This window comes from Triticum urartu, chromosome 5A (genome assembly GCF_056163025.1).
Source record: "Triticum urartu cultivar PI428250 chromosome 5A, HENAU_Tu73, whole genome shotgun sequence".
NCBI classification, from domain to species: domain Eukaryota; kingdom Viridiplantae; phylum Streptophyta; class Magnoliopsida; order Poales; family Poaceae; genus Triticum; species Triticum urartu.
In genome coordinates, this window is record NC_141877.1 from 182,198,291 (window position 1) to 182,270,379 (window position 72,089).

Genomic DNA, 72,089 nt, shown 5'->3' on the forward strand with positions numbered 1-72,089 from the left:
TATCTTGCATTTTGCATCCCGCATAACATATCATCTTTGCATCGTGTTGTTTGAGTTTGCACGTGGTTGATTGTGTCCTTGTTTCTTGTTTGTCTTGTTTTGGGTAGAGCCGGGAGACGAGTTCGCTAACGAGGAGCCCGTTGAGTTTGCTTTTGAGGATCCAGTCAACTCTGACAACTGTGTAGACAAGATGATCATACCCTCGAAATCACTACTATCTTTGGTATGCTAGATTGCTCGCTCTTTTGCTATGCCATTGCTACAATGCCTACCACTTGCTTGAAAGCCTCCTGAATTGCCATGTCAAACCTCTAACCCACCATTGTCCTAGCAAACCGTTGATTGGCTATGTTACCGCTTTGCTCAGCCCCTCTTATAGCGTTGCTAGTTGCAGGTGAACATTGGAGGCCGTTCCTTATTGGAACATCTTTTATTTACTTGTTGGGATATCATTATATTGCCATGTTATCTTAATGCATCTATATACTTGGTAAAGGGTGGAAGGTTCGGCCTCTTGCCTAGTGTTTTGTTCCACTCTTGCCGCCCTAGTTTCCGTCATATCGGTGTTATGTTCCTCGATTTTGCGTTCCTTACGCGGTTGGGTTATAATGGGAACCCCTTGATATTTCGCCTTGATTAAAGCTTTTCCAGCAATGCCCAACAATGGTTTTACCATTCGCCACCTACCCTTTTCTTTCCCTTGGGTTCTGCAGACTCAAGGGTCATCTTATTTTAACCCCCCCAGGCCAGTGCTCCTTTGAGTGTTGGTCCACCGGTCAGCTACCGGTGGCCACCAGGGGCAACTCTGGGCTGGCCTACCAGTCCCTAGGACAATCTGAGTGTGCCCTGAGAAAGAGATATGTGCAGCTCCTATCGGGATTTGTCGGCACATTCAGGCGGTGTTGCTGGTCTTGTTTTAACCTGTCGAAGTGTCTTGAGTTACCGAGATACCGAGTCTGATCGGAACGTCTTGGGAGGAGGTCTATTCCTTCGTTGACCGTGAGAGCTTGTCATGGGCTAAGTTGGGACTCCCCTGCAGGGATTGAACTTTCGAAAGCCGTGCCCGTGGTTATGGGCAGATGGGAATTTGTTAATGTCCGGTTGTAGATAACTTGAACCTTAATTAATTAAAATGAATCAACTAAGTGTGTTACCGTGATGGCCTCTTCTCGGCGGAGTCCGGGAGGTGGACACGGTGTTGGAGTAATGTTTGCGCAGGTTGCTCTCTAGTTTCTCGCTCACGCTTTGCGTCCTCTTCTCGCTTTCCTTTGCGAATAAGTTAGCCACCATACTTTCTAGTCGCTTGCTGCAGCTCCACTCTTATTTTACCTTGCCTTACCTATAAGCTCAAATAGTCTTGATCACGAGGGTGCGAGATTGCTGAGTCCCTGTGGCTCACAGAATACTATTACATCAGATGCAGGACCCGATGATTCCGCTCCAGGAGACGCGTATGAGCTCAAGTGGGAGTTCGATGAAGACTCTCAACGATACTATGTTTCCTTTCCCGATGATCAGTAGTGGTGCCCAGTTGGGGGTGATTGGGACCGTGTCGCATGTTGGGTTCTCTTTTATTTTGGCGCCATAGTCGGGCCATGAGTGTTTGGATGATGTAATGTTATTTATGTTCTTGATTGACGTGGCGAGTGTAAGCCAACTATGTTATCTCCCCTTTTATTATTATATTACATGGGATGTTGTGAAGATTGCCTAACTTGCGACATATGCCTTCAATGCGATTATGTCTCTAAGTCGTGCCTCGACACGTGGGAGCTATAGTCGCATCGAGGGTGTTACAGATACTTCCCAAGAGTGTTTAGACAGTAAAACTGGTTTAAAAGGACTGAAGAACTGCAACCCTCGAGGAATGTGTATTATATCAAAGACTGGCATCATACGCTGAAAAGATCTTGTCCATTGCATTACCGGAGGAAGCTCAGGTCTGAAAACTGTCAGTACTTGACCAATAACAACAGGAGGCTGGATCAGAGGAGGCACATAGGCTGCCACAACACCTTGCTGATCATTGACGGATCCATCAGCAGAATCAACAGGCCCCGAGTTCTCCAAGACCACTGACTCTTGAGAAGTAGGTTAGGCTTCATCCTCATGAATCTCCTCAATAATGACATTGTCATGGTGGTTATGAGGCTGCGGATCATCATTGTGAGCATGAGGGGCCTCATTCCAACCCAGCTCTGGAAACTCAGGCATGACAAAGTTAACATCATCAAAAGGCATGTTCCCGGGCAGCGGATGAGGGTTTCCATTGAAAGGCATCGGATCCTCATCAGCTGGCATAATGTCAGCAAATTCTGCAGAGAGAACATAGATAGGTGTAGTCCAAGAAAGACGTGTAGCTCCAAAGTCTGCATACTCACGATAGACTACATCTCTAGGCACTTGCTGAGGGCTTGGGAAAGAAACATAAACCAGAGTCCTGACCAGCCGCGGATCATCTTGATGCCAGATATGAAAGCGACCAAATGTGCTAACTGCCTCAGAAATATGTTGTGTGGTGCGGTAATCCAAAGGAACACCTAACATCATAATACAGCCCCTACAAAAACCCTGAATAGCTCTATGATTGATGCCTTGATCATGAGGAACAAACCGAACAAAGTGACCATTGCCAAGATCATACGGAGGATGATTTATAATGGCATGCCTAGATGGAGGAGATCGAAACTCAAACAAACCAACATCCTCAATCCATTGCTGACCACTAAGAACGTCACGGTGAAGCTGAGTCATCACAAAATCACTAACCAGTTGGCGGAAGTGATGAATCTGTCCAGGTGGTGGCGGAGGCTCAACAAAGCCAATGGCGAACTGCTCATGGCGATGCTCCGGCGCAATGGCTGGAGAGTAGAACGTCCGAGGCATGCGGGTTGGTCCTCCATCGATGATCTCAAACCCCGGTGGAAGGAACTCAAGGGGATCCAGGGAAAATTTGCCATGTCTTGCTCTGGTGGAGGTGGAGCAGGCTGGTGGTGCACACGAAGAGGTGAAGACGTGATGGGACTCGTCTGCACCGGCGCGTGGGTCATCTCTATACCCGAGGAGTCCCTAGGCGAGGGAGTAGGAGGCTGACTTGTGGCGGGCATGGGAATCAATAGTGGAGATTTTTCTGGATTTTGTTTCGTTTGTTTAACTCTCCAAACGTAACCATTATCCTCTGCCCAATTAATGCAATCCCGATGACGATGTCCATAACGTGAGCAAGCTAGGCAGACAGGGCAAGAGACCGACAAGTGGCCCTGCTAGTGACTTTTGGAGCAAGTTAGAACACGGTCCACCATGTCATTGACCATCTCATCAAACAAATCAGCAGCTTCCTAAGTAGATGGGATATCCATTGGCTGGGTGGTGGGCTGTAGCCCGTCCTGGAGGACTGGCCCAACATGGGAAGCAGGAGAATCGAGGGCGGACGTAACCAAACTAACAGCCTCAGGTGGATCGCAAGGCAAGTGAGAAATCTCAGCCGAGAAATCAGACCGTTGGATCCGCGGCGAGCCAACAGAACCAAAAACAATCGGCGGAGAAGCAACAGTCCACTGGAGATTCGCCGGCGGCGAGGGTCAAACGATCAGACGCTCATTTGCCGAGACTACATATCCAGCATCAGAAACTGTATCAATACAAGCTTGAGTGGACGGATATCTATAACCCTTGCATGCATCATAATTGTGGAATGTTGCAAAAGATAGGTTCTTTTGCACAGAACCAGAAGATCTAAAAGAGGACTTAGACGGTGGTTTATGCATAGCGAGCATCCCAAGCGCCGCCCGTCTCTTAGATGGACTAACTAAGATCCATTCCGCATCACTTTGTAACTTCCATAGTTTAAACTCACGAACCCAATTTGGTCCTCCACGGCCCCAAAGATTAAAATAACATTTGAATTGCGGGCAAGCAAAAGATCAAAGATCAACAATATAGAAACCAACTTGCTTGCAGGAAACGTTGAAGGAATAAACCTTGTCACGTAAGCATGAGACACCCAACTCGATCGCAGATCCGCCAACAGCAGCCTCCAGAGCCGCCGCCACAGAATGATCATCAAGCCTGAAAACATGACGGCTAAAGGACACCACCAACATGAAGTGGCCTGTGTCCTCCGTAGGGTGGACCAAAAAACCAGTAGATCTGAAAACTTTATCCGCAAACTCCAAACCCTTGGAGAAGTCCAAGCCAAGGGTTGATCCCGATGAGAAAACCATGACCCCTGGGTGAGGGGGAGATGCCGGAGAGTTTGGTAGGGAAGGATTAGGGTTTTAGTGGTGGTGGGAGGAGATCGCCGGAGGCGGGGTGGGAGGTGACACATAATGTTGTCAAGCTCCAAGATACCAAGTTCACGCCTAAGTTGACAAAACCTTGCTTCATCCAATGGCTTGGTGAAAATGTCGGCAAGTTGCATATCTGTGCCAACATGAGCAATATCAATGTCACCCATTTCCACATGATCTCTCAAGAAATGATACCTAATATCAATGTGCTTGGTGCGGGTATGATCTTTGGGATTCTCAGCAATATTGATGGCACTTCCATTATCACATAGAAGAGGCACATGTCTATAGGTGATGCCATAATCCTTCAAAGTTTGCCTCATCCATAGTAATTGAGTTGCACAACTGGCGGTTGCAATGTATTCGGCTTCGGCGTTGGAGAGGGAAACACAATTTTGTTTCTTTGAGGACCAACTTTCCAAAGAGCTTCCAAGAAATTGACATGCACCAGAGGCGGACTTACGACCCACTTTGTCTCCAGCCCAATCCACATCCGTGTACCCAATGAGATCAAACATATCATCCTTGGGGTACCATAGACCCAACTTTGCGGTGTGAACAAGGTATCTAAGAATATGCTTAACTGCCTAATGATAAATTTCCCTAGGGAAAGCTTGAAATCTAGCACACATGCATACACCGAACATGATGTCTGGTCTAGATGCACAAAGATAAAGCAATGAAACAATCATAGAGCGGTAAATAGATGGGTCAAAAAGGATACCGTTTGTGTCTTCAGTGAGTACAATTTTTGTTGGCATGGGTGTCTTACATGGACTAGTATCCGACATGCCGAACTTCTCTAGAATATCTTTGAGGTATTTTGCTTGAGACAAGAAAATTCCTTCTTGAAATTGTTGAATTTGGAATACGAGAAAGAACTTCAAATCTGGATTGAGTGACACTTCAAAATTCTTGGTCATGGAGGCCGCAGACTTGTTGCACAAGTGAATGTTAGGAGAACCAAAAATGATATCATCTACATAGATTTGGCATAAGATCAAATCACCCTTGTCCCTCTTAGTAAAAAGAGTGGGATCGATCACCCCTCTCACAAAACCATCATCGAGTAAAAACTTCTTAAGATGATCATACCAAGCATGAGGAGCTTGTTTGAGGCCATACAAAGCTTTATGAAGTTTATACAAGTAGTATTTGTGATCGAGATCAACGAACCCAGGTGGTTATGATACATATACTTCTTCTTGTAGAGGATCGTTAAGGAAAGAACTCTTCACATCCATTTGATGTAATGTAATACCATTGAAAGCAGCATAAGCAAGTAAGATGTGAATAGATTCAAGATAGGCAACGGGAGCAAATGTCTCACCAAAGTCCAAACATTCAACTTGTGAGTACCCTTGTGCCACTAACCTTGCCTTGTTGCAGATGATTACACCATTCTCATCTTGCTTGTTCTTGAAAATCCATTTTGTTCCAATGACATTGTGTTCCGTAGTTGGTCTCTTGACTAATGACCACACATGGTTGCGTTCAAAACTGTTCAATTCTTCTCGCATAGCAACAAGCCAATCGTTGTCCATCAATGCATCTTGTACCTTAAGTGGCTCAACACTAGAGACAAATGAGAAGTGAGCACAAAATTTTGTCAAATGTTTAGGAGAGACTCTACCTTCCAATATGCCAGTGAGAATTTTGTCAACATCAACACGACCGGCCACTCGAGGCATGACGGAGGTTAGGGTTTCGCGAGGTTCAACTTCATGTCCATCATCCATGTCCTCAACATATGGATCATTAATGTGTGGTGGAAGATCTTCTTCTTCATATTGCATTTGTTGAGGTTCATCATCAATGATTGCACTTTCTTGTTCTTTCCCTTGATGATGATCTTGTTCTTGAAAATTATCATCTTCTTGATCATTTGTTGAGGGACTTGATCATCTTCTTGTACTTAAACTAAGGGCATCGGTTGAGCAATAGGAGCTTGTGATGGTATGGGTGTTGAAGTAGTTTGATGATGTGTGAAGCTTCCATCTTCTTCTTCATCACCTTGAGGTTCTTGTTCCATTGGAAGAAGTGCACCAACACCCATGGTCAAAATATCTTGATAAGAATCTTCTTCACTGGTCCCCATGGGAGCCATTAAATTCATCAAACACCACGTCACAAGTTTCTACAACACATCCATTGGATTTGTTGTAGACTCTATAGGTGTGAGAGTTTGACCCATAGCCAACAAATATGCCCTCAATTGTTTTGGATTGAAATTTTCCTAACCATTCCCTTTTGGTGAGGATGAAACATTTGCATCGAAATACACAAAAGTACTTGACATTTGGCTTGTTCCAAGTTAGGAGCTCATATGGCGTCTTTTCCAATATTGTGCGGAGGAAGAGCCCGTTTGATGCATGGCATGTAGTGTTGACAGCCTCGGCCAAAAAACTATGTGGAGACTTGTATTCATCCAACATGGACATTGCCATCTCCACAAGTGTACGGTTCTTCCTTTCGGCTACACCATTTTGTTGAGTAGTGTATGGAGCTGAATATTGATGCTCAATCCCTTCATCACTAAGAAATTCTTCTAAGGTGTAGTTCTTGAACTCAGAGCCATTATCACTTCTTATTGCCAAGATTTCTTTGTCAAACTTGCATTGTGCTTGCTTGGCAAAATCAATGAAGGTGATCTTCATCTCGTCCTTGGACTTGAGGAAAAACACCCATGTGTATCTTGAGTAATCATCAACAATGACAAGTCCATACTTTTTTCCACCAAGACTATCCCATGAAGGAGGCCCCAAAAGATCCACATGAAGGAGTTCCAAAGGCCTTGAAGTAGACACGATATTCTTCGGTGGGTGCTTTGATTGATGTTGCTTCCCGGCTATGCATGCACTACACACACGATCTTTCTCAAAAGGGACATTGGTTAGTCCAAGGATTTGATTACCCTTTAAGAGATCCTGAAGATTTCTCATGCCGACATGGGCTAGCCGGCGATGCCATAGCCACCCCTTGTCTGCCTTGGCCATTAGACAAGTTGCATGGAATGTGCTCTCTTACGAGAAATCAGCCGTGTAAAGGTTGCCATCCAACTCTCCAATAAAGGCCACTTCGAGAGTATCCGTCGGTGCAATAGACCTTAGGTATGTTGCCCAACTGTGCACAGGCACAAGATCAAGATTGGAGCTCCAGCTTAAGTCAGAGGTTGAAGAACCAAGAGACTTGAAGAACCAACATGCAGCTCAGACGGATCGAGATCGAGCCAAAGGAACAGAATATCGACAAGAAAAGGGCCTCCCTCACTGGGCAGGCGAGCCCAGCAAGGGGCCAGGCCACCACCAGAAGAAAGCAGCCTAGACTCCCCGGCAGCACCAGCCGGGGCTTGCGGGGCCTGAACCACCCTGCCAACCATGCAAGTACAACCCACGTCGTAAATCAGTGCGGTCTCAAGACGCAAGGTGATTAAGTGGAAGCGTTTGCCACATCGCAGCCAACTCCTACAGAAGAAACCCACAGGTGACACCCATCCAGCAACGTGTCAAGTGAACAGGCGTGAAGCTGGCGAGATAAACCTGGTAGACCTTGCCGGGCAGCTAGTGATGTGGCACTGAGCGGTGGATTTAATGCACCCTGCCAGCCCGTAGAGTTAGGTATGACAGCACTGTTTGCTATCATATTAGTGGGTAATGACTGTTTTGCCACTATGGTGACCCCTTAACCTATAAAATTAGGCCCATGGCAATTGTAGGAGGGGGTTAGAGGGTTGGAAACTTGACAAAACCCAAGCCACCATACACTTGTGGTCACCGTAGCCTTGAGACATGCCTTGCCGGGCAAGTGTACCACACACCAGCACGTTCATTTCCACCATCAATCCACCAAAGCAGGAGTAGGATCTTATGCCCCGCAGCGGCCCGAACCTGTGTAAACTGCTTGTGTGCTCTCTGTCATGCTGCCGCGTGCTGGTCTGCTCTTTGTGCAACGAGACGTCCCCCGCCGAACCAGCAAGGGGTCGCTCGGTCCCATAGGTTGCCGTTGATATCCCGCGACATCTTTGGCGCGCCAGGAAGGGGGCTTGCTTGTGGGAACCTAAAATCATGCACAACGCATCATCTTCATCGCCATCTTCGTCTTCGACGACGCCTTCGACCATGGCGCCCAAGAAGAAGTCTGACCTTTCAGCCCAGCCATCTACCTCAAAGGCTCCGACGCCCGCGACCCCAGATGCCGCCGAGGGTGCGTGGACAAGTGAGGACGTCAGCGCTGCTGGGGCTTTGGTAGGAGTAGGTGGCGCCATCGCCACTCCCCCTGTGGCGGGCACGGGGGCTGAAGGTGTCGGAGGAGAACAAGTTCAGTAGCGTGTCGACGGTCAAGCTCCGCAAGGTATGGATGGGAGGGTGACTCCGCTTACATCCCCTCCTCCCAACGACGGAGCCGAAGACCCTCGAGCGCCATCGCCGCGCGACCCCGCTGCCCAGGTGGCCACCGCACCATAGCACGGGCGCGCCACCAGTGTCGCCACCGCGGGCAACGTTAGGAGCCAGGCGACGGTGCGGTCGAGGTCATCAACTTCCATGCCAAGCACAACCATAGAGGCTATGGCGCGGGCCCAGCTGCTACTAAGGTTCCCGCCAGCGGCCGAGAAAATGGATGAATGGTGTGCCACCATCCAGAGTCTTCTCGGTTTCGCTGAGGCTAGGGGCTCGTGGCGCACTGGCCCTCCACGACCTCCCCGAGTGACGACGACTACTCGTACTGCTGGCCGAACGAAGGGGGATGTCCCTACCGTGCAATCCCCACCATAGCAGCAAGCGTGGGCGCAGCAAGAACAAGATCCCGACGATGTCTTGATGGCCTCTTCCGACCCACGAGCATGTCTGGGCCAACGGTGGACCCTGGAAGATAGGTGATAACCCACAAGTATAGGGGATCGCAATAGTTTTCGAGGGTAGAGTATTCAACCCAAATTTATAGATTCGACACAAGGGGAGCCAAAGAATATTTGAAGGTATTAGCAGCTGAGTTGTCAATTTAACCACACCTGGAGATTAATTATTTGCAGCATTATGATCAGTAGCAAAGTAGTTTGATAGTTTTGATAGTAATGATAGTAGCAACGGTAACAGTAATAGTGATGGCAGTAATCTGTAGCAAGTGTAACAGTGATTATAGCAATAGTAACGTATCAAGATAAATAAGGATAAATTCGTAGGCATTGGATCGGTGACTTGTTGGATGATATTCATCATGAGAAAGTTATAACCTAGGGTGATACAACACTAGCTCCAGTTCATAGATATAATGTAGGCATGTATTCCGTAAATAGTCATACGTGCTTTATTAAAAGAACTTGCATGAAATCTTTTGTGCTACCCTCCTGTGGCAGCGGGGTCCATATTGGAAACTAAGGGATATTAAGGCCTCCTTTTAATAGAGAGCCAGAACAAAGCATTAACACATAGTGAATACATGAACTCCTCAAACTACAGTCATCACGGGGAGTGGGCCTGGTTTTTGTCACTCCGGGGTTGCCGGATCATAACCGTAGTAGGTGACTATAACTTGAAAGATCGGATCTAAAACATGGATATAATGATGAATTCATAAACGGTTCAGGTCTAAAATCATGGCACCCGGGCCCAAAGTGACAAGAATTAAGGATGGCAAAGTCAAAGCAACATCAATCTAAGAACATAGTGGATACTAGGGATCATGCCCTAACAAAACTAACTCGATTATGTGATGAATCTCATCCAAGTCCTCACCATCCAGCGAGCCTACGAAGGAATTACTCACTCCCAGTGGGGAGCATCATGGAATTAGCGATGGAGAAGGGTTGGTGATGACGAAGAACGAAGACCCCCCTCTCCGGAACTCCAAACGGACTCCAGATCTGCCCTCTCGATGAAGAACAGGGCTTGGCTGTGGCTCCATCTCGTGGATCGCGATAATTCTTTCTCCCTGAGTTTTTTTCTGGAATAATGTGAATTTATAGTATCAAGGAAGCATCAGCAGGGCTACCAGGTGGGTACAACCCACCTGGGCGCGCCAGGAGAGGGGGCGCGCCCTGGTGGGTTGTGCCCACCCACGGCCCCCTCTCCGGTGGGTCTTGGCTCCAGAAATTCTTATTTTTGATATAAAAATCCTCAAAAAGTTCCTTTCCATTCCGAGAACTTTTATTTCTGCACAAAAACAACACCATGGTAGTTCTGCTGAAAACAGTGTCAGTCCGGGTTAGTTTCATGCAAATCATGCAAATTAGAGTCCAAAACGAGAGGAAAAGCGTGAGAAAAAGTAGATACGTTGGAGACGTATCAGCTTCCCAAGCTTAAACCTTTGCTTGTCCTCAAGCATTTCAGTTGATAAACTGAAAGTGAGAAACAAAAACATTTACAAACTCTTTTGCTCTTGTTTGCGTTGATAAGCTTAAACAACACCCATGTTTTCAGCCAGCATTATAACTAACCATGTTGACAAACTCTTGAAGATTTTAATGATTCATATCAATGACATAATCAGCTAGTGAGCAATAATAAGATATCTCAAACAGCAACACGTTGTCTAAACAACATGATATAATATGACAATAATGGTATCTCGCTAGCCCTTTCTGAGACCGCAAAACATAAATGCAGAGCACCTCCGAAGTTCAAGCAGCGACTAAACATTGTAATTCATGGTAGAAAAGATCCAGTCATGATGCACCCAACATTAGCTATACACAATGCATAAATCATGACCGCTGTGCTCTACTCAATTTTTGGCGCTTGTTTATAGAAGGTGATGACACAACATAAAAGTAAATAGAAAGTCCCTTCATAGAGGGAAGCAGTGATTTGCAGAGGTGTCTGGGCTCAAATTTTGAAATAGAGATAAATGAAATTTTGAGACTTGCACCCTTCTTATTCACTTCATGACCATCAGTTATCAACATCTTCCATGCTAAGCACGCTAGTGGAGGTCCCCAAGCGGAACATAAAGGTTTTGACTCCATTGGGAGTTTTTGTTTGATTATGTAAGAGATGAACTCTTTTTTGTATTTTGTAGTTTGGGACTGGGCATCCCTATTACCGCCCATTTCCTCATGCGATGGTGAGTGAATAAACACTCGACCTGAGGATAACATGCTTAGCACGGACGATATCGACCACCTCCTGTCGTTCCATGAATGATCCAGGCACACAAAATGGATAATTTTTTAGAAGTTTTTAGAGGTGCACATGCAAATTTACTTAGGACGGCAGGGTAATACCGTATATAGGTAGGTATGATGGACTCATCTGGAATAACTTTGGGTTCAAGGTATTTGATGTACAAGCAGAATTCCCACTTAGTACAGGCGAAGGCTAGCAATTTAAGACTCGGAAGTGGCCAGCTAGAGAGCAACAACGATCATGACCAGGCATTATGCATAAGTAACATTGGACACTAGCATGAGTAGGATATGAACACCATGGACATAAACATTATAGAGTCTATATTGGTTTTGATTCAACTACATGCATGAACATGTACCATGTCAAGCCACTTGAACATTCAGAGGAGGATACCATATCATCATACTACATCACAATCATTTTAACACTCTATTGATATCCAAGATAAATCATTATCCACTCCCAGCTACTTATGCATGGCATGAGAAACTATAATCTCAAATTGTCATTGCAAACATGTTTAATCATAACGGGCTGAATTATGGGCACTAGGTTAAACATATTTACACAGACAAGACAAGTCGAGTACATACCAGTTTCTCTTTGCCACAACCAGCTCATCGAATATCATCATTATTGCCTTTCACTTGCACGACCGAATGATATGAAAATAATAATAGTGCAAGAGTGCCATGGACTAAGCTGGAATCTGCAAACATTTTATTCAACAGGAGAAGACAAGGTAAAATGGGCTCTAATTAGTTCAACAGTTATTCATATGAGAGCCACTCAACATTTTCATCGTGGTCTTCTCCTCGGTACAACTCGAATAAAAGAAAAGAAATTCAGAGAAACACACTGAAATATTTTGGGAGTTTTTGGTTTTCTTTAGCAAGCAAACAAAAACGAGAAAAACTATTTACACGGGAAAGCTCCCAACAAGCAAAAGAAGAACAAGGAAATCTTTTTGGATTTTCTCTTTAGTGATACTATTAAGCATCCATAGAAAGTAAACTATTACAACTATTTTTTTTGGTTTTTCTAAAGTTTTTCAAACACACAAGAAGAAAGCAAGAAAAATAAATCTAAGCATGGATGATACAATGAAAAAGTGTGAACACCGATAGATAGAATGATATGTGAACATGAATATAATGTCGGTGAGAAACACATACTCCCCCAAGCTTAGGCTTTTGGCCTAACTTGGTAGTGAATCAGTAGCTTGGAGGGTAGTAGTCGGCGTGGTAGCTCACGGAGGCTCTCAGTGCGGAAGCCTCAGCACGCCGTGCCGCCAACACTACTGCGTTGTGAGCTCAGGCCTCGCTCTCAAGAACAAAATATCTCTTCCTTGCTGTGATAATCGAAGAGAGCAGGCGTAGGCAAATATTTGTCCACAACATGTGATTGGTTAAACAAAAAAATTATAAGTGAAGTTATCAGCCCTTCGCGAGAGAATCTTATGCTCTTTTAGAGCATCAAAATCTAAATATCGAGTGGGTAGGATAGGGTCAAAGGGCAAAGGTGAAACACCCAGTCCTCGTGCCAAACGTGTGACATAAATTCCACCATAGAACCAGCCACTTTTGGCATTATTCTGATTTCTACGTGCAATAATCGCTCCAAGGTTATAATTCCTTTCACTAGTGAGAGCGGTGTGAATGAGGCTCAAGTCCAGGGAACAAAGTATGCTACAGTCTTGCTTGCCTACTATGCATTTCCCATTAAATAATGCAAGGTACTGAATTGCAGGAAAGTGAATGCTCTTTATTCTTCCTTGTCTCACTCCCCTATTTTCACCGTAACAAAGGCTAGTCAAGAAAGACTCATACTCATCCTTTGCTGGCTCATCAAGTGAACCCCAAAATGGAAGTTTGCAATGGTAAGCAAAGTTCTCTAGTGAAATGGTATATGGTTCATCATAAAGCATAAACGACACCCTAGACTCACGTGGAAATTTTTTAAATCATTTGACAAATGATTCAGTGAGAAGATGGTGTTGTGCACACTTATCTAATAGATAGGGACCTTGACCGGCATTGTGAACATATTGCTCAAATTCCTCCTTAATACCCACATGCATCATATATTCATCGCAAGGCCATGAGCATGTTTTGGTGGCTGCATCTCGCGTGGAACTTTCACTTGGTTGAACGTAAGACCGATGGGCAGAACTGTCACTAGATGATGCCCCCGAGGATTGTCTCCTCGAAGAACTTCTTCCAAATATGTTCATCATGCCCGCGTACAATTTTCTGAAAATAAAAATTTTGGAGTGACAAAAGTTTGTTAACAAAACTTTGTAAGATTGATAGCAACTACTCATAGGGATACATAGAGGCCATAGCAAGCATTCAAACAACTTAAAACACTAAGAATTCAACATGCAAGCACATCTACGGCAGCACCAAGAGTAGCTAATTATTCAAAGTATAAACCACTAAAACAAAAACTAATTGGACAAACGGTGCAGTCACATACTAAGCAACAATCTCCTGAAACAGTTTCGAAAATGGAGCTTCGAGCAAAGAGATCGAAATTGGCAACAAAATGAGCAAGAACTCGGGAGAGAGAGGGAAAGTGATTTTTTCTGGAGCTAGGTGACAATGTGGGACGAAGAGATAAGTGAGGGGCCCACGTGGGGACCACAACCCCCCAGGGCGTGCCAGGGGGTGCTGGCGCGCCTAGGTGGGTTGTGCCCACTTGGTGCAGCCCCCTCTTGTTATTTTTGCACTAAAAATCCTTAAATATTGATGTCTACTACACAACCTTCTTCTTGTAGACGTTGTTGGGCCTCCAAGTGCAGAGGTTTGTAGGACAGTACCAAATTTCCCTCAAGTGGATGACCTATGGTTTATCAATCCGTAGGAGGCATAGGATGAAGATGGTCTCTCTCAAGCAACCCTGCAACCAAATAACAAAGAATCTCTTGTGTCCCCAACACACCCAATACAGTGGGAAATTGTATAGGTGCACTAGTTCGGCGAAGAGATGGTGATACAAGTGGTATATGGATAGTAGATAATAGTTTTTGTAATCTGAAAATATAAAAACAGCAAGGTAACTAATGATAAAAGTGAGTGTAAACGGTATTGCAATGCTAGGAAACAAGGCCTAGGGTTCATACTTTCACTAGTGTAAGTTCCCTCAACAATAATAACATAATTGGATCATATAACTATCCCTCAACATGCAACAAAGAGTCACTCCAAAGTCACTAATAGCGGAGAACGAACGAAGAGATTATGGTAGGGTACGAAACCACCTCAAAGTTATTCTTTCCAATCAATCTATTGGGCTATTCCTATAAGTGTCACAAACAACCCTAGAGTTTGTACTAGAATAACACCTTAAGACACAAATCAACCAAAACCCTAATGTCACCTAGATACTCCAATGTCACCTCAAGTATCCGTGGGTATGATTATACGATATCCATCACACAATCTCAGATTCATCTATTCAACCAACACAAAGGACCTCAAAGAGTGCCCCAAAGTTCTACCAGAGAATCACGACGAAAACGTGTGCCAACCCCTATGCATAGGTTCATGGGCAGAACCCGCAAGTTGATCACCAAAACATACATCAAGTGAATCACGTGGTATCCCATTGTCACCACAGATACGCACGGCAAGACATACATCAAGTGTTCTCAAATCTTTAAAGACTCAATCTGATAAGATAACTTCAAAGGGGAAACTCAATCCATAACAAGAGAGTAGAGGGGGGAAGAAACATAATAGGATCCAAATATAATAGCAACGCTCGCGATACATCAAGATCGTATCACCTCAAGAACACGAGAGAGAGATCAAACACATAGCTATTGGTACATACCCTCAGCCCCGAGGGAGAACTACCCCCTCCTCGTCATCGAGAGCACCGGGATGATGAAGATGGCCACCGAAGAAGGATCCCCCCTCCGGCAGGGTGCCGGAACGGGTCTAGATTGGCTTTCATTGGCTACGGAGGCTTCTGGCGGCGGAACTCCCGATCTATTGTGCTCTCGGATGTTTTTAGGGTATATGGAGATATATAGGCGGAAGAAGTACGTCAAGGGGGCCACGAGGGGCCCACGAGGGTGGAGGGCACGCCCAGGGGGTGGGCGCCCCCCCTGCCTCGTGGCCTCCTCGTAGATCCTCCGACGTGCACTCCAAGGCTTTTGGGCTTCTTTCCTTCCAAAAATGAGTTCCGTGAAGTTGCAGGTCAATTGGACTCCGTTTGATTTTTCTTTTCTTCGAAACCCTAAAACAGGGTAAAAACAGAAAGTGGCACTCGGCTCTGGGTTAATGGGTTAGTCCCAAAAAATGATATAAAAGTGTATAATGAAGCCCATAAACATTCAAAACAGTAGATAATATAGCATGGAGCAATCAAAAATTATAGATACGTTGGAGACGTATCAGCATCCCCAAGCTTAATTCCTGCTCGTCCTCGAGTAGGTAAATGATAAAAACATAATTTTTGATGCGGAGTGCTACTTGGCATAATTTCAATGTAATTCTTCTTAATTGTCGCATGAATATTCAGATCCGAAAGATTCAAGACAAAAGTTCATATTGACATAAAAATAATAATACTTCAAGCATAGTAACTAAGCAATTATGTCTGCTCAAAATAACATGGCCAAAGAAAGTTCATCCCTACAAAATCATATAGTTTGGTCATATTTTATTTTCGTCACACAAGAATGCTCTCATCATGCACAACCCCGATGACAAGCCAAGCAATTGTTTCATACTTTAGTAATCTCAAACTCATAAACTTTCACGCAATACATGAGCGTGAGCCATGGATATAGCACTATGGGTGGAATAGAATATAATGAGGGGGGTTATGTGGAGAAGACAAAAAAGGAGAAAGTCTCACATCAATGAGGCTAATCAATGCGCTATGGAGATGCCCACCGATTGATGTTAATGCAAGGAGTAGGGATTGCCATGCAATGGATGCACTAGAGCTATAAATGTATGAAAGCTCAACAAAAGAAACTAAGTGGGTGTGCATCCTACTTGCTTGCTTATGAAGACCTAGGGCACTTGAGGAGGCCCATTGTTGGAATATACAAGCCAGGTTCTATAATGAAAAATTCCCACTAGTATATGAAAGTGATAACATGAGAGACTCTCTACTATGAAGATCATGGTGCTACTTTGAAGCACAAGTGTGGTAAAATGATAGTAACATTGTCCCTTCTCTCTTTTTCTCTCATTTTTTGGGCCTTTCCCTTTTTTATGTCCTTTCTCTTTTTTTGGGGACTTCTCTTTTTTATGGCCTTTTTTATATTCCTCACTTGGGACAATGCTCTAATAATGATGATCATCACACTTCTATTTATTTACAACTCAATACTAGAACAAAGATGACTCTATATGAATGCCTCCGGCGGTGTACCGGGATATGCAATGAACCAAGAGTGACATGTATGAAAGAATTATGAACGGTGGCTTTGCCACAAATACTATGTCAACTACATGATCATGCTAAGCAATATGACAATGATGAATGTGTCATGATAAATGGAATGGTGGAAAGTTGCATGGCAATATATCTCGGAATGGCTATGGAAATGCCATAATAGGTAGGTATGGTGGCTGTTTTGAGAAAGATATAAGGAGGTTTATGTGTGACAGAGCGTATCATATCATGGGGTTTGGATGCACCGGTGAAGTTTGCGCCAACTCTAAATGTGAGAAAAGGGCAATGCACGGTACCGAAGAGGCTAGCAAGGATGGAAGGGTGAGAGTGCATATAATCCATGGACTCAACATTAGTCATAAAGAACTCACATACTTATTGCAAAAATCTACAAGTCATCAAAAACCTCGGTACTACGCGCATGCTCCTAGGGGGATAGATTGGTAGGAAGAGACCATCGCTCGTCCCCAACCGCCACTCATAAGGAGGAAAATCAAATAACACGTCATGTTTCAAATTTTTTACATAATGTTTACCGTACGTGCATGCTACGGGACTTGCAAACTTCAACACAAGCATTTCTCAATTTCACAACTACTCAACTAGCACGACTTTGATATTATTACCTCCATATCTCAAAACAATCATCAAGCATCAAACTTCTCTTAGTATTCAAAATACTCCTAAGAATATATTTTTTACTAATCTTGAATACCTAGCATATTAGGATTATTTAAGAAAATTACCATGATATTTAAGACTCTCAAAATAATCTAAGTGAAGCATGAGAGGTCAATAGTTTCTACAAAACAAATCCACCACCGTGCTCTAAAAGATATAAGTGAATCACTAGAGCAACAACAAACTACTCCGAAATATATAAGTGAAGGTCAATGAGTAGTTGAATAATTATGAAACTATGTGAAGACTATCTAAAATTTAATAATTTCAGATCTTGATACTTTATTCAAACAGAAAGCAAAACTAAATAAAATGACATCTAAGAATAGCAAACATCATGTGAAGAAGCAAAAACTTAGGATCAACCGATACTAACCGATAGTTGTTGAAGAAGAAAGGTGGAATGCCAACCGGGGCATCCCCAAGCTTAGACGCTTGAGACTTATTGAGATATTATCTTGGGGTGCCTTGGGCATCCCCAAGCTTGAGCTTTTGTGTCTCCTTAATTCCTCTCATATCACAGTCTCCCTAAATCTCAAAAGCTTCATCCACACAAAACTCAATAAGGACTCGTGAGATAAGTTAGTATAAACCATTGCCAAAAGCTTATCATACTCTACTCTAGCAAATCACTAAAATTATTATTCAACATTGCATACTAAATGCCTCTGCATATTTAATAGTCCTATCCTCAAATATAATCATTAAAGAAGCAAACATATGCAAACATAACAGCAATCTGCCTAAACAGGAAAGTCTGTAAAGAATGCTGCAACATCCATACTTTCCTAGCCCCAAAAATTATGTAAGAAAATTCCCACTGTAGTAAATTTATCAGAGCTCAATATGCAAAAGGTTTCAACATTTTATCACATTCTTACTTTTCTAGGGAATTATTGCAACAGCGGTAAACTTTCTGTTTTCAAACAGCAACATAGGGAATTATTGCAACAGCGGTAAAGTTTCTGTTTTCAAACAGCAACATGTGGACTTCTAAAATAGGCATAGTAAAGACTATCAATGCCACTTTTATTAAAATAAAAGATGCAAAACATTGTTCTAAATAACAGCAAGAAAATCCTAACAAAATAAATTGACACTCCAAGCAAAATACATATCATGTGGCGAATAAAAATAGAGCTCCAAGTAAAGTTACCGATGAACGAAGACGAAAGAGGGGATGCCTTCCGGGGCATCCCCAAGCTTAGGCTCTTGGCTATCCTTGAATATTACCTTGGGTGCCTTGGGCATCCCCAAGCTTAGGCTCTTGCAACTCCTTATTCCATAGTCCATCGAATCCTTACCCAAAACTTGAAAACTTCACAACACAAAACTTAACAGAAAAATCGTAAGCTCCGTTAGTATAAGAAAATAAATTACCACTACAAGGTACTGTAATGAACTCATTCTTTATTTATATTGGTGTTAAACCTACTTTATTCCAACTTATCTATGGTTTATAAACTCTTTTACTAGCCATAGATTCATCAAAATAAGTAAACAACACATGAAAAAACATAATCTGTCAAAAACAGAACAGTCTTTAGTAATCTTGATCAAACGTATACTTATGGAACTCATAAAATTCTCAAATAAATTTATGGACCTGAGTATTTTATATATTAATCATCTGAAAAAAGAATTAACTAAATAACACTCTCCAAATAAAAATGGCAGCAATTCTCGTGAGCGCTAAAGTTTCTGTTTTTTACAGCAAGATCAACAAGACTTTCCCCAAGTCTTCCCAAAGGTTCTACTTGGCACAAATAATAATTAAAAGCATAAAACCACATCTAAACAGAGGCTATATGAATTATTTATTACTAAACAGGAACAAAAAGTAAAGAACAATAATAGGATTGGGTTGCCTCCCAACAAGCGCCATCGTTTAACGCCCCTAGCTAGGCATGATGATTTCAATGATGCTCACATAAAAGATAAGAATTGTAACATAAAGAGAGCATCATGAAGAATATGACTAGCACATTTAATTCTAACCCATTTCCTATGCATAGGGATTTTGTGAGCAAAAAACTTGTGGTAACAATAATCAACTAGCATAGGATGGTAAAACAAGCATAACTTCAAAACCTTAAGCACATAGAGAGGAAACTTGATATTATTGCAATTCCTACGAGCATATATTCCTCCCTCATAATAATTTTCAGTAGCATCATGAATGAATTCAATAATATAACCAGCACCTAAAGCATTCGTTTCATGATATACAAGCGTAGAAAATTTACTACTCTCCACACAAGCAAAATTCTTTTCATGAATAATAGTGGGAGCAAACTCAACAAATTAACTATCATGTGATTGAAAATTAAGATCAAGATGACAAGTTTCATGGTTATCATTATTCTTTAAAGCATACGTGTCATCAAAATAATCATCATAGATAAGAGGCATGCTTTCATCATAATAAATTTTCTCATCAAAACTTGGTGGACAAAAAATATCATCTTCATGAAACATAGCTTCCCCAAGCTTGTGGCTTTGCATATCATTAGCATCATGGATATTCAAGGAATTCATACTAACAAAATTGCAATCATGCTCATCCTTCAAATATTTAGTGCCAAACATTTTATAGATTTCTTCTAGAACTTGAGCCCAATTATCCTTTCCATCATACTCACGAAAGATATTAAAAAGGTGAAGCGTATGAGACAAACTCAATTCCATTTTTTATAGTTTTCTTTTATAAACTAAACTAGTGATAAAACAAGAAACTAAAAGACTCGATTGCAAGATCTAAAGATATACCTTCAAGCACTCACCTCCCCAGCAACGGCGCCAGAAAAGAGCTTGATGTCTACTACACAACCTTCATCTTGTAGACGTTGTTGGTCCTCCAAGTGCAGAGGTTTGAAGGACAGTAGCAAATTTCCCTCAAGTGGATGACCTAAGGTTTATCAACTCGTAGGAGGCGTAGGATGAAGATGGTCTCTCTCAAGCAACCCTGCAACCAAATAACAAAGAGTCTCTTGTGTCCCCAACACACCCAATACAATGGTAAATTGTATAGGTGCACTAGTTCGGCGAAGAGATGGTGATACAAGTGGTATATGGATAGTAGATAATAGTTTTTGTAATCTGAAAATATAAAAACAGCAAGGTAACTAATGAAAAAAGTGAGCGTAAAAGATATTGCAATGCTAGGAAACAAGGCCTAGGGTTCATACTTTCACTAGTGTAAGTTCCCTCAACAATAATAACATAATTGGATCATATAACTATCCCTGAACATGCAACAAAGAGTCACTCCAAATTCACTAATAGCGGAGAACGAATGAAGAGATTATGGTAGGGTACGAAACCACCTCGAAGTTATTCTTTCCAATCAATCCGTTGGGCTATTCATATAAGTGTCACAAACAGCCCTAGAGTTTGTACTAGAATAACACCTTAAGACACAAATCAACCAAAACCCTAATGTCACCTAGATACTCCAATGTCACCTAAAGTATCCGTGGGTATGATTATACGATATGCAAAACACAATCTCAGATTCATCTATTCAACCAACACAAAGGACCTCAAAGAGTGCCCCAAAGTTCTACCGGAGAATCACGACGAAAACATGTGCCAACCCCTATGCATAGGTTCATGGGAGGAACCCGCAAGTTGATCACCAAAGCATACATCAAGTGAATCACGTGGTATCCCATTGTCACCACAGATACGCACGGCAAGACATGCATCAAGTGTTCTCAAATCTTTAAGGACTCAATCCGATAAGATAACTTCAAAGCGGAAACTCAATCCATTACAAGAGAGTAGAGGGGGGAAGAAACATCATGGCACCTGGGCCCAAAGTGACAAGCATTAAGCATGGCAAAGTCATAGCAACATCAATCTAAGAACATTGTGGATACTAGGGATCATGCCCTAACAAAACTAACTCGATTACATGATGAATATCATCCAAATCCTCACCGACCAGCGAGCCTATGAAGAAATTACTCACTCCCGGTGGGGAGCATCATGGAATTGGCAATGGAGAAGGGTTGGTGATGATGAAGAACAAAGATCCCCCTCTCTGGAGCCCCAAACGGACTCCAGCTCTGCCCTCCCGAGGAAGAACAGGGCTTGGCGGAGGCTCCGTCTTGTGGATCGTGATAATTCTTTCTCCTTGAATTTTTCTGAAATAATGTGAATTTATAGTATCAGGGGGGTCATCAGCGGGGCCACCAGGTGGGTACAAACCACCTAGGTGCGCCAGGAGAGGGGGCGTGCCCTGGTGGGTTGTGGCCACCCTAGGGCCCCTCTCCGGTGGGTCTTGGCTCCAGAAATTCTTATTATTGGTATAAAAAATCCTCAAAAAGTTTCATTCCATTCCGAGAACTTTTATTTCTGCACACAAAAACAACACCATAGTAGTTCCGCTGAAAACAACGTCAGTCCGGGGTTAGTTTCATTTTAAGTCCTGCAAATTAGAGTCCAAAACAAGAGGAAAAGCATGAGAAAAAGTAGATACATTGGAGACATATCAATCGGCGGAGGGGAGACACGCGCGTCGTCGTGGGACGACCTCTCGACGACCCCCGCCAGACCGACGGGTGTGGCGGCCTCAACGTCGACTAGCCTGCGCGCGGTGTTGGCAGGTGCCTACCTTTCGAGGTCGGCTGCCTTGCCTTTACACGCGAGCTGCGGCAAGTCCGCTGGCCGTCCGTCCGCATATTCAAGCCAGAGATACCCGAGAAGTATGATGGGAGACTGAACTCGGCAGAGTTCTGAGCATCTACACCATCGCTGTTCAGGCTGCCGGGGGAAGAGACGAGAAGGTGTTCGCCAACTACTTCCCATTAGCTCTCAAGTCCAACATGAGATCTTGGCTCATGCACCTGCCAGAGAACTCCATTTCATCCTGGGCAGACCTGTGCCACGAGTTCATCGGTGACTTCACCGGTGGCCACCAGGAGCCCGGCAGGCCTAGCGACCTGCAACTTCTCTAGCAGAAGGAAGGAGAAATTCTTTGTAAGTATTTACAAAGATTCAGTGAAGTCCATAGGAATATTCCGAATATCCATCATGCAGCTGTTATAGCAGCCTTCCAGTCCAATGTGCGCAACCGTCGCATTCGTTCTAAGATGAATGTGCAGTTTCCCAAGACTGTGAAGGAGCTGTACACACTAGTGGATAAGTGTGCTCGGATGAAGGAAAGAAGTTGGTCGGAGAGGAGGATTGCATCAATGTTGATTCAGAGGAAGAAGATGAATTAACCAGTCAAATAAAGGGCAAGAAGCGCAACAAGAAGCAAAGAAATAAGATAGTGATAACTGTGGAAGGTTCTGGCACGCCTAGTACCAGCAAGAAGGCCAAGGCTGAGGCCCCCGGCAGGGAAGTTGCCGTGTGCACTGCCTGCCGGGAAGCCGCTACCGCAAAGAAAGCCGGGAAAGGTGAAGTGTCGTACTGCAAGATCCACCGGACCAAGGGCCACGACCTGCATGAATGTTATCAAGTTGAGCAGCTTGTCAAGAGACAGAGAGCAGAGTATGATAAGCGTGATAATGAGAAAGGTCAGAATGCTGCTGGCGGAAAGGGCCGAGGCGGTGAAGAAAACCGTCCTCGCAAACCCTTTCAGAACCAAGGAAACCCCACCAGGTGCCAAGAGAAGGAAGCCTGAGATGATTTGAGTGATGGAGGGAATGAAGAGGAAACCAGTGCGCAGTAATTTTAGCGGGCCACTAACGCCCTATGCATTGATGGGGGTGTGTCCTTGCACTCCTCCCATCGCTAGCTCAAGCCATGGGCACAAGAGGTCAGTGCTGTGGAGCAAGCGCCAGAGGCCAGGAAGCCGCTCAAATGGTCCCGCATGCCCATCATCTTTGATGAGGAGGACCACCCTTGCCGCACCAGTGAGCAGGAATTTCAGCGGGCCACTGATGCCCTATGCATTGATGGGGTTGCGTCCTTCCAATCCTCCCATCGCCAGCTCAAGCGATGGGCATGAGAGGTCAATGCTGTGGAGCCAGCTCCAGAGGCCCGGAAGCCGCTCAAATGGTCCCGCATGCCCATCATCTTTGATGAGGAGGACCACCCTTGCCGCAACACCGTGGTAGGGTGTTTGCCATTGTTGGTCTGCCTAACAATTTGCAACCTTAAGGTACAATGATGTTAGTGGATGGCAGGGCTGATGACCCACAAGTATAGGGGATCTATCGTAGTCCTTTCGATAAGTAAGAGTGTCGAACCCAACGAGGAGAAGAAGGAAATGATAAGCGGTTTTCAGCAAGGTATTCCCTGCAAGTACTGAAATAAGTGGTAACAGATAGTTTTGTGATAAGATAAATTGTAATGAGCAACAAGTAACAAAAGTAAATAAAGTGCAGCAAGGTGGCCCAATCCTTTTTGTAGCAAAGGACAAGCCGGAACAAACTCTTATATAAGGAAAAGCGCTCCCGAGGACACATGGGAATATCGTCAAGCTAGTTTTCATCACGTTCATATGATTCGCGTTCGATACTTTGATAATTTGATATGTGGGTGGACCGGTGCTTGGGTGCTGTTCTTACTTGAACAAGCATCCCACTTATGATTAACCTCTATTGCAAGCATCCGCAACTACAACAAAAGTATTAAGGTAAACCTAAGCATAGCATGAGACATGTGGATCCAAATCAGCCCTTTACGAAGCAACGCATAAACTAGGGTTTAAGCTTCTGTCACTCTAGCAACCCATCATCTACTTATTACTTTCCAATGCCTTCCTCTAGGACCAAAAAATGGTGAAGTGTTATGTAGTCGAACATAACACCACTAGAGGCTAGGCAACATACATCTTATCAAAATATCAAACGAATACCAAATTCACATGACTACTAATAGCAAGACTTCTCCTTTGTCCTCAGGAACAAACGTAATTACTCACAAATCATATTCATGTTCATAATCATAGGGGTAATAATATGCATATAGGATCTGAACATATGATCTTCCACCAAATAAACCAACTAGCATCAACTACAAGGAGTAATCAACACTACTAGCAACCTACTAGCACCAATCCCAGACTTTGAGACAAGAATTGGATACAAGAGATGAACTAGGGTTTGGAGATGAGATGCTGCTGGTGAAGATGTTGATGGAGATTGCCCTCTCCCGATGAGAGGAGCGTTGGTGATGACGATGGTGATGATTTCCCCCTCCCGGAGGGAAGTATCCCCGGCAGAACAGCTCTGCTTGAGCTCTAGATTGGTTCCGCCAAGTTTCCGCCTCGTGGCGGCGGAGTCTCGTCCCGAAAATTTTCCTCTGATGTTTTTCTCGTCGAAAGACTTCATATAGCAGAAGATGGACGTCAGAGAGCCGCCAGGGGGCCCACGAGGTAGCGGGCGCGCCCTAGGAGGGGGGTGCGCCCCCACCCTCATGAGCAGGGTGTGGGCCCCCTGGCCTTCATCTTTGGCGAGGATTTTTCTTTATTTATTTTAAGATGTTCTGTGGAGTTTCAGGACTTTTGGAGTTGAGCAGAATAGGTCTCTAATATTTGCTCCTTTTCCAGCCCAGAATTCCAGCTGCCGGCATTCTCCCTCCTTATGTAAACCTTGTAAAATAAGAGAGAATAGCCATAAGTATTGTGACATAAAGTGAAATAATAGTCCATAATGCAATAAATATCGATATAAAAGCATGATGCAAAATGGACGTATCAACTCCCCCAAGCTTAGACCTTGCTTGTCCTCAAGCGAAAAGCCGATAACAATAAATATGTCCTCATGTTTAGAGGTAGAGGCGTCGATAAAAATAAAATACGAACATGAAGGCATCATGATTATTCTCATAACAGCAACATATATAGATTTTGTCATATGATTACTTATGTTCAAGTGATGATCTATTCACAATGCAAAAGTATAAATCATAAACCTTATTGGGCTCCGACAAACTATAATATTAGTCATTGAAGCAATTGCAATTTATCATAACATCGGAGAGAGTCTATGTCAGAGCTAAAAAGCAAGTCCACATACTCAACTATCATTTAGTCCTTCATAATTGCTAACACTCACGCAATACTTGTGGTTATGAAGTTTTAATCGGACACAGAGAAAGATAGGGGCTTATAGTTTTGCCGCACCACCTTTTACCTCAAGGGTAATGTCAACAATAATAATTCATGCTCCCCTATATCCAATTATATATATATATATATATATATATATATATATATCATGTTCTTTCCAACATGCTGAGCTTGCCAAAGGTTAAAATGAAAAAGGAAAGGTGAAGATCACCGTGACTCTTGCATAAGGTAGAAGATAATAATAGAAGATAGGCCCTTCGCAGAGGGAAGCAGAGGCTGCCATGCACTTTTATGGTTGGATGCACAAAATCTCAATGCGAAAGAACGTCACTTTATATTGCCCCTTGTGATATGAACCTTTATTATGTAGTCCGTCGCTTTTATTACTTCCACATCACAAGATCGTATAAAGATTATTTCTCCCACACCAATCAATCATACATATTTAGAGCAATTTTTATTGCTTTGCACCGATGACAACTTACTTGAAGGATCTTACTCAATCCATAGGTAGATATGGTTGACTCTCATGGCAAAACAGGTTTAAGGGTATTTGGAAGCACAAGTAGTATTTCTACTTGGTGCTAAGAATTTGGCTAGCATGAGGGGAAAGGCAAGCTCAACAAGTTAGAGGATCGATGACAACATACTTTATCTCAGATATAAGAAAGACATAACTCATTACGTTGTCTTCCTTGTCCAACATCAACCCTTTAGCATGTCATATTTTAATGAGTGCTCCCAATCATAAAAGATGTCAATGATAATATATCTATATGTGAAAACCTCTCTTTCCTTATTACTTCGTATTAATTGCAACAGTGACCAAACCTATGTCTGCCAACTCCCAACAACTTTTAATCATCATACTCTTTCTATGTGAAGTCATTACTCTCAATAAGATCAATATGAACTTTTTGTTTCTTTTTATTCTTTTATTCACCCAAGATCATGGAAAAATAATCAAGCCCTTGACTCAACACTAATCTTTATTATATATAGCTCACGGACTCAATTACAAATAGAGATCATAAAGCAAAACTCAAAACTAGATCATGCCATAAACTTTATTTTACTAGATCAAGATACTTGTAATAGGATCGAACTAAGAAAAATGATAAAGATAGGAGTTGTGATGATGATACGATACCGGGGCACCTCCCCCAAGCTTGGCAGTTTCCAAGGGGAGTGCCCATATGTAACACCCTCGATGCGACTATAGCTCCCACGTGTCGAGGCATGACATAGAGACATAATCGCATTGAAGGCATATGTCGCAAGTTAGGCAATCTTCACAACATCCCATGTAATATGAATAATAAAGGGGAGAACATAGTTGGCTTACACTCGCCACGTCACATCAAAGTACATAAATAACATCCATCATTCAAACACCCATGGCCCGACTACGGCGCCAAAATAGAAAAGAACCCAACATGCGACACGGCCCCGAATAAAACCCCAACTGGGCACCACTACTGATCGTCGGGAAAAGAAACATAGTAACGCTGAGAGTCCTCGTCGAACTCCCACTTCACCTCGTACTCGTCACCTGGAGCGGAATCACCTGGACCTGCATCTGGTGTAATAGGAATCTGTGAGCCACAGGGACTCAGCAATCTCGCACCCTCGCGATCAAGACTATTTAAGCTTATAGGAAGGGTAAGGCAAATATATGTGGAGATGCAGCAAGCGACTAGCATATATGGTGGCTATCTTATTCACAAAAGAGAGCGAGAAGAGGGGGCAAAGCACGAGCGAGAAACTAGAGAGCAACCTGCGCAAACATTACTCCAACACCGTGTCCACTTCCCGGACTCCGCCGAGAAGAGGCCATCACGGTAACACACTCAGTTGATTCGTTTTAATTAATTAAGGTTCAAGTTATCTACAACCGGACATTAACAAATTCCCATCTGCCCATGACCGCGGGCACGGCTTTCAAAAGTTCAATCCCTGCAGGGGAGTCCCAACTTAGCCCACGACAAGCTCTCATGGTCAACGAAGGAATAGACCTCCTCCCAAGACATTCCGATCAGACTCGGTATCTCGGTAACTCAAGACACTTTGACAGGTTAAAACAAGACCAGCAACACCGCCCGAATGTGCCGACAAATCCCGATAGGAGCTGCACATATCTCTTTCTCAGGGCACACTCAGATGAGACATCTTACGAGTAAAACCAACCCTCAAGTTGCCCCGAGGTGGCCCCGCAGTCTACTCGGTCGGACCAACACTTAGAGGAGCACTGGCCCGGGGGGGGGGGTTTAAAATAAGATGACCCGCGGGCTCCGAAAACCCGAGGGAAAAAGAGGCTAGGTGGCAAATGGTAAGACCAAGGTTGGGCATTGCTGTAAAAGCTTTAATCAAGGCGAAATATCAAGGGGTTCCCATTATAACCCAACCGCGTAAGGAACGCAAAATCCGGGAACATAACACCGATATGACGGAAAAGTAGGGCGGCAAGAGTGGAACAAAACACTAGGCGAGAGGCCGAGCCTTCCACCCTTTACCAAGTATATAGATGCATTAAGATAACATAGCAATATAATGATATCCCAACAAGTAAATAAATGTTCCAACAAGGAACGGCTCCAATCTTCACCTGCAACTAGCAACGCTATAAGAGGGGCTGAGCAAAGCGGTAACATAGCCAATCAACGGTTTGCTAGGACATGGTGGGTTAGAGGTTCAACATGGCAATTGGGAGGCTGACAAGAAAAAGGTAGGCATCGTAGCATGGGCATAGTAAAAGAGCGAGCAAACTAGCATAGCAAAGATAGTAGTGATTTCGAGGGTATGATCATCTTGCATGCACAGTTGTCAGAGTTGACTGGATCCTCAAAAGCAAACTCAATGGGCTCCTCGTTAGTGAACTCGTCTCCCGGCTCTACCCAAACAAGACAAACAAGCAACAAGGATACAATCAACCATGTGCAAGAACAAGCAATATGATGAAATGATGATATGCTATGCGGGATGCAAAATGCAAGATATGGCAGGAAATGCATGAACCTGGCCTCAACTTGGAATTCCAAGTGTGCCACTGGAAAGATGAGATGAAATCTCTTGAAAACGATATAAAGATCATCGGAATCGGAGTTACGGTTTGGAAATGGCAAGCGATTCAAAATTGACACCGGTCTGCGATTTACAGCAAGTAGGCATCTGAATGCAATGAAATGAACATGCTACAGCACCCAAACATGACAACAAAATACATGCGGGGATGCACACAATATTCTTAACAAAAGTCTAGCACTGAGCTACGGCCAAATCATCCATTATGAGGTTCAAACAAGCATGGCAAAAACGCAAATGCAAAACAGATTCCAGACTTAGTGAAATAAACACTTGTCTGAAATTTCAGATCGTGAAGCCCTCTTCGGAGCAGCAAAACAACTTGATACATGACCTGATTAAGACAAGTAAGAACATGGCATGGAGCTAATCAACAAGCTTAACAAAAGACCCAAAGTGACCTGGGGCCAAAAGGGTTCACAAAATATACTAACGGGCACACGAACATAGCTAAAACACAATCAGTTTTCAGACTTAGTGAAAACTGAGACATGCTGTAATATAACTCACGAAGGCATGTAAACGAGCTCGATGCACTCACTAAGGTGCAAGTCATGGCAAGGCAAGCATACATCCCGTTAAGAAGGCACAAAATTCTAGCTAGACATGGCAAGAACAATGGCATAGCATGCACGAATCAACTACAATAACATCGGCAAAATCGCAAACAAGTTGACGATCTGCCCAGATTCAGAACGAAGCAAAAGTAGAGCTCGATTGACTCAAGCTAAGTTGCTCCATAATTGAAATAAAAGACATGGATGGATAGAGCATAACATGATAACAAAACTCCTTTACTGATCATCCTCAAAAGAGGCACGGATCACTAAGAAACAAGCTGAACATATGACATCATGAACTAAATAATCCCAGACTTAGTGAAAACTACAGAGTCCCTGAAAACAGATTCACCGGGTGCCTCACTTTGCAAGCTTGCACAAGTCACCACACACATCCTAAAAATGCATGGGTTGCTCCTCTGGAAAGAAGACAAAATCCTTAACAAAACATATGAGGACTCACAGGCATATCATGCACACAATAATCATAGCAAAAATGACAAAAGTCTAAGATGAACTAGCAGATCTGACAATTAACTCATGAAGCCTCTTTCTAACAGCATTTCGGGCATCAAGATGCACCCAAATGAAAATGATGCAATGGAATGAAATGATGTACTCTCAGAGATGAACATTTTGATATGCTATATGCATGAATCGGAGATACGGATGCAAAGTTACGGAGCCGCGAACAGGAGCATATGGACTGAAAATTTAGGGACTTTGAGAAAAAGAACAACCCCAGATCTAGGGTTTGCACGGATTCCGAGCCGGCGGCGGCACTGTTCACGTCGGAGCCGAGGTCACCGGCGATGGCGTCGTGGTGGCCGGAGTGGAGAGAGGAGAGGCCGGCCGGGGCCGGTGGTGGCGGCGGCGGTCGGAGGCGGCGGCGGCGGCAGCGACGCGAGGCGGCGGCGGCGCGAGGCGGCGGCAGCGGGGACCCGCGGTGGCGCGCGATGGCCGGCGCGGTCGCGGCGGGCGGCGGGGCGCGGCGCCAGGCGGCAGGGCGCGCGTGGGCCTCGGGGGCTCGGCTCGGGCCTCCCGGGCCGGCGGTGGGAGGCGGCGGCGGCTGACAGGTGGCGGGCGCGGAGTGGCTGGTGGTGGCGGCGGACGTTGTCCGGCTCCGCCCGGACACGTCCGGCGGTGCGAGGAGGAGCGGATCTAGGGTTTCGGGGAGGGGGATCCAGAATTTGGAATGGGGGTGCTATTTATAGGCATAAGTGGAGCTAGGAGAGTCCAAATGAGGTGCGGTTTTCGGCCACGCGATCGTGATCGAACGCTCTAGGACATGAAGCAGAGTTTGGTGGGTTTTGGGCCAAATTGGAGGGGTGTTGGGCTGTAACACACACGAGGCCTTTTCGGTCCCTCGGTTAACCGTTGGAGTATCAAACGAAGTCCAAATGATACAAAACTTGATAGGCGGTCTACCGGTAGTAAACCAAGGCCGCTTGGCAAGTCTCGGTCCAATCCAGAAATGTTTAATCCCCACACACGAAAGAAAGCTAGAAATGACCACCGGAGGAGAACGAAGTGCCGGAATGCAAAACGGACAACGGGGAAAATGCTCGAATGCATGAGATGAACACGTATGCAAATGCAATGCACATGATGACATGATATGAGATGCATGAAAATGAAAACAACACACGGAGACTAAGACCCGAACCCAAGAAATAAATATAACCTAACGCCGGAAACGGCAAGAGTTGGAGTACAAATTGGGGAAGTTACATCCGGGGTGTTACAACACTCCACCACTACGAAAGGATCTTGTCCCGAGATCTAGGACTGAAAGAACTCCGGGTACTCAGAACGGAGGTGATCCTCGCGTTCCCAGGTAGCTTCACGGTCGGAATGGTGTGACCATTTGACTTTGAGAAATTTGATTGACTTGTTGCGAGTCTTGCATTCAGTCTCTTCAAGAATAGCAATTGGGTGCTCACGATAAGAGAGTTCTTCTTGGAGCTCAATGTCCTCGAAGTTGACGGTGCGGTCAGGAGTCTTGAAGCACTTTCTAAGCTGACAGACATGGATCACATCATGAACATTTGCAAAGTTTGAAGGAAGCTCGAGTTGATAGGCGAGGTCGCCTCTCTTGCTGACAATCTTGAAAGGTCCCACGTATCTAGGGGCAAGCTTCCCTTTGATACCGAAGCGACGAGTACCCTTCATAGGAGAGACACGGAGGTAAACATGATCTCCGATCTCGAAAGCCAAATCACGGTGCTTACTATCATAGTAGCTCTTCTGGCGGGATTGGGCTGCTTTGAGGTTATCACAAATGACTTTGCACATTTCTTCTGCTTCTGTGATTAAGTCATACCCAGCAGCTGTCATTCACCGGTTTCAGACCAGTTGAGAGGGGTACGGCACTTCCTGCCATACAGAATTTCAAATGGGGCCTTGCCCGAACTTGCTTGAAAACTATTGTTGTAGGAGAATTCAGCATAAGGAAGACAATCCTCCCACTTCATGCCGAAGGAGATCACACAAGCCCTGAGCATATCTTCAAGAATCTGGTTGACACGCTCGACTTGACCGCTTGTTTGAGGATGGAAAGCTGTGCTGAAGCGGATGTTGGTGCCCATGGCCTTCTGGAAAGAATCCCAAAACTTCGAGGTAAAGATGCTGCCATGGTCTGAAGAGATCACTTGAGGAATACCATGCAGAGAGACAATACGAGAGGTATAGAGTTCCGCCAATTGAGCTGCAGTGATCGACTCTTTGATAGGCAGAAAGTGAGCCACTTTGGTGAGCTTGTCGATGACAACGAATATAACATCATTGCCACGCTTGGACTTTGGAAACCCAGTCATAAAGTCCATTTCAATGTGGTCAAACTTCCATTCTGGAATGGCAAGAGGTTGGAGGAGACCTGCTGGCCTTTGGTGTTCTGCCTTCACTCTTCTGCAGACATCACATTCATTCACGAATTGAGCGATCTCGTGCTTCATTCGAGTCCACCAATAAGCTTGCTTGAGGTCCTGATACATCTTCGTGCTCCCAGGGTGGATGGAGAGGAGAGAATTGTGAGCCTCGTTCAGGATCACTTTACGAAGTTCACCTTTGGGTACAACAATTCGATCCTCGAAGAAGAGAGTGTCCTTGTCATCAAGGCGGTAGCACTTGTACTTGGACTGACTCTTGGCAATCCCAATCTTCACCTTTTTCACCATAGCATCAAGAAGCTGGGCTTGGCGAATCTGGTCTTCTAAGGTAGGACAGACTTGAAGGTTGGCAAGGAAACCTTGAGGAACAACTTGCAGATTAAGTTTGCGGAAAGCTTCACAAAGCTCGGGTTGATAAGGCTTAAGAATCAGACTGCTGCAGTAGGCCTTTCTGCTCAAAGCGTCATCAATCACATTTGCCCTGCCTGGAGTATACTCCATACTCGGATTATACTCTTGAATCATTTCGACCCATCGAGTTTGCCTGAGGTTGAGATTAGGCTGAGTGAAGATGTACTTGAGACTCTTGTGATCAGTGAAAATGTCCACTTTTCTTCCCAATAGAAGATGTCTCCAAGTCAAAAGAGCATGCACAACTGCCGCCAACTCGAGATCATGAGTAGGGTAGTTCTTCTCATTAGGCTTCAACTGGCGAGATGTATAAGCAACAACTTTCTTCTCTTGCATCAATACTGCGCCAAGACCTTGGAGAGAGGCATCACAAAAGACCTCGTACGGCTTGGATTCATCAGGTGGAGTCAGAACTGGAGCAGTAATCAATTTCTCTTTCAAAGTGTTGAAAGCAATATCACACTCCGGAGACCAAACGTACTTGACGTGCTTCTGAAGAAGATTAGAGAGAGGCTTCGCGATCTTAGAAAAGTTTTCAACGAATCTTCGGCAATAGCTTGCGAGACCGAGAAAACTGCGGAGTTGCTTCACGTTCTGAGGAGGTTCCCAATTCACAATTGCAGACACCTTCTCAGGATTCACGGCAATGCCCTTGGCAGAGATGATATGACCAAGATAAAGAACCTCATCGAGCCAAAATTCGCACTTGGAGAACTTAGCGTAGAACTGATGTTCCCTGAGCTTATCAAGAACCAAACGCAAGTGCTTGGCATGATCTTCCTTGTTCTTCGAGAAAACCAGAATGTCGTCGAGATAGACCAAAACGAAGTCATTGGTGTAGGCGTTGAAGATGAAGTTCATCATGCGAGAGAACGTCAGAGGAGCGTTGGCGAGGCCAAAAGACATGACAGTGTATTCATATGAACCAGAGCTTGTTCTGAATGCTGTCTTGGGAATATCTTCTTCACGAATGCGAATCTGGTGATAACCCATACGGAGATCAAGCATGGAGAATACTTGGGCACCTTTGAGTTGTTCGAACAGCTCATTGATGTTGGGAAGAGGGTATTTGTTCTTGATGGTCTTCTTGTTCACTGGACGGTAATCAACACAAAGTCGGTCTGTTCCATCCTTCTTCTTCACAAAAAGAACACCACAACCCCACGGAGAAGAACTAGGCCGGATAAGACCCATTCTTTCTTGCTCATCAAGTTGCTTCTTCAGCTCCTTCAACTCTTCAGGTCCGAGCTTGTAAGGACGTTTGCACACAGGTTCCGTACCAGGCTCAAGATCAATAACGAATTCAACTGGCCGGTGCGGAGGCATTCTTGGGAGCTCTTCTGGAAAGACGTCTTGATATTCGCAAACGACTGGAATTTGAGAGATGGCATCCAATTCACCCTTCTCATTGAGAGAAAACAGACAGATAGTATTATCCCGAGCGGCAAAGACAATTACATCCTCAGACGAATGAGTCAACTGAATCTTCCTGGCTGCACAATCAAGCTGAGCCTTGTGCTTAGAAAGCCAATCCATTCCGAGAATAAGATCAATATCCGAGTTACCAAGAACCACCGGAGAAGAGAGAAACTTGTAATCGCCCAATGTGATAGAGACATCGGGAGCAACCAAACTAGAAGTCAAAAGCTTGCCGGGAGAAACAACTTGCATGACTTTGGCATAATCTCGATATCAACATTGTGCTTCGATGCAAACGGGCATGACAAAAAGGAATGCAATGCACCAGTGTCAAAAAGAACTTTTGCAGGAACATCGTTAATAGGAAGGTTACCCATGATCACATCTGACGAGTCCTCTGCCTGAGCTGCATTCATCAAATTGACCTTGGCGTGCTTGGGGTTATGGTTGACCATAGCTGTACTTGCCGATCTGACAGGAGGAGGAGGAGGAAGACGCCTCTGGTTGAGACACTTGTTGGCATAGTGACCCTTCTATTGGCACTTGTTGCACGTGACCTCAGAAAGCGGATGGTGATACGGAGCACTCGATCTTGGAGCTTGAGACGAAGTCTTGTTCTAAAAGCCAGGGTTGGGTGGGTGGGAAGAACCACTGCCACCTTTGCTCTTCTGCTGATACGGCTGACGGAACGGAGGAGGAGGAAGCCAAAACTTCTGCTGCTTGGCCACTTGAGTAGAGGAAGAAGGAGTAACATCTCTGACTCGCTTCCTTGAAGCATCACACCTCAACTGAGAAGCCTCTTGCTTCAGAGCCATGTTGTAGAACTCATCGTACCTCAAGGGCTCAAAGAGAACAAGAGCGAGCTGAATATCTTCTCTGAGACCACCCTTGAACTGGTATATCATGCTCTTCTCATCAGGCACATCCTGCTTGGCAAAGCGGGCAAGCTTCTGGAACAACTTGCTGTAGTCATAGACAGACTAAGAGCCTTGCTTCAGATTGTGGAATTCCTCACGCTTGCTTTCAACCACGCTCTGGGGAATATGATGAGCTCGGAAATCTCGACGGAAATCATCCCAAGTGATAACACGTCCACCTCTGGAATCCTTGTACTGCTGGAACCATTCTGCAGCTTGATCTTTGAGTTGGAAGGAAGCAAACTTGACAAAGTCCTCAGGCCTGACGTTACTGCACTCGAAATGCTTACACAGATCCACAAGCCAATCGTCAGCATCGGTTGCCTCAACACAATTGCTGAAAGTCTTTGGCCCGTTAGCAAGGAACTGGTTGAGTGTAGCAAAGTGACTCTGATTGCTGCCTTGATTCCCTTGACTGCCTTGATTGCGCTCTTGGAGAACTTACATGATCAACTGTGTGTTTGCATTGGTTGCGGCCATCACAGCTTGCCATGCCTCTGGAGGAGGTGTAGGCGGTGGCGGATCAGGATTCAGAGTCGTGCGCGTTGGAGGAGCCATCCTGAAGAGGGTGACCACCATTAGCACATTGACAGATAAAAATATTGAAGCTGAATCCAACGGAATGAAAATTGCAACATATAGTCTTCACATCCGAACAAAATGAACGAATGCATTCCTCTTGAAATGGTCACATATCCATAAATTGAGAAGCCACGTAGAATTAAGGTAGAGAAATAAATCAACAAGGTACGGAACGAGAACGAATAATTGGTAAGAAATCCCAATCTCAAACCAATATCCGTGGAAGAAAAAACTAGAGCTACTAGAATTCCCACCTATGAAACTCCCGAACCCTTCCGATTATGCAATCAGGTGTTGGGGATACAGGGGAAGCATAATTTCTCACCCAAACTAGCAATTCCTACATCCAGCTGTATCCATCTTTCAACACATAACCAAGAAACCTTTGGAAGCCATCTACCTCAACCTTCGAAAAGCATCTATTATACAAGTTATGGCGATACTCCCGAACTCCCGCCCCAGTACTGGGTGGCGTCGAGGTTATCTCACCAACGAACTGCATAAAAGAGATTTTCGATGTCGGCGAACATATCTCAATTATTCCAGAATTGCAACGATAAAATTATGATGACAACACCTCAGAGCTCAACTCCCCGGGACACTTCCACTAAACCCCTGACAGGAGGCACCAAGACAATGTTCTCATCATAAGCCATCGGAACGATTCCAAGATACTCGCGTGATCCTAAAAATTTTTTTAGTGAAATTTGAGAAGAGAAGAGTCAAAACTCTACGTCAGGATGCCTTACCAGAGCGATGAGGAGACTGGGAAGTAAAAAAGAATTCCTAAACTCTCCGATATATAATTCCTAAAAGACTTAAAACATTTTTCTAGACACAACTCGGCCGCTAAAAATGATCAAGCAATGGGGCTCCTAAGGTCGGGGAAGGCTCTGATTACCAACTTGTAACACCCTCGATGCGACTATAGCTCCCACGTGTCGAGGCACGACTTAGAGACATAATCGCATTGAAGGCATATGTCGCAAGTTAGGCAATCTTCACAACATCCCATGTAATATGAATAATAAAGGGGAGAACATAGTTGGCTTACACTCGCCACGTCACATCAAAGTACATAAATAACATCCATCATTCAAACACCCATGGCCCGACTACGGCGCCAAAATAGAAAAGAACCCAACATGCGACACGGCCCCGAATAAAACCCCAACTGGGCACCACTACTGATCGTCGGGAAAAGAAACATAGTAACGCTGAGAGTCCTCGTCGAACTCCCACTTCACCTCGTACTCGTCACCTGGAGCGGAATCACCTGGACCTGCATCTGGTGTAATAGGAATCTGTGAGCCACAGGGACTCAGCAATCTCGCACCCTCGCGATCAAGACTATTTAAGCTTATAGGAAGGGTAAGGCAAATATATGTGGAGATGCAGCAAGCGACTAGCATATATGGTGGCTATCTTATTCGCAAAAGAGAGCGAGAAGAGGGGGCAAAGCACGAGCGAGAAACTAGAGAGCAACCTGCGCAAACATTACTCCAACACCGTGTCCACTTCCCGGACCCCGCCGAGAAGAGGCCATCACGGTAACACACTTAGTTGATTCGTTTTAATTAATTAAGGTTCAAGTTATCTACAACCGGACATTAACAAATTCCCATCTGCCCATGACCGCGGGCACGGCTTTCAAAAGTTCAATCCCTGCAGGGGAGTCCCAACTTAGCCCACAACAAGCTCTCATGGTCAACGAAGGAATAGACCTCCTCCCAAGACATTCCGATCAGACTCGGTATCTCGGTAACTCAAGACACTTTGACAGGTTAAAACAAGACCAGCAACACCGCTCGAATGTGCCGACAAATCCCAATAGGAGCTGCACATATCTCTTTCTCAGGGCACACTCAGATGAGACATCCTACGAGTAAAACCAACCCTCAAGTTGCCCCGAGGTGGCCCCGCAGTCTACTCGGTCGGACCAACACTTAGAGGAGCACTGGCCCGGGGGGGTTTAAAATAAGATGACCCGCGGGCTCCGAAAACCCGAGGGAAAAAGAGGCTAGGTGGCAAATGGTAAGACCAAGGTTGGGCATTGCTGGAAAAGCTTTAATCAAGGCGAAATATCAAGGGGTTCCCATTATAACCCAACCGCGTAAGGAACGCAAAATCCGGGAACATAACACCGATATGACGGAAAAGTAGGGCGGCAAGAGTGGAACAAAACACTAGGCGAGAGGCCGAGCCTTCCACCCTTTACCAAGTATATAGATGCATTAAGATAACATAGCAATATAATGATATCCCAACAAGTAAATAAATGTTCCAACAAGGAACGGCTCCAATCTTCACCTGCAACTAGCAACGCTATAAGAGGGGCTGAGCAAAGCGGTAACATAGCCAATCAACGGTTTGCTAGGACATGGTGGGTTAGAGGTTCAACATGGCAATTGGGAGGCTGACAAGAAAAAGGTAGGCATCGTAGCATGGGCATAGTAAAAGAGCGAGCAAACTAGCATAGCAAAGATAGTAGTGATTTCGAGGGTATGATCATCTTGCATGCACAGTTGTCAGAGTTGACTGGATCCTCAAAAGCAAACTCAATGGGCTCCTCGTTAGTGAACTCGTCTCCCGGCTCTACCCAAACAAGACAAACAAGCAACAAGGATACAATCAACCATGTGCAAGAACAAGCAATATGATGAAATGATGATATGCTATGCGGGATGCAAAATGCAAGATATGGCAGGAAATGCATGAAACTGGCCTCAACTTGGAATTCCAAGTGTGCCACTGGAAATATGAGATGAAATCGCTTGAAAACGATATAAAGATCATCGGAATCGGAGTTACGGTTTGGAAATGGCAAGCGATTCAAAATTGACACCGGTCTGCGATTTACAGCAAGTAGGCATCTGAATGCAATGAAATGAACATGCTACAGCACCCAAACCTGACAACAAAATACATGCGGGGATGCACACAATATTCTTAACAAAAGTCTAGCACTGAGCTACGGCCAAATCATCCATTATGAGGTTCAAACAAGCATGGCAAAAACGCAAATGCAAAACAGATTCCAGACTTAGTGAAATAAACACTTGTCTGAAATTTCAGATCGTGAAGCCTTCTTCGGAGCAGCAAAACAACTTGATACATGACCTGATTAAGACAAGTAAGAACATGGCATGGAGCTAATCAACAAGCTTAACAAAAGACCCAAAGTGACCTGGGGCCAAAAGGGTTCACAAAATATACTAACGGGCACACGAACATAGCTAAAACACAATCAGTTTTCAGACTTAGTGAAAACTGAGACATGTTGTAATATAACTCACGAAGGCATGTAAACGAGCTCGATGCACTCACTAAGGTGCAAGTCATGGCAAGGCAAGCATACATCCCGTTAAGAAGGCACAAAATTCTAGCTAGACATGGCAAGAACAATGGCATAGCATGCACGAATCAACTACAATAACATCGGCAAAATCGCAAACAAGTTGACGATCTGCCCAGATTCAGAACGACGCAAAAGTAGAGCTCGATTGACTCAAGCTAAGTTGCTCCATAATTGAAATAAAAGACATGGATGGATAGAGCATAACATGATTAACAAAACTCCTTTACTGATCATCCTCAAAAGAGGCACGGATCACTAAGAAACAAGCTGAACATATGACATCATGAACTAAATAATCCCAGACTTAGTGAAAACTACAAAGTCCCTGAAAACAGATTCACCGGGTGCCTCACTTTGCAAGCTTGCACAAGTCACCACACACATCCTAAAAATGCATGGGTTGCACCTCTGGAAAGAAGACAAAGTCCTTAACAAAACATATGAAGGACTCACAGGCATATCATGCACACAATAATCATAGCAAAAATGACAAAAGTCTAAGATGAACTAGCAGATCTGACAATTAACTCACGAAGCCTCTTTCTAACAGCATTTCGGGCATCAAGATGCACACATATGAAAATGATGTAATGGAATGAAATGATGTACTCTCAGAGATGAACATTTTGATATGCTATATGCATGAATCGGAGATACGGATGCAAAGTTACGGAGCCGTGAACAGGAGCATATGGACTGAACGGCGGCGCCGGCACTGTTCACGTCGGAGCCGAGGTCACCGGCGATGGCGTCGTGGTGGCCGGAGTGGAGAGAGGAGAGGCCGGCCGGGGCCGGTGGTGGCGGCAGCGGTCGGAGGCGGCGGCAGCGGCAGCGACGCGAGGCGGCGGCCGAAGGCGGCGCGAGGCGGCAGCGGCGGTGCGAGGCGGCGGCGGCGGGGACCCGCGGTGGCGCGCGGCGGCCGGCACGGTGGCGGCGGGCGGCAACCGGCGCGGTGGCGGTGGGCGGCGGGGCGCGGCGCCAGGCGGCGGGGCGCGCGTGGGCCTCGGGGGCCCGGCTCGGACCTCCTGGGCCGGCGGTGGGAGGCGGCGGCGGCTGACAGGTGGCGGGCGCGGAGTGGCTGGCGGTGGCGGCGGACGTTGTCCGGCTCCGCCCGAACACGTCCGGCGGCGCGAGGAGGAGCGGATCTAGGGTTTCGGGGAGGGGGGATCCGGAATTTGGAATGGGGGTGCTATGTATAGGCATAAGTGGAGCTAGGAGAGTCCAAATGAGGTGCGGTTTTCGGCCACGCGATCGTGATCGAACGCTCTAGGACATGGAGCAGAGTTTGGTGGGTTTTGGGCCAAATTGGAGGGGTGTTGGGCTGCAACACACACGAGGCCTTTTCGGTCCCTCGGTTAACCATTGGAGTATCAAACGAAGTCCAAATGATACGAAACTTGACAGACGGTCTACCGGTAGTAAACCAAGGCCGCTTGGCAAGTCTCGGTCCAATCCGGAAATGTTTAATCCCCACACACGAAAGAAAGCTAGAAATGACCACCGGAGGAGAATGAAGCGCCGAAATGCAAAACGGACAACGGGGAAAATGCTCGAATGCATGAGATGAAAACGTATGCAAATGCAATGCACATGATGACATGATATGAGATGCATGAAAACGAAAACAACACACGGAGACTAAGACCCGAACCCGAGAAATAAATATAACCTAACGCCGGAAACGGCAAGAGTTGGAGTACAAATTGGGAAAGTTACATCCGGGGTGTTACACCATACCCATGTGATTATATCTCCCTTGTCGGTGAAGAAGGTGGAGGTGACGGATAATCGCACATCGAGCGTAAGAGGTCCTCCAGCTTGCGAATAATGCCCTTGAGTCCGACAATATGCTCCTTCAACAAAATATTTTCCCGTGTGAGATACTTGTTTTGTATATGAGCTAACTCAATCATCTTGAAAGCTTCGATCTCAGTTGGGGTAAGAAGGTTATGATCAAGTTGAAGGATGTCTTTTGCTGCCGGAGCTTGATCCTCTGTGGCCTTCTTGATCCTTTCATCCTTGTCGACCCTCGTGGGTTCTTCCCTCTTCAGATCTATCTTCATTAGCCACGCATCGTTGTCACCACTGTTGGAGGAGGGAGACGACATGATGCCTAGCCTGGAAAATGCTGACAGAAAACAACTCGAAACAAGAACAGAGGAGATTTGCGTGATACGGGAGTCAAAACCTTCAGGAGGTTATATAATGAATTTTTACCGACCAAAATACGTATCGTGCAAGAAAACAGAGTCCGGAAGGCACACGAGGTGCTCACGTGGTAGGGGGCGCACCCACCACCCTCATGGTGCCCTCGTGTCCTTCCCGGACTGCTACTTTTTTTCTATTTTTCTAAATATTCCAAAATGGAGAAATATTGCCTTAAAAATTGTTTTGGAGTCGGTTTACTTACCGTACCACATACCTATTCCTTTGCGGAGTCTGAAACGGTCTGGAAGGTGTACCTTATGTATTCCTCCGGGGTTACGCTTTCAATAATATTGGTTTCAACATTTATGGGATTACCTGAGATATAATGTTTGATTCTTTGACCGTTTACCACCTTCGGATTTGTGCCCTCGAAGTTGTTGATTTTTATGGCACCGGAACGATAGACCTCCCCGATAACATAGGGGCCTTCCCATTTAGAGAGAAGTTTTCCTGCAAAAAATCTTAAATGAGAGTTGTATAGCAATACATAATCACCTACATTAAACTCACGCTTTTGTATCCTTTTGTCATGCCATCTTTTAACTTTTTCTTTAAACAACTTGGCATTTTCATAAGCTTGGGTTCTCCATTCATCAAGTGAGCTAATATTAAATAACCTCTTTTCACCGGCAAGTTTGAAATCATAGTTGAGCTCTTTAATAGCCCAATATGCCTTATGTTCTAGTTCGAGAGGTAAGTGACATGCTTTTCCATAAACCATTTTATACGGAGACATACCCATAGGATTTTCGTATGCAGTTCTATATGCCCATAATGCATCATCAAGTTTCTTGGACCAATTCTTTCTAGACCTATTAACAGTCTTTTGCAAAATTAATTTGAGCTCTCTATTGGTCAACTCTACTTGACCACTAGAGTGTGGGTGATAAGGAGATGCAATTATATGATTAACATCATATTTAGCAAGCATTTTACGGAAGGCACCATGAATAAAGTGTGAACCACCATCAGTCATTAAATATCTAGGGACTCCAAACCTCGGAAAAATAACTTCTTTAAGCATTTTAATAGAAGTGTTATGATCAACACTACTAGTTGGAATAGCTTCTACCCACTTAGTAACGTAATCAACATCAACTAAAATATGTGTGTATCCATTAGAGGCAGGAAAAGGTCCCATATAATCAAAGCCCCGAACATCAAATGGTTCAATAACAAGTGAATAATTCATAGGCATTTCTTAACGTCTACTAATATTACCAATTCTTTGACATTCATCACAAGACAAGACAAACTTACGGGCATCCTTGAAGAGAGTAGGCCAATAAAAACCAGATTGCAATACCTTTTGTGCAGTTCTGTCTCCAGCGTGGTGTCCTCCATAAGCCTCGGAATGACACTTGCGTAGGATCTGTTCCTGTTCATGCTCAGGTACACAACGTCTAATAACACCATCTACTCCTTCTTTATAAAGATGTGGGTCATCCCAAAAGTAATGTTTCAAGTCATAGAAAAACTTTTTCTTTTGCTGGTATGTGATGCTAGGTGGTATAAACTTAGCAACAATATAATTAGCATAATCAGCATACCATGGAGTACTATGAGAAGTACTTATAACATTTAATTGTTCATCGGGAAAGCTATCATTAATAGGTAGTGGGTCATCAAGAACATTCTCTAACCTAGACAAGTTGCCTGCAACGGGGTTCTCAGCTCCCTTTCTATCAACAATATGCAAATCAAATTCTTGTAGCAAGAGAACCCATCTAATAAGCCTAGGTTTAGCATCTTTCTTTTCCATAAGGTATTTAATAGCAGCATGATCAGTGTGAATAGTTACTTTAGAATCAACAATATAAGGTCTGAACTTATCACAAGCAAATACAACTGCTAAAAGCTCTTTTTTAGTAGTAGCATAATTTCTTTGAGCATTGTCTAGAGTCTTACTAGCATAATGAATAACATTTAATTTCTTATCAACTCTTTGCCCTAGAACAGCACCTACAACATAATCACTAGCATCACACATAATTTCAAAGGGTAAATTCCAATCAGGTGGCTGAACAACAGGTGCAGAGACTAATGCTTTCTTAAGTATTTCAAATGCTTCTACACAATCATCATCAAAGACAAATGGTATATATTTTTGCAATAAATTAGTCAGAGGCTGAGAAATTTTTGAGAAGACCTTAATTAACCTCCTGTAAAATCCGGCGTGACCAAGGAAACTTCTTATACCTTTGATGTCCTTGGGACATGGCATCTTTTCAATAGCATCGACCTTGGATTTATCAACTTCAATACCACTTTCAGAAACTTTATGCCCCAAGACAATACCTTCATTAACCATAAAGTGGCACTTTTCCCAATTCAAGAGAAGATTAGTTTCTTCACATCTCTGCAAAACTTGATCAAGATTGCTCAAGCAATCATCAAAAGAGGAACCATAGACGGAAAAATCGTCCATGAAAACCTCACAAATCTTTTCACAAAAGTCAGAGAATATAGCCATCATGCATCTTCGAAAGGTAGCAGGTGCATTACATAAACCAAAAGGCATACGTCTATAAGCAAAAGTACCAAAAGGGCATGTAAAAGTAGTCTTTGATTGATCTCTAGCCGACACAGGTATTTGAGAGAAACCAGAATAACCATCTAGAAAGCAATAGTGTGTATGTTTGCATAATCTTTCTAGCATTTGATCAATAAAGGGTAAGGGCTAATGATCTTTCTTAGTAGCTTTATTTAATTTACGAAAATCAATTACCATCCTATAACTTGTAATAATTCTTTGTGGAATCAATTCATCTTTATCATTAGGAACAACAGCAATACCTCCCTTCTTAGGGACACAATGGACATGACTTACCCATTGACTATCAGCAACGGGATAAATTATACCTGCCTCCAGAAGCTTGAGTATTTCTTTTCTTACCACTTCTTTCATTTTAGGATTCAGACGTCGTTGAGGATCACAAACTGGTTTGGCATATGCTTCCAAATTTATTTTATGTTGACATAGAGTGGGACTAATGCCCTTAAGATCATCAAGAGTATATCCAATAGCAGCACGATGCTTCTTCAGAGTTTTCAATGATCTTTCTTCTTCATGCTCTGAAAAGTTAGGACTAATAATAACAGGATATATCTTCTTTTCATCAAGATAAGAATATTTAAGATTATTAGGCAACGGTTTAAGCTCAAACACGGGATCACCCTTGGGTGGAGGAGGATCCCCTAAAATTTCAACAGGCAAATTGTGTTGCAGAATAGGTTCCTATTTAAAGAATACTTCATCTATTTCCCTTCTTTCATTCATGAACATAACATTTTCATGGTCTAGCAAATAGTGTTCTAAAGGATCACTAGGAGGTATAGCAATAGAAGCAAGACCAATAATTTCATCCTTACTAGGCAATTCTTCCTCACGATGTTGTTTACTAAATTTAGAGAAATTAAACTCATGAACCATATCATCCAAGCCATTAGTAACAACATTCTTTTCGCAATCTATCCTAGCATTAATAGTGTTCAAGAAGGGTCTGCCAAATATAATGGGACAAAAGCTATCTTGCGGAGAAGTAAGAACAAGAAAATCAGCAGGATATTTAGTTTTCCCACACAAGACTTCAACATCTCTAACAATTCCAATTGGTGAAATAGTATCTCTATTGGCAAGTTTAATTGTGACATCAATACCTTCTAACTCACCAGGTGCAATTTCATTCTTAATTTCTTCATATAAAGTATGCGGTATAACACTAGCACTCGCACCCATATCACATAAGCAATGATAACAATGATCTCCTATTTTAACAGAAATAACGGGCATGCCTACCACAGGTCTATGTTTATCTTTAACACAAGGTTTAGCAATTCTAGCAGTTTCACCTTAGAACTGAATAACATGCCCATCAAAATTATCAGACAAGAGATCTTTAACAATAGCAATATTAGGTTCTACTTTAACTTGCTTAGGAGGTGTATAAGTTCTAATATTGCTTTTACGAACAACAGTTGAAGCTTTAGCATGATCCTTTACTCTAACAGGGAAAGGTGGTTCCTCAACATAAGAAGTAGGGACAATTGGATCATTATAAGTGACAGTCTTTTCTTCAACTTTAATAGGTGCAGCTACTTTTACTTCTATGGGAGGATGATATTTAAACCACTTCTCCTTAGGGAGATCAACATAAGTAGCAAAAGATTCACAGAAAGAAGCTACTATCTCAGAGTCAAGTCCATATTTAGTGCTAAACTTACGGAAAATATCGGTGTCCATAAAAGATTTAACACAATCAAACTTAGGTGTCATACCTGACTCCTTACCTTCATCGAGGTCCCAATCTTCAGAGTTGCGTTTAATTCTATCCAATAAATTCCATCTGAATTAAATAGTCTTCATCATAAAAGAGCCAACACAAGAAGTATTGAGCATGGTTTGATTATTATGAGAAAGCCGAGCATAAAAACTTTGCATAATTATTTCTCACGAGAGCACATGATTGGGGCATGAATGTAACATTTATTTAAGACTCCCCGAAGCTTGGGCGATGCTTTCTCCTTCACGAGGCCAGAAATTATATATATAATTGCGATCACGATGAAAAAGATGCATAGGGTAATAATTTTGATGAAATTCCAATTTCAATCTTTTATATTTCTAGGATCTCATATCATCACATAGCCTATACCATATCAATGCGTCTCCCTTCAAAGATAAAGGGAAGACCTTCTTCTTAGCAACATCATCGGGTATACCTGCAAGCTTAAATAATCCACAAACTTCATCCAAATATATTAAGTGCTCATCAGGATGCTTTGTTCCATCTCCTGTAAAAGGGGTAGTTAGCAGTTTTTCCATCATGCTCGAAGGAAATTCAAAAGGAGTTTCATTTTCAATAGGTTCAGTAGGTTGAGGAGCAACTCTTTGCTCTACTGGACGGGGTGAAGATACCCCGAACAAGCCCCTCAGAGAATTACTTTCCATAGTAACAAGTGACAGTAAATTTTAGCACACTATATAAATTTTTCCTTACCAAATTCCACCTACCAAAGGCGCTACACTCCCCGGCAATGGCGCCAGAAAAGAGTCTTGATGACCCACAAGTATAGGGGATCTATCGTAGTCCTTTACATAAGTAAGAGTGTCGAACCCAACGTGGAGCAGAAGGAAATGATAAGCGGTTTTCAGCAAGGTATTCTCTACAAGTACTGAAATAAGTGGTAACAGATAGTTTTGTGATAAGATAAATTGTAACGAGCAACAAGTAACAAAAGTAAATAAAGTGCAGCAAGGTGGCCCAATCCTTTTTGTAGCAAAGGACAAGTCGGAACAAACTCTTATATAAGGAAAATCGCTCCCGAGGACACATGGGAATATCGTTAAGCTAGTTTTCATCACGTTCATATGATTCGCGTTCGATACTTTGATAATTTGATATGTGGGTGGACCGGTGCTTGGGTGCTGTTCTTACTTGAACAAGCATCCCACTTATGATTAACCTCTATTGCAAGCATCCGCAACTACAACAAAAGTATTAAGGTAAACCTAAGCATAGCATCAGACATGTGGATCTGAATCAGCCCCTTACGAATCAACACATAAACTAGGGTTTAAGCTTCTGTCACTCTAGCAACCCATCATCTACTTATTACTTTCCAATGCCTTCCTCTAGGCCCAAATAATGGTGAAGTGTTACGTAGTCGACGTTCACATAACACCACTAGAGGCTAGACATCATACATCTTATCAAAATATCAAACGAATACCAAATTCACATGACTACTAATAGCAAGACTTCTCCCTTGTCCTCAGGAACAAACGTAATTACTCACAAAGCAAATTCATGTTCATAATCAGAGGGGTAATAATATGCATATAGGATCTGAACATATGATCTTCCACCAAATAAACCAACTAGCATCAACTACAAGGAGTAATCAACACTACTAGCAACCTACTACACTACTAGGAAAAGACCTACTAATGGCGTACCTAATTTGGCCATTAATGGCGCATTAGTGGTGCGCCATTAGTGACACGCCATTAGTGTATTTTACTAATGGCGCACCACAGGTGCGCCATTAGTATCTGGTATACTAATGGCGCACCTCAGATGCGCCATTAGTATATACAACAGTGCGCCATTAGTATGCCTCCCAGGGGGCCATGTATACCCAGGTGCTTTGGCATACTAATGGCGCACAACAACAAGATGCGCCATTAGTAACTTCGGCATACTAATGGCGCATTGTTTAATGATGCGCCATTAGTATCCTTTGGCATACTAATGGCGCACTGTGATGTGATGCGCCATTAGTATGAATATTAGGTTTTTTTATTTTTTTATTTTCTGTTTTTTGCACAGGTTACAAAATGTATAATTAGACAAAATATAGACAGCACACATCAACAACAGATTCATCGAATACAATAGAAGATTAGTCTCTGAATACAATTCATTATATTAGTCTCCGAATACAATTCATCATATTAGTCTCCGAATTGAAAAGACCGAAGAAAGATAGAACATTATATTACAAGTCTCGAGACCGCGAGTAGTGAGTTTGTCTTCACATTACAAGTCGATATCGATCATCTAGGGTATATTACACTGACAAATACACTCAAAATATGGGATAAATTGCACTATAATTCTAGGGTATATTACACTGAGAATTCATCAAAAGTTGCTGAGCTTACACTAAAATACATCTGCACTACAGGGCTTGTACACACAAATTCAGTGAGATGATCTAACACTGACAAAATAAAGGAAACACCTATTGAACCAATACAGGGCTAAAAACACATGGGGATTACACTTAAAAACATCCAGTGAAAGGCACTAGAAAACCATATAGACACAAGAATAAAGCAGAGCTGACTCATTAAATCTGATACACTGAGAAAACCCTAAACTAGGGAAACTAATCACCTGCATCTAACCTACCAGGAGGTAACTGAACAAATTCAAGAACTACAATAGCAACACGAACCAATACAGAGATATGAAAGCACAAGTTACTAGCATTTGCCTAAAAACTACATAACTAGGATATGAAAGCACAAGTTACTAGCATTTTCCTAAAAACTACATAACTAGTGGACCAACTCTCTGTCTGTAACAAGAACTATAACTAGGAAGCTAGCACCAGATGCACTTGGGGATATACTAGTTATGCACTTCACATCCGGATGGCAATTACCTAGTAATTTAAGCTAAAATTACCTAGTAAGTGCTCAATCAATAAGGTACAAGGTAAACTGAATTGACTTTCCAAATTGACAAGCGCAGACAGAGCATAAGCAAAGAGGTCAACTGCTAATATCTATTCAATGCAAATAGTAGACATCTGAGTTCTGGTGCTCATATTGGAACATCTAGAACACCAAAGGCATCTTCAAAGTGAAAATTCTTACCCCTACACAACTATTCGGCATAATTAGAATTCAAAAGTAATTCTTCGATATAGATCATGGGTGCTCGGGGGAAAGTAGCACAAACAGACAATGCAAACAACCAATCAACTAGTGAAGCCAATCAAGAACCTAGAGATATAGCTAGCAAACTGAGAAGCACATGAAGAGCAAAAGCGAAAAGGTTACATGTTCACTGCGAAATAATAGATGCGTGAGTTCCAGTGCCCATATATGAAAAATCTTGAGCAGCAAAGGGCATCATCATCAAAGTGAAACTCTTAAGCCCTACATAATTATGCAGCCTTGATCACACATGACATTACTGGATTTAGATCTATTGTAGTAAATATAAGTACTTGCATGCTCATATTTAAAGTAAAGTGCACGAGCAGGCAATGCAAACACATAATCAATTGGTGAAAACCATCGACAACCTTGGGACAAATACGGTGCATCAAACCTAGATAATCAGTGGACCAATTCTAAGTATGTATCAAGAACTATAGCTAGGAAATTAGCAATAGTTGAACTTGGGGATATACTAATCGTGAACAATCTCTCCTGGTCGGTCCAACTCAGAAATCATACCATTGTCTAAAACTGCCTAATAGATTCGGATCATCTAATTGTGAATCATGTGATTTGGGGTTTCAATTTTAGATCATCTTTTACTTATCAACAAGATTGCAACAGTTGCAGACACCTCACAGTAACAGTTTCAGACTTGAATAGATTCAGATAACTAAGAAGAACATATCCGGAGGAGGGAGGGAGGATGGGGGTGCATTACCCTAATGTGCTAAACGACGTAAGCGCGTGCGCGCGAGGGGGAGAGGGGGAGAGGAGGAGGGGGAGCTCACGGTGGCCGTAGGGATAGGGCAGTGGGGCGCGGGGAGGATGTCGAGAACGACGACGACGCAGGGGAGGAGGCAACGAGGTCCGGGTGGTGGTGGTGCTCCGGCGACGGTGGTGTGGACGGGGTGGCGTCCGGGCCGCTGGCGACGAGGGCGGCGGGGGCGATGGCGTCCAACGAGGTGGGGCGACGGGGAGAGCGGCGCCGACGTCGGGGCCTCAGGCCGCGGTGGTTGGAGACGTCGCGGCGGGGTCAAGGCGGCGTCGGGGCGGCGTCGAGGCGGCGGGGCGGGGGCGTCGGGAGAGGAGAGGGGAAGGGGATCGAGGGCGAGGGCGAGGGAGAGAGAGGGGATAGGTTTGGGCCGGGGTGGAAATATGGATGGGGGCGGCACAATACTAATGGCGCACCACCCCTCGGTGCGCCATAAGTACATCCATACTAATGGCGCACCTCACCCTGGTGCGCCATTAGTACATCCATACTAATGGCGCACCTCACCCTGGTGCGCCATAACTACATCCATACTAATGGCGCACCTCACCACGGTGCGCCATTAGTATTTGTGTTTAAATATGTTCAAACTTGTTTTATAAGACAGTAATAATTTTTTTATAAGACAGTAATAATTTTTTTTATAAGATGGCTACTGCAACAGTAATATTTTTTTATAAGACAGTAATAATTTTTTTTTAAATATCATCAAACAGTAATGCCGGTGGAGCGGGGGAGGGTGCGCGGGGTGCGGGGGGTCGGCGGCGGCGGTTGAGTAGGGGAGGGGTGCGGGGGGTCGGCGGCGGCGGTTGAGTAGGGGAATCGAGGGTGCGGGGGTGTCGGCGGTGGCGGCCGGTGGACCGGGGGGTGCTCGGCGGCGAGGGGGACCGGATCTGGCGAGGTGGGATAGCGATCGAGATGGAGGGGGATCGAGATCGAGTGTCCATGAAATTTAAAAATATTCATGATAGTTCAAAAAGTGCCCATGAAATACAATCGAGAAATGAAGGCTACGATATAAATACAATCGATCTTAGCTAGCTATCTGTTCACAATCTTCTTGCCCTTCTTTTTCGCAAATGGAGTTCTTCTGTGGAACGGACGTCCTTTAGACTTCCGAGAGATGACATCGAAAAAGTTGCATAGGCCAAATAGCGTTTCACGGACGTGCGCGTCCATGATCCCATGGATTGCAACTGGAAGTATCTGCATCATCAGCACGTGACAGTCATGAGACTTCATCCCGCTGAACTTCTGCTTCGCTGGGTCTAGGTATCTGCTTATCTTCCCCGCATAACCGTAAGGAAGTTTTACTCCTAGGAGGCAGGTGAAAAACTGCTCGATCTCCTCCTGACTTAGAGTGAAGCATGCGGGAGGGTAGTCATTTCCGGTCTTCTTGGCCTTTTTGCCTTTGCGACGACTTTCCGTGTCCTGCTTCGCCTCATCATCATCATCATCATATATAGCGTGAAGCTCCTGCCTGATGCCCATTGATTTCAAGTCTGCCCTTGCTTTCGGCCCATCTTTGGTCCTCTCTGGCATGTTGAGCAGGGTACCAAGCAGACTCTCGCACACGTTCTTCGTGATATGCATTACATCAAGGCTGTGAGGCACACGGTGGATCTTCCAGTACGGCAAGTCCTAGAAAACAGACCTCGTTTTCCATACCTTCACCAGCGGCTCTGGCGCCTTTCGCTTCTTTCCCAGCTCTGGCGCCTTTTGCTTCTTTCCCGGCAGTGGGCAATCTTTCCAATTTTTCAACTTGCATCTTCGACACGGACATCTTATCTCCGTCTCGTTCTTTTGAAGCATCTCGGCCTTCACGGACCTCAAAAACCTATTCACGATGCGTTCGGTCATCGTGCGGACCATGGTCGCCTGCGGGGTAGAGAAAAACGATATTTTAGAACCAAGAGAAAATTTGGCATGACTTCCCTAAAAATAGGACCAAAAAGAATGCTTAATGCCAAAATTCCCGCCGAAACGGAAATGAATCAACATTCCGGCAAAATATTGGCAACTATCGCATTTCAAATACCGGTACACCTCCAAACACAAACACATATGCAACACCACAAACATATGCAACACCACGAACATACATAGATCTAGCTAGGCCATAAAAAGTGCATGTGCACATTGTTGTAGGGAGAACAATATAAATATAGCTTCCCCCCTTACTTACCTATCAAAACAAGGTAATTTAACCACTTAAATTGAATGAATCTATGGTGGAAATGAGGTGAAAAAGAGGAGGCACCCGAGACAAGGAGGAGGTGGAGAGAATGAAGTGGGGAGAAAGTGAGTGTGGGTAGGAGAGGCTGTCCAAAATATCTTGTTGCTGCCCACTTACTAATGGCGCACCAACTCTAAATGCGCCATTAGTAATCCAGGTTACTAATGGCGCACCTTCTGGTGGTGCGCCATTAGTAGTTTTGCAAAAAAAAACATACTAATGGCGCACTGTTCCACAGTGCGCCATTACTAGTTTAAACTAGTAATGGCGCACGGTCGAACAGTGCGCCATTAGTAGTTTTGCAAAAAAAAGGAATAAAAAATATAATGAAAAAACAACATTAGAGGCGCACTTTCCGACAGGTGCGCCATTACTAGTTACAACTAGTAATGGCGCACTGTGTCTGGATGCACCATTAGTATGTTTGGACAGGCGCACTAGTTCAAAAAAAAATTTTTTGATACTAATGGCGCACCCTGGGCCAGGTGCGCCATTAGTAGTTTCAGCTCTAATGGCGTATCAGAAGGTGGTGCGCCATTAGTATATACTAATGGCGCACCGCTTGTCTGGTGCGCCATTAGTGTCAATCCCATCTATAGCCCTTTTTCTAGTAGTGCTAGCAGCAATCACGGACTTTGAGACAAGAATTGGATACAAGAGATGAACTAGGGTTTGGAGATGAGATGGTGCTGGTGAAGATGTTTATGGAGATTGCCCTCTCCCAGTGAGAGGAGATTTGGTGATGACGATGGTGGTGATTTCCCCCTCCTGGAGGGAAGTATCCCCGGCAGAACAGCTCTGCCGGAGCTCTAGATTGGTTCCGCCAAGGTTCTGCCTCGTGGCGGCGGAGTCTCGTCCTGAAAAGTTCCCTCTGATTTTTTTTCTCATCGAAAGATTTCATATAGCAGAAGATGGACGTCGGAGACCCACCAGGAGGGCCACGAGGTAGGGGGGCGCGCCCTAGGAGGGGGGCCGCGCCCCCCACCCTCGTGAGCAGGGTGTAGGCCACCTGGCCTTCATCTTTGGCGAGGATTTTTCTTTATTTATTTTAAGATGTTCCGTGGAGTTTCAGGACTTTTGGAGTTGCGCAGAAAAGGTCTCTAATATTTGCTCCTTTTCCAGCCCAGAATTCTAGCTGCCTGCATTCTCCCTCCTTATGTAAACCTTGTAAAATAAGAGAGAATATCCATAAGTATTGTGACATAAAGTGAAATAACAGTCCATAATGCAATAAATATCAATATAAAAGCTTGATGCAAAATGGACGTATCAAGGGCCGAGTTGAATCTGATTTCCCAGCAGTTATTAACAAGCTTCAGATAGAATAAGAAGAGCTAGAGGTTACCGGCACATTTCAATGAGTCCATCCCGTAGGAGCCGTCCCATGGGAAAGATTACATTGCTAGTGACGTTTGGGGGAGAGTTAAACTATAGGACTTGTTGACGTTCTGGGAACGGGGGTCCCCAGACTTGCCAGCCTGCGGCCTGTGGCGTGGCTCAAGTGGGGGCCCAGTGCGGCCCATCTTCGTCATCTCAAGCTCAAGACCCTCGCGAGGGACCAAGCCTCGCGGGGCGGACGACCAGAAGCTTCCTCAGAGGCAGCCTCATCAGGCAGGCTCATGAGGAGGTGGAGAGATCAAGGCAGGGGTACCTCGCGAGGAGCCCGTGACGCAAGCCATGACGATCGAGACCAGGGGGCGCCGGCCTACGCAATGTCCTTGTTTCCCCTTTGCTGCAAAGGGGGCAAGCACAGGCCAAGGCATCGGGCAAAGGTTACCATTCCGGTGCAACGAGACCAAGACCACCAGAGCGGCAGGACGGAGGTCACCGTGGAGCCCAAGACGGCGTCATCACCAGTGCTTTTGGCAGCCGAAACCACCTTTGGTCAGGATAACTTGTACTAGATGTTCCCCTTCAAAATGGCCAATTGCTGGCGCCCTTCCCGCTCATTATTTGGGGAGAGGCCCAGGGCCTCTATAAATAGAGCTAGCCACCATAGAGTAAAGGGGGGAGAGACATTAAGAGATCGAACAGAAGGCAGAGATCGAGAGACATCGAGAGATCAGACAGAAGGCAGAGATCGAGAGACATCTAGAGATCTGATAGAGCCCTAGCAGAGAGAGAGAGAGGCGACTGAACTCACCCAAGCAGTTCATCGCACCAGCTCAAGAACACCTCTCGCGAGGCTGTTCTTCCCTTGTACTGTTCATCATCAGCCCCTGAGGCAATCCACCACACCACACACTAGAGTAGGGTATTACACCACAACGGTGGCCCGAACCAGTATAAACCTTGTGTCTCTTGTGTTGTTCGTTGTTTCCGGCTTAGATCACGCGAGGAGATTAGACGTAGATCGGTAGCGGAGAGATCTCCGCGCGCACCCCAGTGTTCTAACCTCAAGGGTCTGCCGTAACCCGAAATCCGACATTTGGCGCGCCAGGTAGGGGTGCGCCGGAATCTTTCTTTCGCTGTTCGCGTGCGATCTTCTGTCGAGTCCATGGCTGATGCTCGTCGGGCTCGCGCCGAGCGCCGGGCTGCTCTCGCCACCCGCGTCGCCCAGACGGCGCCCATCGGCGGACGCCCTCGTCGTTCCCCGTTGCCTACCGCCAACGCCGCCACCGGCCCGATGGGGAACGAGCAGCAGGCCTCGTCCCAGCATCCTTCGGTACGGCGGGAGGGCCGCACCACTACACTATCGCTGAATCCAGCCGCTTCGTCGTCCCACGCCCGTCGTGCCCCCACGGACGTGCACGCCGCGCTGCTCCTGGCAACAGAGCTCCTGCACTACCGCCCCATCGACGACCTCTACGAGGACTGGCTCGCCCGCATCACGGAGCTCGTCAACGCCGCAGGGGGCTCCCCCTTGCCGTCCTTCTCGCTGCCTCGCCCTCCATTCCGCACAGGAGGCGAGGATCAGGAGGTGCCTCCACCACCTCCTCCCCAAGAAGGCGCCCTGGCTCCAAGGCGTGCAGCCCCAGGGCAAGACCCTCCGCATCCGGTGCCTGCACAACAAGAAAGGAGCTGCCAAGAGATCCCTCGTCCCCAAGAAGGTGCTCGCGCGCTCCTAGCGCCGGCGCGCCAAGATCGCATCCCTGCACATCCATGCCAAGTCCCCGCGCTGCTCCAAGCGGCGGCGCGTGGTAATCCCCAGGAGCAAGCCCAGTACCTGCAAAAGGCACCGGTGGACACAGCAGGATACCGTGCCCTCACCCCCGAGCTACGTGGCGTCGCATGGCCAAGCAAGTTAAAGCCTGAACTGCCCCCTCGCTATGATGGCACGGCGGACCCCGTGGAGTTCCTACAACTCTACAAGCTATGCATCGAAGCCACCAACGGAGACGAAAGGGTCATGGCAAACTGGTTTCCCATGGCGCTCAAGGACGGGGCCCGCACCTGGCTCCTGAACCTGTCTCCTGGCACGATCTCCTCCTGGAACGAGATGCGCACTCGCTTCATCGCCAACTTCCAGGGCACTCGCGACCGGCCCCCGGCCGTGAGCGATCTGCGCCGCATCAAGCAGCAGCAAGGGGAAACCCTATAGAAATACATCCAGCGTTCAACAACGCTTGCCTCAAGATCCCCAAGGTGACTGAATAAGCCATCATCTTGGCCTTCTCTGACGGCGTACGCGACATCAAGATGAAGGAGGAGCTAGCAATCCATGAAGACCTGTGCACATCCCTGGAGCTGTTCAACTTGGCGACCAAGTGCGCTAGGGCTGACGAAGGGCGCCTTTCCCTCCTCGAACTCCTGGCTGCCGACCCAGAAGAGAAGAAGCCCAAGGCCAAGGACGTGAAGCACAAGGGGGCTGTCGTGCTTGCAGCGGAACCAGACACCAAGCGAGGCAGGGATCAGCCTGAGTCATCCAAGGGCAGCCGGTACTGCGTGTACCACGACCTCCACACCCACAACACCAACGAATGTCAAGAGCTCAGTGCCGTGAGAGATGGACGTGTCGGCCGACGCCCCGAGCGCAACGACAGGGGCTATGGCCGAGGAGGAGGAAGAGGTGGCGGACGATGGGAAGACCGTGGCCCTCGCCAAGGGTGGCGTGACCGGCCTCCCGAGGATCACTGGCAGGACCAGCCTCGCAAGGGAGGCTGGGGAGATCGGCCTTGTGAAGATTGCCCGCACGGCAACGCAGGCCTTCCTCCTCTGCCGCCACCGCCAAGGAGGAATGAAGACCAACATCAAGACGAGGGAGCTGGGGGCTTCCAGGAGCCGCGCACAATCGCTTGCATCTTGGGTGGTGCGCAGGCCCCAGCCTCACAGCGCATCTTCAAGCAGTTTGCTTGCAAAGTGAATGCAGTCCTCCCCAAGCTTGAGGCCACGCGCCCTCTCAGGTGGTCTGCATGCACTATCACGTTTAGCTCAGCGGATCAGCTCAAGTGCACGGCAACAGCCGGAGTCCTCCTGATGCTTTGCTCCCCGGTCATCAGCAATGTGAAGGTCACCAGAACCCTCATTGACGGCGGAGCAGGACTCAACGTCCTGTCCGTCGAGACGTTCGACAATCTCCAAGTGCCGTACGATCAGCTTCAGCCGACCAAGCCCTTCTCAGGAGTCACTCATGGTTCCACTGTTCCAATAGGGCAGGTTCGCCTTCCAGTCACCTTCGGGCAGCGCAACAACTACCGCACCGAGCTCATCGACTTCGACGTCGCCCCCATCCGTCTGCCATACAACGCCATCCTCGGGTACCCAGCCCTGGCCAAGTTCATGGCAGTGACTCACCATGGATACAATGTCCTCAAGATGCCAGGAAGCGGTGGAGTCATCACCGTACTCTATGAAGAAAGGGACGTGGTGTGTTCACTTGAGTGCGTGTTCCAAGCCGCAGCAATCGAAGACCCGGACCACAGGAACGGAAGGCTTCCCGAGGCGACCCTTAAGAAGAAGAAGGTTTCGCCTGGCCCAAGCCATAAGGAGGCAGGCACCTCCGTAGGTGTTGCCTCAGGATCTGCGCCCAATCAGGGAGCGCCACTCTCTCTCACATAGGAAGGCGCACCCCGCGCCCTCCTCAGGCAGGGCTCGGGGGCTCTTTCTTGGAGAGCCACCGACCTTGCCAAAGTCGCGAGGGAGGCGCTCGGGCACCACTTGGAGGGGTGCTTCCAGGCATGTTTCCCTCAGGAAGGTACAAGGCAAGGAAGACCAAACCCTCAAGAGTTCATCGCAAGAAACACCTAGGAGCTACAGGAGTCGAGAGTCGTGCTCTGCAGCCGCCGCTTGCCCACCGTAGCACCACATCCAGGCGAGGATGGTGGGCTGTGCGTCTGCGTCTCAGGAGTGCCTCTGGCTTTCGCGCGTGGGGCGTTGCGAGGGTCCACCTCATAGCTACGTTCGCATGCCTTTCGGCCTGCCAAACGCGGTCACCGCTCATCAGCGCCTGCTGAGGAGCATTCTGGATGCTCAGGAGGTCAGGCATTGTGCGGTCCTAGCGGAGATGTAGATGGCCCTCGGAGACCTGCCTGTGCCCCCAGAGCCTACCGAGGCTCCTGGGCCTGGGGGCTCATGAGGGCCGACGTCATCTTCACGCATCGTCCACTTCTTCAACATCACTTCATCTTCAACGGCACCAGGTGACATCTTTCTAAGTTCCATTTTTAGTTGGGAGCACCCACACGGCCGCATCATTCCCAGGTCGCGTGCGTCTGTCCCTGCGGCATGTATCCGTTTTGCTTATGCTCTTTACCTCCCTTGTTGGGGGTGCCCCTTGGGCTGCATCAGCCCCGAGCTACTCGGGCCTGGCCCAGCGGCATTTGCTTTTCCCGCGTCTACTTAAAATGAATTTGCTCTTTCGCGCTTAATTGTCACCTGCTTCTTATCACAGACTTATCCACTTTCATGCAAAGCGCTTGCACGTTAAAAGGGGGCGCCTGAGCATCATTACTCATGGGCTCCTACTGGCTCTCCAACCATCACCCCCTGGCCTTGACCCACGGCATCACGACCTGTCATACCAGCAGCGGCCTGAGGACGTAGAGCATTTGCATTCTAACCACCCTGCAGGAACACACCATTGATAAAGGCCCAGAGCCAGGCGCAACCTGCCTCAAGGTAGGGCCTCGTGAGCCCCGCGCTAGCTCACGAGTGCCCAGATACACCTCTCCTAGCCCTACCGTGCCGGCCACGTGTCAGTGCGGGGCTGTACACGCCCCGGGGGCTCCTCCCGCAGGGCAGCCCCCTCCCACGTACCAGTGGAAGCACCATGCTCTGTGCTGGCTGACGACACTGCCGAGGAACAGCTATGCCCGTACACATACGGAAGCGCTATGCTCCGCGCTGGTGATAAACAACTGAGGGCGGCCTACGGCCGTACCAACCTCAGGGAGCCTAGAGCTCAGTGTCCGGCACCATCGCAACGCCTCCCCTCGGGAGCGCCGCGCGAGGGGGCTGGACACGGGGGCTACGCCCGGGCCTTGCCCGAGCGCACGCCACCCAGCCAGGTCCCTCGGACCTGGTCGTCACGCGCCCCTCCCTGATCGGAGCCAAGGTATGCAAACCCGTTTGAACGTCAAGGGGGGCTCCGGAGCATAGCGACTCAGGAACCTAACTTGCCCTGTAGCCCCTCACTCCTTGGTCCCGTCCTGGTTTCCGGTCGGGGCTAATGCTGGGTGAGGTATGCGCGGGGCCGGGCCCTGCTGACACAGAACAACCAATCCACTCCTTATCCCCCCTTTCCTACTTGTCGCTTGCGCGTCAAGGGGGACTCCGGAGCATCGCGACTCAGGAGCCTAACTTGCCACATAGCCCCTCACTCCTTAGTCCCGTCCTGGTTTCCGGTCGGGGCTAACGCTGGGTGAGGTATGCGCGGGGCCGGGCCCTGCCGACGTAGAGCGCGAGCAAGTAGGAGAGAAAAATGCAAAATCCAGGAAATCCAAAGCAAATATTACAAGCCATAGATTGTTTCACGACGCCAAACACAAGTTTAAACGCCTCCGCGAGGCATGGTGCATGTTCCAGGAATAAAAACATGATAGAGGCTGCAAAGGGATCACTCTCAAGTGGCGTCGCCGCCTGTGGTGGAGCCGCGCTGGGCGACCCCGCCTCCTGGGACCGCGGAGCTGGCGGCACCGCGCCCGGGCAAGATGCTGAAGGCGCGGAACCTCCCCAGCAAAGCTTCGGCTCGGCCTTTCACGGCCTCAACGGCAGCGGCGGCAAGGTCGCCGCTCACGGGCTCCAGCAGGCTGTCGAAGTCGACGTTGGGGTCGCATAGGTAGACGTGGCTGAGGACAAGCGTCAGCGCCGCAGAAGACAGGGCACGCGCCTCGGCCTCGGCCGTGGGGCCAAGGCCGTCTATGACATCTTCAAGCGCACAGACCAGGAAGGGAAGCAGCTTGGCTGGGTCGTCCTCCGCACCAGCCAACGGCTCCTCCAAGCCGCTCTCGTAAAGCGCCTTCAGCACGGCACGAGCCTTCTTCTCCATCTTCACGAAGGCCACCCGATCCTCCGCCAGGACCTTCGCCTTGGCGTCTAGCTCGGTACTCTCCGCCTGCAGCGACCGCTCCAGCGTCTCCAATCGGCCATGGAGGTCATCAAGCTCGACGTCCCGGTCCTTGACGGCAGCCTCCCGAGCCTTCATCTCCTTCTCTTTCTCCTGGCGGCCGTGGACCTCCTTGGTGAGCTCGCCACGCAGGCCTTGCAGCTCGGCCTCCAGGTCCTTGCAGCGAGCCCGGGCAGCCACAGCGTCACCCAGGGCAGCGTCGCGAGCGGCCTTGGCTTGGTTGGAGGCCTGCTTCTCCCCGTCGGAGGCCGCCATGGCCTGGCTTAGTGCTGGTCGGACGGAGGCAGCGGAACGGGCTGAGCCAGAAGCTAGCTCCAGGAGCCCGGCCACTAGGCGAGGGTCCACGCTCAAAAGATCATCCCGCAGCTGGCTCAGTTTGCTGGCGACCTGGTCCAGGACGGCGGCAGAGGAAACAGAAGAAGCGGGAACCGCCGGAGCGGGCAAAGAAGACGGCAGCGTGTCCACGGTTTGGCAGGAAGGAACCCCCTGGGCCTTGGTTGCCCCGGCTGCAGCATCGAGCGCAGTCGACTCCAGGGTCAGCAGGGCCACGGGGGCTGACTCCTCACCAAGGCGTCCCAGTCGGCCTCGTGAAGACGATCGGACCGGGGAGGCGCGAGCCGCACCGTCTTCCTCCCCGGCGGACGAAGGCACCACCCTGCCAGACGGACTCGCCCCAAGCAGGGCCGCAGAAGCCCCTCTCAACCTCTTTGCCGCAGGCGCCGGCCTGACAAAAGAATATGGACATCAAGCCTCGGTGGCAGAAACCAAGCAAAGCATGAATCGAGCACTTACTGTGAAGCCAAGCCCGTGGCGCTTCGAGCTTGACCCTTGGCTTCGCCGCGAAGCCAAGCCCGCGCGCACCTTGGCCAACAAAGAACTCAAGACCCTCGCGAGGGGCCAAGCCTCGCAAGGCAGACGACGCAAGACCTCCTCTGGAGTGGCCTAGCTAGGCAGGCTCACAAGGAACAGAGATATCAAGGCGAGGCGAGCCTCACGAGGCTCTCGTGACGTGAGCCGTGATGATCGACACCAGGTGGGCGCCAGGCGGGTGCCAGCGCGCACAGTGTCCTTGTTTCCTCTTTGGTGCAAAGGGGGCAAGCACAACCGTGGAGTACCGAGGCCTCAGCCAAAGGTTGCCATTTCGGTGCAACAAGACCAAGACCATGGACTACAAGACGGAGGTCATCGTGGAGCCCAGAACAGCGTCACCACCAGAACTTTGTGCAGGCGAAGACTACTTTTGTCAGGATAGCTTGTACTAGTTGTCCCCCTTCAAATTAGCCTGCCATTGTTGGCTCCCTTCCCACTCGATATTTGGGAAGAGGACCAGGGCCTCTATAAATAGGACTAGCCACCACAGTGGAGAAAAGAGGGGATCTGGGTGAGAGAAGAGAGGGATCATCTTAGCTCGAGAGAGACCACATCACACACAAGCTCACCGAGCACAAGAACGCCTCGACCTCAGGAGGTCGTTCTTCCCTTGTATTGTTCATCATCAGCCCAAGAGGCAATCTACCACCGCCACACTGGAGTAGGGTATTACACCACAACGGTGGCCCGAACCAGTATAAACCCCGTGTCCTTCTGTGTTGCGAGTTCATCGAGTTCGTCCGTCAAATTCTAGCGAGCTAGGGCGTAGATCGGTTGGAGGGAAAGACTTCACGTGCACCCCAGTGTTCAAACCTTAAGGGTTTGCCAGGACCCCATCCCCCGACAGTGATGAACCAAGTGGGCCCACAGATGGAAAGCATCGATAGCGCTGATAACTGCTTAAGTGGGTGCGAGAGGACAACCACCACCACTTTGCATGTGGGCCAAACATATATATGTTGAATACCCAAAATGCACAACTTTGATGTGCCACATGCCTCAAAAACCATAAACCATGCACCCACACAAAGAGAGGTTCATATCAAGCGTACTACATATGATGGTCCCCTTCCCCCCTCTTCACCGCATACTATATGCTCCTGCCGTAATATATGTACAACCCAAAAGAATCCTCATCGACGGTGAAATTAATTAACCTCTCCCGATGTAGGTCATAGTGATGCATGCATGCATGCATCGACGATGGCCTCATGGGCCCATAGATGGAAGCGTCACACGTGAGTGTCCTAGCTAGGATATATATGCATGTGGCCCAAAAAGGTGTTGTGTGATGTTTGAATAACCAATTTGACAATTTTGATGTGGCACGTGCCTCGGTAACCAAAAAGCCCCGACACTGAGTGAGGTGTACTTGTTCACGGACGCATACGTATAGTATATATGCTAGTCTCCTGCCAACTCTTCGACGCGTACTATATACCACCATAACACAAACAAAAAGAATCTACCTTGCTGGTCAAATTAACCTCACTGCCGGCTGTTCGTCAAAGTGATGGATGACAACCTCGCGGGCCCACAGAAAGCGTCACACGCGAGTATCGAGCACTACAAAAAAAGACACATCCGTGACATTTTGGGCCGAACAAAAAAAATCTGTCATACTTATGACACTTCTATGACGATAATTGTGACAAAACCCGGTATCATCATAGATGTGGTGGGGTCCTAATTCTATGACAAAAAATCATGATAGAAAATGGGGTGGAGACGCAGCTTCATGACATTCTTTGGGCCGTCCATGATGGAAAAAACCGTGGTAGAAGCCAGGGCGCGAAAAATATCGGGGAGTCCCCGGTTACAGTGGGTGGTCGGGGGCCGAGCGATGCGCGTTTCTCTCATACATACACGCGTGTGCGCAAGGCGTTGGGCTCTAACTGAACCCGAGCGAGGCGTTGCGCTCTAACTGAACCCGAGCGATTGCACTACAGGCTACGCGTTACTGAACCCGAGCGATCGATCGATGGCTGTTAACTGAACCCGATCAAGCGATTCCTTCGCTACTGCTGCTAACTGAAGCCGATCGATGCTGCCTCTGGATGAACAGTGAGCGTTGCGGGGGGTGGATGAACAGTTCCCAGTGGGGGTGGATGAACATGACCCCGTGGTGTTGCCTCTGGATGAACAGTACCCCGATCGATCGAGCCGGTTGGGGCTGGATGAACAGGACCCCGTGGAGGGCGGGATGAACAGTAGCCCGTGGAGGGGTGGTTGAAAAGGAGCCCATGGAGAGGGTTGGTTGAACAGTAGCAGGTGGAGTAGCGCGTGGTGGAGGATGGATGAACAGGAGCCTGTGGATGAACAGTCGCAGGTGGAGGCTGGAGGAGGTCGACGGTGGATGAACAGTAGCCCGTAGAGGCTGGAGGGGGTCGACGGTGGAGATGAACAGTATCCCATGGAGTCCCGTTTTGCGGTACGCCAGACCCCTCCCGATGAACAGGATCCCGTTTCGAACGTGGCCGGTTGAACACAAGGCCGTTTCCTCCGTTCTGCGGTATGCCAGGCCTCGTTTCCATGGGCTGTTTCGTCCAAGCCCTCCCTATGAACACGACGATGCATTCCGTTCCAACCCAGTCGGTTGGCTCCCCATGAACACGATGGTGACAGTATTTCTCCGTTTCGACTCGGCCATGTACACGAGCCCTGGCCGTACGTATGCGTGAGTAGGCATTCGAGACCCTACCTGTATGTACGTACGTGGCCGTATTTTCTTTCTTGCACACTGGCCGTTGCACGTATGTGTACATGCTACGTGCGCGCCTCTACTACGACACGTGCGCGCCTCTACATCGACCAGTATGTACGTACACGTTCGCGACCAGAATGACAATGCTACGTACGCTTCGACCAGGTGGGTCCCGACTGTCAGGCACTTCCTTGCGTGCGAAGATGTACCTAGTGGGTCCCAACAGTTACGGGGCGAATCCTTTTTTTTGACCGGACACACTTCCTTGCATGCGAAGATGTAGCTGGTGGGTCCCCGTTGTCAGGTGGAGGAATAATTATTTTGCGCGTAATAAGGAGGCACTTCCTTGTAGCGCGCCGTGGACCCAGCTGTCAGCCTCTCCACGTACAGTCCACGTCTGATGGAAGCCGTTCCTTGACCATGTTGACCATGCCATGCCGAGAGCACCAGGGCGGTGGACGACGGTGCGGCCTAGGAAGGGGACGACGCGGAGCTGGGGAAGACGCGACAGTGGAAGCTCGCGTGGAGAGGAGTACGAGGGTTCATTGGTTCGGCTGCGGTGTGAGGCTGCCATCGTCGCAGGGCCTGGCCAGCGGTGGGAACAGTAGGGGCGGTGAGGTCTCCGTGGCAGCATAGCCGGCCACGTGAGGCAAGAGCATGCGGCACGACCGGCGCTGCTTTGGGCCGCGGGAGCAAGAAGACCAGAGGTTGAAGAAGCACACCGGCCGTTGGATGGACATCGTACGGTCACTGGAGCTAGAATCATTCATATTGACTAAGTTGACAAAGCACTCCATCCCGGTCAACTTAGTAGGCCCACAAGTCAGCCTCCCACGAAGGTGGGTCCCAACTAGCAGGGGGAGTATTCATTTTTTTGTGCGTAATAAGGAGGCACCTCCGGTGGGTCCGAGCTGTGAGCGGGGGGGGGGGCGTTTTTTCCCGAAATACGTTGGCCCGTCCAGTGGATCCCAATAGTCAGGGGGGAAATGTTTTGTTCGCCAAATACGGTGGCCCGTCCAGTGGGTCCCTGCTGTCAGGTGGAGGAATAATTATTTTCTTCGTAATAAGTAGGCACTTCCTTGCGGATGTCGTGGACCCAGCTATCAGCCTCTCCACGTAAAGTACTCTTCTGATGGAAGTCGGTCCTTGAATGATGAAGCTATGTACCTAGGGTACGGTCATGGACCTGTCCTACCTGCCCTACCCAAGGACATCTCTAGAAGAAATCACCTTTCAATCGACTTGGAGGTGTTCCACTCGACAGACTTGAAGACACTTGACCAAGAAGCAATCACTCAACCAAGATCCAACCACTCGATGGCCAGGAGACCTAAAGTCACTCCGCACGCTAACAGTCGGTCATTAAGTCGCTTTTATGGTCATCATAGCACTTTATTAGGGGCGTTACTAGTAACGCCTGACCTTAATGTACTTAAAACCCTGCATAAGTGAGGGTCGGAGGGGTCTGGCGAACTCTATATAAGCCACACCCCTCCTCAGTGTAAAGGGTTCGCACCCCTGTAATTCATACACACATAATCTAGTCGACCGCCTCCGTGCTCCGAGACATAGGGCTATTACTTCCTTCGAGAAGGGCCCGAACTCGTAAACCTCGTGTGCTTACAACTACTCCATAGCTAAGATCTTGCCTCTCCATACCTACCCCCCTACATTACTGTCAGACTTAGAACCATGACAGTTGGCGCCCACCGTGGGGCGGTGTCTTAGCGATTTGTTGGAGGAGTTGGGATCTTTTCCGATCCAAATCATCATGGTTTCTGGCGGAGTTTTGGTGGAGGGCCGCGAGATCCGTCTCGGCGTGCTCACGTTCATCGCCGACGACTCCGCTTGGCTTCAAGAGGCTCCGCTCGACGTCGACGCACTCCCTGTCAGCGGGGCAACGCACTTTCGCGCATGCGTCCACGGCGTCCTCTTGCGGCAACCGTCGACCCATTATCGGTCAGCCCCTGTGTTGTCCTCCCTCCCTGTTTCCCGCTGGCGCAAGCGCTCCGGTCGGTCGGGACTTCAGCGGTGGGTGAGACACACGGTGGCATGTCAGTCGGCCACCCCTCAAGTGGCGGCAATCGAGCCCGACGAATCCCTCTACGACCTGTCGACTGGCTCCACAGAGACCGCATCCGAGTGCGACAGCAGTGATCCGGCGGCGGAGGTTCTGATGGTCGATGGACCGCGCAGTCCTCCCGGTATTCACCGCACCGACTGAGGCGCGGGTGGTGGTGACCCGTCGCATCCCCATGAGGAATATCTCCCCGAGCCTCTCACGTCGCTGCAGAGAGAAGAACTTCATCGCCGGAACATGGATGCACTGCACACTCCTATCGTTGGAGAAACCCCCAAGGCTCGTGCCTTGGAGGACGCGCGCTTGGAAAACTTGGCTGAGTGCACTCGACTGGAGAACCTCCAACGAGCACTCAACAAGAATGCACGACAACGGGTTCCAGAATCCAGTCGACGTCAGCTCTTTCCGCCCCCGCAGGTATATCGAACTCCGATTCAGAATTTAGCAGCTGCAGCCCGCATAGCAGAGTCGATTCAGCCTTCCTAGTCAGAGGCTGGCAGAGGCTTGCTGCATATCAGAGCGTTACTCTGGGCAGCAGGAGACTAGAATTCCGCTGTTTCTCAGTCGCGGAACAGGATTCAAAGCAGATCCATTGCTGCAGCCACAGTCCAGTCGGCTCATAGCCCAAGATTGCCCCCGAATGCCTGTGAAGCTATCGTGTTTTGGAAAGGCCCCGGAGCCTGTGAAGAAGGCCAACGCCTGTGAAGCTCGCCGCCCGTGACACTCTCACGTAATAATGAGTTGGGGCTGTACACGCCCCGGAGTCTCAGGAGCGCTGGCCTCAGGCCCTAGGGCTCCCTCCCACGCCCAGTGGCAGCACTTAGCTCCGCGCTGGTGAGAAGACGTCGAAGATTAGATTAGGTGCCGGACGCGGCTTTTCATTTGCTTTCCACAGTTGGCTTGTTCCTTCTCATTCGAAGTTTTATTGAAGTTGTTGCCGTCTTTGGCTTGTGGTTCTTCGACTTTTCACTCTCCTGCCTCGATTTCTCCTGTGCAAGGCCTCGCGAGGGGGGGGGGGGGAAGCTGAGCGCCCTCGCGAGTGTTCCTATCCTAGTCGTTCAAAGGGTTCGCGACCTGGGCCCATTACAGGAGCACCCCTCCAGTCCGTGCCCCACGGGCATCGCGACACAAACACAGGGTCTGGGTCGGTCGCCCACCACGGTCGGGGCCGGGAACTATCCACGCTCGGGCACGTAGCCGGAAGGTACGATAACGGAAGCAAAACGATGATTAACAGCAATAACCCAAACACGCCCTCGCGGGGCTCCACACTACTGTCTTTTTTACGCAGGAAAAAGGAAAAGAAAGAACAAATCAGGTGCAGCTCACCTCACACCGGCCCGCAGGGAAGGCTCGAGCTGCCTCCGGAGCTCAGGCAGACTCCTCTCGCGCTTCACCAGGGCGTGACGGCGGGCGGACACGCTACCATCTCCCAAGCTGATACGACGGCGTGGAGGCTGACCGCGGCCACCGCTAGAAGAGTCGCCGCGTGAAGAAGAACCGGAGAAGCTTGAGGAACCCTGAGCGCCGCCAGCCGCGTGAGCGCTGCCCTCTCCATCATCGCCGAAGCTGGGTTCCCAGTTGCGGTCGTCGCCCTCGGGGCAACACCCTGCGTGGGCACCATCTTCCCCAAACACCCTCACGTAGAGGGTGGCATCGCCATCGAACTTGAAGTGTAGGGTGCACCGACGGCTCAGGCCACGTGCGTGGGCAAACGTCTGCCAACCGCGGGCCAGGGACAGGCTCCCGGCTGCGGAGACCTCCAGTGAGACCCATGAGGCCCAGCTGCAGCAGCCGTCGGCCTGAAGCCAGAGGCCGCCCGGGGCACCGGCCGGGAGCTCGGCAAGGAGGAAGCGAGGAAGTGGAAGCCGGGTGCTAGTCGGCTCCGCCGACCACACGACGAACTCCGGCAGCACTTCAGCAGCGCGAAAGCGCGGCCTAGGGGGACGCGCAGCCGGAGCGCGCCCCCCGGCCGTAGCAATCCGCCCGTCGCTGTGCTGAAAATCGCCTCCACGGCCGCGGGGAGCTACCGTGGTGGCCACAGGATGTTTGCGAGGGCGCCCTCGGCCGCGCTTGGGCGGGGGAGAGGCGGGCTCAACCTGGCGAGCCTTCCCCTTCTCTGCGGCCGAGAACCTCCTCGACGGGACCATGAAGAAGAAGGAGAAGCAAGGGGGATGAACTGGAAGGGCGCGCGCCGATCCGTACTTATAGCTGGCGAGGGCCAACCGACGGCCCCCACGATCGCAGGTAATTATGACCCGCTTTGCATGCAGGGACTTGTCCAATCCATGCAGTTGCTGAGGCGCCATGGGGAAGTGGAGACGCCCACGTCCAATCAACCGCCACGCGGCGCCCAAGGCCACAGGATGTTAGGGCCCGCGGCGCTTCGCTCTTGCCCTTCCGCCTCCCTGCACGGCCAAGCCTAGGCGCGCCTTGGGCCCGGGGGCTACTGTCGGCGTTCTGGGAACGGGGGTCCCCAGACTTGCCTGCCTGCGGCCTGCGGCATGGCTCAAAAGGGGGCCCAGCACGGCCCATCTTCACCAACACAGACCCGAGACCCTTGTGAGGGGCCAAGCCTTGCGGGGCGGACGACGTGGAACTTCCTCAGGCACGGCCTCACCAGGCTGGCTCGTGAAGAGGTGGAGAGATCAAGGCGGCGTACCTCACGAGGTGCCCATGACGCAAGCCATGACGACCAAGGGCACCAGGAGGGTACCAGCCCGCGCAGTGTCCTCCGTTCCTCTTTGGTGCAAAGGGGGCAAGCGCAACCGCGGAGTACCAAGGCATCAGGCAAAGGTTGCCATTTCGGTGCAACAAGACCAGGACCAGGAGGACTGCAAGACGGAGGTCATCGTGGAGCCCAAGACGACGTCACCACCAGAGATTTGTGCAGGCAAAGACTACTTTTGTCAGGGTAGCTAGTACTAGTTGCCCCCCTTCAAATTAGCCCGCCATTGTTGGCTCCCTTCCCGCTCGATATTTAGGAAGAGGACCAGGGCCTCTATAAATAGGACCAGCCACCCACAGATAAAGGGGGGTTCGATCAGAGAGAGAGAGAGAGAAAGGTGACTGAACTTCTCCCAGCAGTTCATCGCCCCAGCCAAGAACAGACCCTCGCGAGGCTATTCTTCCTTGTATCACTCATTATCATTAGCCCAAGAGGCAATCCACCACACCACACACTGGAGTAGGGTATTACACCACAACGGTGGCCCGAACCAGTATAAACCCTGTGTCTCTTGTGTTGTTCTTTCCATAGTTTAGATCTTAGCGAGGTGGAGGGGTGCAGGTAGGTAGGAAGCGAGATCTCCGCGCGCACCCCAGTGTTCGAACCTCAAGGGTCGGCCGGAACCCGAAATCCGACAGCATTGAACACATGTCTTCGGTATTTTCTAGGATGCGGCTTGTCCTTGGCAAGGAAACGGCAGTGGCCAATGTAACAGATCTTGCTAAGTATTGCGTATGACAACGGATTCCTGTCACAGCGAACACATGCATTGTAACCATGTGTTAGTCGCCCTGACATAGTGCCCAAAGCCGGATAATCATGGATGCACCAAATTATGACAGCACACAGAAAGAAATCAGCTGGTGGGCTGCTATATAGGTCTCTACTGAGAACACCCCTCCATAGCTGTTGAAGTTCCTCCACAAGAGGCTCCATGAACAAATCAAAATCCTTTCTAGGACTATTTGGACCTGGGATGAGCAAGGCCATCATGTAGTTTGATTCTTTGGTGTAGACATTTGGAGGCATGTTGTAAGGAATAACAAGCACTGACCACATGCTATATGTGGCGCTCTGGTGGCCAAATGGGTTAAATCGATCTAAAGCTAAGCCAAGTCTAATGTTTCTTGGGTCAGTAGCAAACTTTTCGTGCTTCTGATTGAAGCTTTTCCACTCACTTGCGATGGATGGCTCATTACATTATGATCTCTGTACTCCTGGTTCCTAGAATGCCATGATACATCCTCTCTTGTTTCAGCATCATGAAACAACCTCTGCAATCTTAGTGTAATTGGAAAATGTCTCAGAACATTATGAGGAATCATCTTCACAACATCGCCATCTTTCCATCTTGATGATTTGCATTTCGGGCAGTCACTTAGGTTGGCATAATCCTTCCGGAACAGAACACAATTATTCTTACAAACATGGATCGTATCATATCCAATTCCAACAGCACGAAGGAAATTCATCATTTTACTGTAGGTGTGCGGAAGCTCAGACGGATCTGGGAAAACTTTGCGGAAAGCAGCCAACATCGCATCGAATGATTTGTTGGTCATCCGCTCAGATGTCTTCACCTGAAGAAAGGTGACCATAGCTGAGAATACTGACAACTTATTTCCTGCGGTGACAGCCACGTTGCATTGTTCCAACCTATGGGCTCACCATTTTTCTTCTGCAGGTGAAAGTTCACGGAATGCAAGAGCATTTCATAGCATTGTTTCAATGTTGGTCAAAATCACTGGCTCCACCACCACCTCCACATCCTCCTCTTCCACCTGAGCATCAGGCAGATCAAGATGGTGATCTGCTGCTTCCATGTAGTCAATAACATTGACGTTCACAGCTTCACCATGATGAACCCACCTAGTATACATGACCGACGTCCCATACAAGTGTAGATGATTTTGCACAGTTGACTGGGGTCTTGTAACTGAATTCATACAACTGCTACATGGGCAGAGCACATTTGATTTCAGACCACCGTACTTAGCTCTAATAAAGTTCATGAAGTTTTCAACCCCCTCGACATATGCAGCAGAGAATCTTCGAGCAGAAGTTATCCAAGTCATGTCCATCTGTTAGACATACAAATTAGCTCTTCTACTAGATATTACAGGAAAAACATATATGCTTTTTTATGAAGTCCATAAGAAAATACCTAGGTCGATGTCTAAAGCTATGGCAAGATATTTGGACGAGTAGATCTAAGAAACGAAATATATGTAAAGCTAATTCAGCAAACAGATTTGAGTGCTAAATTATGGCATGTTGTTTCAGCAGTCAATGAGGCCGAGCACACAGCCATCGAACTATCGAAGGCCATCGCAGCAACAAAGATCGAGTATAAAACGGTGTAGAGCTATTTCACCTAACAGATTGGCTACTGGACCATTGAAATCTACGTCACAATAAATATATGGCAGTATATTTTAGCAACTAATCGTCCTTGGCATGCCATCTCGGCTAAGCAGATTGAGCGCAGAACAGGGCAAGGAAGCTTCTTAAGAAGAGCATATTGACTGTAAACTACTTCGACAAACAGTGAGATTAACAGCATCTATCAGCTAACATTCAGCGCTACACCGACATGCATGGGGCGTCAGTCTAGAATGTGCGTACCATGGAAGAAGCTGACCGCCGTGCGTCTCCACATGAACGTCGCGAGCAGTGGCGGCGCTGACCGCCGTGCGCCTCCACAAGAATGTCGCCAGCGGTGGCGGTGCGGCTAGAGCATGGCAGTCTACAAGAGCGTACTGTGGGAGCGAGAGGATCGCCGTGTGTCCCCTCGATGAACCGCGGCGCCGATGTATCGGCGTGGCGGGGAGGGCGGCTTTGGCGGAGTGAATGGAGTGGAGGGGGACGGGGGGAGGGGGGTTTGGGGAATATAATTGGATAGTTGGCCGAAGGGCGGTTGAATCTAGGATTTGGGGGGAATTTTGGGTGGGGGAGGATTTTCACGCGGTGGGCGGGGGGAGTTTGGCGCATGGTCGGTTTCTCCAAGTGCAGTCCCACGTGTCAGTGAAGAGGTGTCACACCCTAGCTAGTTCAAGCATTAGAGTGTGCATCATGTTTAAATTCCTCTTAAATTTGAAATGGGGATGACAGAACCACCAGCACCCCCCTGGAACAACTAGGGTTTACTAAAACTTTTTCAATGAACCTGAAATGCCCTTCTAAAAAGCCCACCCTTTTTGTTTTGGGTTAAAACCCCTGACAAAAATGGTGCACATTTTTCTAGGACATCTAAGGTCATTGGATTAATCCTTATAGTATTTGCATTTGGGCAATTAAATGTATAAAATATTTTAAATGCTCAAATAATCATAAACTAAAATGTTTGCTGTTGGATATATTCTAAGCAGTGGCCATGATTAATTTTATGATTTATGGTAATGCCCTGGCATTTTTAATTAAGCCCTGAAGTTACAGAAATAATAAATAAATAAAGAAACAGAAAGGAGAGAAAGAACAGGGACTTACCTGGCGCAGCCCACCAGCCCACCTGGCTCGGCCCAGTTGACTGGCTCTTGCCAGTCGTCCTCCTCCTCTGGCCAGGAGGACGAGGAGCGCGTGGCCGGCGCCCGCGGCCACACGCCGGCCACCTCCTACTTCCGCCGACGCCCTAGAGGCATCTACGAGTGCCACGCCGACCCCCACGTCTCCCTCTCTTTCTTCCCACTCTCCCCATGGCCTCTCCCCCTCTCTGGCTCTCTCCCCATCTCCCTACCGAGCGCAGCCGTCGCCGCCGACAAGCTCCACCGCAGCCACCGCCGTCCATTTGTTGCCCCGTCATGCCATGAACCTCCGCCGTCGTCGACTACATCGAGTAGGCCGAGCCCCGAGCGCTCGCTCGCCCCGGAGACGCTGCACCGAGCTCGTCCTCAACTCTGGCCACCAGAGATCCCCTTCACCGTCCCCGCCGCATCAGATCATCCCCGACCTCACCGACTGCCTCGACGAGACCCCCGTGAGCTCAGCCACCTTCCGACCCTCTCCGTTCTCTCTCTCGAGCCCCGTAGCGACCGCACATAGCTCACCCGCACGCACCACCGCGGAGCTCGTCGCCGACGAGGCTCCGGCCACCCAATGGCCGCGCCACCCTATCCACTAGTCCTACCGCACCCCCAGGAGCGCAACGCACCAAAGCACGCGCCTCCCCGTGCCCCCTAGCGACTAGTTCAATCTCACCCGAGCTCCGGCCGCCGCCAAACTCATCATCGGCGACGTTTCCGGCCACCCCAGCTCCACCCACTGCCACCACTCGACGCGGCTTCCTCCCCGCATCACGTAGATAGTCTCCACCGTCCTTTTGGTTGCTGGAGTGCAAATCCCGCGCTGCTCCGCCGTGTCTGGCCTCGCCGGCGGCTAGACGCCGGTGAGTTGACCCTGTTTAACCCCCGTGTGGGCCCAGGTTGACCCCCCTGAGTCTATGACAGGCCGGGCCGGCCTGCTAATTAGTTTAGGATTAGTTTTAACTAATTTTAATTAGTTTAGTCACTGACATGTGGGCCCAGGCCCCACTGACAGTTAATTAGTGTTAATTTAATTCTGTTAATTCGCTGAGTCACCGACAGACAGGGCCCACCAGTCAGGTTTGACCTGGCCGACCCAGTTGACCCGCTGACGTCACACCTATGTCATGCTGACGCATTAATTCAATTACTGGATTTATTCTTTAATAGGAAATTCTAGAAAATAGCCAAAACTTCTAAAAATCATAGAAAATCAACCATAGCTCCAAATGCAAAGATTTATATATGAAAAATGA